Source organism: Humulus lupulus, chromosome 8, assembly GCF_963169125.1.
Source record: "Humulus lupulus chromosome 8, drHumLupu1.1, whole genome shotgun sequence".
NCBI lineage: Eukaryota > Viridiplantae > Streptophyta > Magnoliopsida > Rosales > Cannabaceae > Humulus > Humulus lupulus.
The window spans coordinates 36,258,755-36,330,843 of NC_084800.1; the positions used below are offsets into that span (position 1 = coordinate 36,258,755).

At 33.9% G+C, this 72,089-nt stretch overlaps 3 protein-coding genes, 1 long non-coding RNA gene and 2 other non-coding genes across 6 annotated transcripts; 3 read left to right on the forward strand and 3 right to left on the reverse strand.

Annotated features, from left to right (window-relative positions):
- Positions 1-2,075: 2,075 nt before the first annotated feature.
- Positions 2,076-2,182, reverse strand: LOC133798846 (small nucleolar RNA R71). The gene has a single exon (XR_009876063.1). It is a non-coding gene; the product is annotated as a small nucleolar RNA R71 (small nucleolar RNA).
- A 16,938-nt stretch (positions 2,183-19,120) lies between these two features.
- On the forward strand, positions 19,121-23,952 carry LOC133796792 (uncharacterized). The gene is made up of 4 exons (XM_062234455.1): positions 19,121-19,359; positions 22,672-22,893; positions 23,024-23,136; positions 23,326-23,952. Exons 1-4 carry the CDS (start codon positions 19,174-19,176, stop codon positions 23,696-23,698), a joined length of 894 nt encoding a protein of 297 aa, XP_062090439.1. The 5' UTR covers positions 19,121-19,173; the 3' UTR covers positions 23,699-23,952.
- On the reverse strand, positions 20,244-20,757 carry LOC133796793 (uncharacterized). Its single transcript, XR_009875535.1, has 3 exons — positions 20,629-20,757; positions 20,445-20,541; positions 20,244-20,339 (listed from the first exon to the last, which is right to left on the reverse strand). It is a non-coding gene; the product is annotated as an uncharacterized LOC133796793 (long non-coding RNA).
- Positions 23,953-25,816: 1,864 nt separating the features above from the next.
- On the forward strand, positions 25,817-27,418 carry LOC133796794 (small ribosomal subunit protein uS10y). Its single transcript, XM_062234456.1, has 3 exons — positions 25,817-26,066; positions 26,558-26,671; positions 27,010-27,418. The coding sequence occupies exons 1-3, from the start codon at positions 25,955-25,957 to the stop codon at positions 27,150-27,152; spliced, it is 369 nt and encodes a 122-aa protein (XP_062090440.1). The 5' UTR covers positions 25,817-25,954; the 3' UTR covers positions 27,153-27,418.
- Positions 27,419-30,070: 2,652 nt separating this feature from the next.
- On the forward strand, positions 30,071-30,633 carry LOC133796795 (UPF0329 protein ECU05_1680/ECU11_0050). The gene has a single exon (XM_062234457.1). It carries the CDS (start codon positions 30,199-30,201, stop codon positions 30,361-30,363), a length of 165 nt encoding a protein of 54 aa, XP_062090441.1. The 5' UTR covers positions 30,071-30,198; the 3' UTR covers positions 30,364-30,633.
- Positions 30,634-69,993: 39,360 nt separating this feature from the next.
- Positions 69,994-70,100, reverse strand: LOC133799062 (small nucleolar RNA R71). Its single transcript, XR_009876269.1, has one exon. It is a non-coding gene; the product is annotated as a small nucleolar RNA R71 (small nucleolar RNA).
- Between the last annotated feature and the right edge of the window lie 1,989 nt (positions 70,101-72,089).

Below are 72,089 nucleotides of genomic sequence, written 5' to 3' on the forward strand. Positions count from 1 at the left end.
CGACAACTCCACCTGCTGACTGACGCGTTCTGCCACACTCCAAATCCGAGCCAATTGGAGCATGCCACGTCGCCCAGATGTCCCTCACGGCCCAACACCACCTCTGCTGAGCCAACCAGCAAACGACATGTGTCAAACGTGTCTCCCTCATTATTGCAGCATGTCTCCCACTTCCATCAGCTTTTGTAGCCATTTTCTCCACTTCCTAATACACGTAAATACACATTTTGGGTCCTATTTTCACTATAAATAGAGGACCAAATGTAGAGAAAAAATCATCAGATGGAGGAATTAAGTGTGGAGAGTATAGTGAGAGAGAAAATCATTTTTGTTCTTATTTTTCTTTCATTTTTTTTTACATTACTTTGAGTGAAAACAATGTCTATTTTAGGCTAAATTCTCTTGTGGAAACGCTAGAGTGAATTTTCTGTTTCACATTATATTTTTAATATATTGATTCTTTATTTTGCTCTTCATTTCTATATATTTGTTACAATTAAATTTATTTTCTTTTAATTTTTATTCTAAATTTATTAGTGTCTTTTACATAAGTCTAGTCATGCTCTTCTTATGTAATTTAGGCTTTTAATTTAATTTAGGATATTTGTTATATTATATGTCTTTTACTGCATTCTGCCATTGGTATTTTGTCGCTCTAAAGTATATAATATGATAGGATTTTAAAATTAAAAGTTAGTATAATTTAATTAAAAAACATATTTTAAGGTGAGCTTTATTATATATATTTTCCAACAATAATGGTGTAGAATTATAGTTGAGTATAATGAATCAATTTTATTAAAATATATATGTTTGCATGAATGAAACTTATGCCTTCCATATTTTCCTTCTGATTCTAATTCCTCGATTTTGTTTATTTAATGTTTATATTCTTTTTCAAAGTTACATCATTTCAAAGTTTATTATTTCTGATTTACTAATCTTTCTTTTTACTTGTATTTTACCTCTCTGTGGATACGACATAGCCCGATTACTACTGTGACCGCTTAGGAGTTATTGGGTGATATCAATTTTTGGCGCCGTTGCTGGGGAGGTAATTCTACAATTAAAGGTTTGCATAGTAAATTAATTTTTTTTTCTATTTAAAAAAAAAACAAAGTAGTATAATTTTTTTAATTTCTCTTTTATTTTATTTTTCCTTAGTAATTTTTATTTTTTTTATTTATTCATTTCTTTTTTTTCATTTTATTTTTAGGTTTAGAATTTTATTTTCTAGATTTAGGTTTTTTCCGAAAAAAAAAGCATAAAATTTTAAATCATAAAATTAAAAAAAAAAAAGTATTGAGAACATTTGTGTAATTGTTGAAATTAGTAAAAACCAAACTTGTTCTGTCTTAGAAAAATTGGTTCTTAAATAAGGTCTGTGTTGGCGTTACCCTCCAATCTTTTCTAAGAACCTCGGGGAGTTCTAGAAAAGCTCTTGGGCCTAAAGTGGTACCTTGGCAGCCTTCCCAATTAGCCTGGGAATATTTTTGGTGTATACTTATTGCACTATTACACACTTGCGCTTATAATACTTACAAAATAAAAAAAAAATTATGCCACAAAACAGAGACGCACTAGGGAGATTCATGAAACAACAAGTAAAAACTTTAGAAAACTCTCTTAGTTCGTCATTTTCTTCCATTCGTTCAAACACTCCCAATTCACCGGGATGTCTCGAACCACCCACGATGGCTCATCAAGATGAAGTCCAACCAAGAACGCTACAGGAATATTTACATCCTACGCGTACAGCCACACCTTCATGCATAATGTATCCCAACAATATGCCAAATTTCAATTTCAAACCTGGCATGATTAACCTCTTACCAACCTTCCATGGGTTGGAAAATGAGAGTCCGTACGTGCATATACGAGAATTCGAAGAGGTGGTGGCTACATTCAACAACCGAGCTGATGTCACCAACATTGTGAGATTGAAATTTTTTCCTCTCTCTCTCAAAGACAAAGAAAAAAGCTGGTTGTATTCCTTAAGGCCTAGATCTATCGGAACATGGGACGAAATGACAAAAGCATTTTTTGCCAAATATTTCCCGCCCCATAAGACTAGCAGCCTTAAGAGGCAAATCTCTACCTTCATCCAGAAAGACCATGAAACTTTCCATCAGGTCTGGGAGAGGTTTAGAGATTTGATAAATCAATGCCCACATCATGGATACGAAAGTTGGCGTCTGATCACCTATTTCTATGACGGTCTCACAACCGTACAAAGACAATTCATACAAATGATGTGCAATGGAGAATTCCTTCAAAAAGATCCCGATGAAGCTTTCGAGTACCTCGATGATCTTGCTGAAAAGTCCTACACATAGAATGGACCGAGTCCTATGGAAAAGCCACGATCAACTGGAATCTACCAATTAAAGGAAGATGACAACGTCAAAAGCCAAATTGAATCATTGAGACAACAATTCGAGGCTTTCAAAGCTCAAGAAGGTAGAGGAATCCATATGGCTGCAAAGGTAGAGACACGAGAACCTTGCTTCATATGTGGAGGGACGGAACATCAACCGCAAGAGTGCCCAACTCTTGGTGAGTTAAGAGGAGGAAATGAGGAACACTGCAATGCTTTAGGGGATTACAAGAAGCCTTATAACCCTTTCTAAAACACTTACAATCCTGGTTGGCGCAACCATCCAAATTTCACCTGGAAGGATTCAAACCAAGCATCTGGGAGCCAATGGAGGTCTGAGCAGCAACAACCGCCAAAAGCATACATTGCTCCTCAAAATAACATGCAGTCAAGTAATTCTCTAGAGAATACTTTGCAAATGCTTGCGCAAACTCAAATAGCCTAAACTCAAGAGCTCAAATCTTGTTTCACACAAATGGTAGAGGAAATGAAAGACATGAAAATCCAAATGACAAAGCTAAACACTACTTTGGTGATTCAAGAGCATGGGAGACTTCCTGCTCAACCTCTAATCCATCAAAAAGGGCAACACATGGCACAAACCTCCTCCTCCAGATACAAATTTCAAAGAGGTTAATGCCATCTCTACTCGAAGTGGTCAAAGTACGGTTTCACCGTTAACTAAGACAACGAGTACGTCAATGTCCGCTCCAGATAATGATGTGCCAATAAGCATTCCAGTAAAGGAACCCTTTCCTAAAGCTTTGAAATCCACTGGAAAGGTACTGGAAAATCATGGTGAAATCCTAGACCTTTTAACACAAGTGAAGATCAACTTGCCATTGTTGCATGTGATCAAACAAGTGTTGGCTTATGCCAAGGTTATCAAGGATTTGTGCACCGTTAAAAGAAAGCACCATGTTAAGAAAACTGCATTCTTGGCGGAACAAGCTAGCGCGATAATTGACTGCAAGACACCGCCTAAGTACAAAGATCCTGGTTGTCCCACAATCTCATGTCAAATTGGGGAGCAGGAATTTGGTCAAGCACTTCTAGACTTAGGAGCAAGTGTAAATCTGTAACGCCCTGGCTACCCCAGAACAGTTACGGTGAACGGTGGACCAGAAATTAGTCTCGCTACCCGAGTCCTTTGGTCAAAAACGTGCTCTAAGTGTAATTAACAGGTTAAGGCATAAAACCAATAAAAATGAAATGGAGATTTTTATTACAAACTGCTCTGCAGAGCTAAACAAAACGTTCACAAGTGGTTCTCAGTACAAAATGGTCATTACAGTCTTAAATTTACAATCCCGCCGACCTAAGCGGCAAAAATAGGGTAAACTCCCTAGTTCCTCTGAGAACGCCTTGGCCGTGGTGGTCAAGCGGCCGCATATGTACACATCACCACATCAGCTCCCCACTCAAGGCTAGGTGAGCTTTTCTTTCCCTTTCCCTTTACCTGCACCACATAGCACCCATGAGCCAAAGCCCAGCAAGAAAACATAATACTTTTCATAAACATTATCAAATGATTATCATTATAATCACACCGAGCATAAAGCTTTTAAGCAAGTGAGTAATCATCACATGATTCAAGAGGGAGAGTGGCTGCTAGGTAAGCCACTAGCCTCTAAGTGCTTATCTCATTCATCGACCCTCGAGGTCGGTTAGGCATTAATGCTCTTTGAGCCATTCAATGCTAATGGTTGATTAGATCTAATCCCTGTTGGCTTGCGTGATCCACGCTATAACCGTCCTGACTAATGAGTCAGCGCTATGTGACCAGTGTCCAGTATCACTGCCGAACCTGAATAATAAGTCACAGCTTCACAGCTGATACTAACACCTTTGCCAATTCTGACTGATGAGTCAGTGCAACGTGACCAGTGCCCAGTACCACTGCCGAACCTGACTGTTCAATCACAACTTCACAGTTGATACTAGCACCTTTGCCAAACCTGACTAATAAGTCAGTGCTATGCACAAGTGAACAACATATATGCTAAGCATTCCATGTTCAATCCATGTCCATATTACACAATCAACATGCCATACAAACATCCATGCATGTCTCACTTGAGGTGCAGTTTTCTTACCTCCGGGTTCCGAGCTAGAACAAATAAAAGAGTGACCCTGAGAACGATCGACCTTTTGGTCCTTTAGCGGTTACCTGGTCATAACCAAATTATGGGATTCCATCAATAAAATAAATAATAAAATGTTCCCAAACCAAAACCTAACCTCCAGGACCTCAAACACTACTCAACCGGGTAGTAGGTTCAATCCCGTGGCCTTAGGTTTGAATCCCCATGCTAAAAACACCTTTTTGGAAAAATTAACCTTAAGGGCTGTGGCCCTCCCCTGCTGTGCCGCGGCGCGCCCTACAGACAGAAGGGGCCTCCCCTGCCAGACGCCAAGGGCCGCGGCGCACTACAACTGTGCCGCGGCACCCAGCCCAGAATGGCCAAAATGACAGCACGCGAACTAAAACTTTCCCCTGTATTTTCCTCCCAAACCAGTCCTTCAAATCAGTTCAAAACCTCCTCCAAACACACAATTAAACCCCTAAACAACACTCATAACTCTCCCTCATCATAACCCAAGACAAACCCCAACTAAAACCTCCATAAATTCCAACAATCCTCCATAAAACACAAGCTGAAAACTATCTTTAAAACAGGGCAAAACCAGAAAAAGTAATGGTCAAAGCTTACCTCAAACTTGGTATTGAACCCTCTCCAATGGCTGAACTAAATCCACAACCTTAGCCCCTTGATTTCCTAGCTTAGTTCCACACTTTGAACTCAAAGCTCCAAAGAAGAAAGTGAGAGAGATGAACGTATGGGAAGGAAAGACTCTAACTCTGTTTTTGTTCTGTTTTACTCTACAGCCTTCCAAGCTCATATATATCCAAGCCAAAAGACCATTATACCCCTAGGTCTTTAAAAGTTTCTAAAACCTCTTCAAGGGTAATTTTGGCACTTTCCATTAATCCCGTTAATCATAATTAACACTTCCCAATTCCCGCTAATCTCAATATTCTCAAACACCAATAATTCACCTCCCGTTACCCTTTAATGCCCGGTAACACTCTAATCATTAAAACACCCTGAGACTCACCCCGAGCCCCGAGCTTAAGCCCGTTATGACCAAACCGACATTAAGCATTCCTTGATCGTCTCATGCCAAATGGCTCGAACAAACCCACATCATAATGTGGTCTCAAATTATATCACCAACATGCAAACAAATAACCAATTTACCCTCAACGGGCCAAATTACCATCACACCCCTGTAATAAGAAATATGGACTCACATGCATGCATTTCACATCATATCATAATATAATCAACATATACATGCATTTTATCAATTAATAACATAATCAAGCAAGTATGGCCTTCCCGGCCTACTATTCACGCCGCTAAACACATCGGAGAATTCGGGGCATTACAAAATCTCATGCCATATTCAATACACTTGCAATTAGGTCTAGGAGAACTCAAGCCCACATCCGTGGTGCTACAATTGGTTGATCGATCAGTTAAGAAACCTCAGGGAATAGTAGAAGACGTTCTGATTCAAATTGAAAAATTTTATTACCCTGTTGTTTTTCTCATCTTGGACACTCAATCTGAAGTGAGTATAGAGTCCAAAATTCCCATAATTCTCAGTAGACCTTTCCTTGCAACAACAAATGCACTCATTAACTGTAGGAATGGTCTCATGAAAATATCTTTCGGGAACATGACTCTAGAAGTAAATGTTTTCCACATTGGCAAACAACCACCTGATAACGATGAATGTTTCCAATGCTATATGATCGATACACTTGTTTCGGAAGAGGTCGAATTGAAATACACGTCTAGTCCTTTTAATCACCTCCTCCAAATTTCAGAAAGTTCTGAGCCCGATGAGTCTAATATCAACCCTGAAATCATCAAACACTCACAGGCTAGAAGAACCATGTTTTGGAATCCAATCTTTGAGGAACTCCCTCAAGATTGAGAAACACCAAAACCATCCATTGAACAAGCTCCTCAACCAAAGTTGGCCCAACTTCCTGACGGTCTTAAGCATGTTTCCTGGAAGCTGACAACACTTTTCCTGTCATAATATCCTCCAAGATCAATGCCACACAAGAGCTCCAACTCATTAATGTGTTGCAAGAACAAAGAGATGCATTAAGATGGACGATAGCTGACATCAAAGGTATTAGTCCTTTAATTTGCTCCCATCACATTCAATTGGAAGACGGGGCTATACCACGTCGTGAACCTCAAAGAAGATTGAACCCAACGATGAAGGAAGTAGTTAAGACTGAAGTCTTGAAACTTCTTGATTTTGGCATAATCTATCCTATTGCTGACAGTAAATGGGTCAGCCCAACTCAAGTTGTTCCCAATAAATCTGGGGTAACAGCGGTACAAAATGAAAAGGGGGAACTTGTTCCTACCAAGGTCACAACTGGGTGGCGCATGTGCATTGATTATAGAAAATTAAATGCAGCCACCCACAAAGACCATTTCCCATTTCCATTCATCGATCAAATATTGGAACGTGTGGCAGGTCATCATTTCTATAGTTTTCTCAATGGTTATTCAGGGTATTACCAAATCGAGATTGCCTTAGAAGATCAGGATAAGACCACATTCACTTGTCCTTTTGGTACTTTTGCCTTTCGGCGCATGCCATTTGGCCTGTGCAATGCTCCAGCCACTTTCCAGCGATGCATGATGAGCATATTTAATGATATGATCGAGAAATGTATGGAAGTATTCATGGATGATTTGACAGTCTTTGGAGATTCCTTTGAATCAAGCCTTCTCAATTTAGAGTCTGTGCTTAAACGTTGCAAAGAGAAAGGCTTGGTACTCAACTGGGAAAAGTGTCATTTCATGGTGCCATCAGGCATAGTCTTGGGGCATGTCGTGTCAGAACGAGGAATTGAGGTTGATCAATCAAAGATTGAACTCATATCAAAGCTGCCCACCCCCAAGACTGTTAAAGATATTCAATCTTTTCTTGGGCATGTAGGATTCTGTAGGAGGTTCACACAAAATTTCTCGACAATTGCTCGCCCTTTGTCAAACCTCCTAACAAAAGATGTTGTGTTCAGTTGGACACCTGAGTGTGAGGAATCTTTCCGAACTCTCGTTGCAAAACTCACTACCGCCCCTATCATTCAGCCACCAAATTGGAATTTATCGTTCGGAGTCATGTGTGATGCTAGAAATTATGCTATAGGGGTCGTCTTAGGTCAAAGAAGGGAAGGGAAGCCCTTCATTGTTTATTACGCAAGTAGAACTCTTAACAGTGCTCAAATGAACTATTCTACCACTGAAAAAGAGTAACTTGCTGTAGTATTCGCACTTGACAAGTTTCGTTCCTACCTGATTGGTTCACCTATCACAGTCTTTACAGACCATTCCGCCTTAAAATACCTCCTTTCCAAAAAGGATGCTAAGGCGCGTTTAATTAGGTGGATCCTTCTATTACGGGAATTTGATCTGACCATAAAAGACAAGAAAGGAGTTGAAAATGTGGTAGCAGACCACTTATCTCGTCTTGAATTTTATGATTCCGCTGATGGCCCAGCCATTCGAGATGACTTCCTTGATGAACATCTCTTCGCAGTCACTAAGTTGCCATGGTACGCTCATATCGTTAATTACTTAGTGACTGGCGAACTTCCAACTGCATGGAGTGCACAAGATAAACATAAATTTTTTGTCGAGGTTCGTAACTTCTATTGGGACGACCAAATTATGAGACGTTGCATTCCAGATGATGAAATTTTTAGTGTTCTGAACTTTTGTCATAATGAAGCTTGTGGTTGTCATTTTTCTATGAAAAAGAGTGCTGCAAAAATCTTACAGTGTGGTCTTTATTGGCCCACTTTGTTCAAAGACACTAATAACTTTTGTCGATCATGTGAAAGGTGTCAAAAATTAGGTGCCCTGTCTCGGCGATATATGATGCCATTAAACCCAATTCTTGTAATAGAAATGTTCGATTGTTGGGGGATAGACTTTATGGGACCATTTCCACCTTCTTCTGGCTACCTTTACATTCTCTTCGCCATAGACTATGTCTCAAAATGGGTGGAAGTTGTGCCTTGTCGAAATAATGATAACACAACTGTTGTGAAATTCTTAAAGGAAAATGTGTTATCTAGGTTTGGCACACCTCGCGCTATCATAAGTGATCAAGGCACCCATTTTTGCAACTATTCTTTCGAGACCTTAATGCAAAAATATGGTGTAATTCATAAGATTGCATTGCCTTATCACCCACAGACAAATGGCCAAGCAGAGTTAGTCAACCGAGAAATTAAGCAAATTTTAGAAAAGACGGTTAATCCTGACCGCAAAGATTGGTCCTCATGACTTCTCGATGCTCTCTGGGCATACCGCACTGCTTACAAAACTCAACTTGGTATGTCTCCTTATAGGCTAGTCTATGGTAAAGCCTGCCACCTTCCTGTTGAGCTAGAACACAAAGCTTATTGGGCAGTTAAAAGCCTAAATTTTGATCTCAAGGCGGCAGGACTCAATCATAAGCTTCAGTTGTCAGAAATTGAAGAATTAAGAAACAATGCTAATGACAACTCTAGGATCTACAAGGCTAAAATGAAAGCAGCCCATGACAAGCAGATTGTAATGCCCTAAACTCCAGGGGCCGTTACAGTGTGCCTTGTAAACAGTGCTAAACTCGCTAAACGAGTCATTTGGCCAAAATCGTGTAACTAAGTATGATTAGCGATTTAGGGATTAAAATTTTTGGTTAAGATGTAACATTTCATTAGAACGTTTATTACATACATTGGGATCTCAAAAATATAATTTAAAGGTCTATTACAAGAAAATATTTACAACCAGCCGATCTAGGCGGCAAAACAGGGTTTAACCCTAGTTCCTCTTCAAACCTCGGCCGTGGTGGTCAAGTAGCTGCATATGTACACATCGCCACCTAAGCTCTCCAACTCAAGGATGGTCCAGCTTTCTTTTGCCTTTACCTGCACCACATATGTAACGCCCCGAATTTCCTAATAAGGGTTAGGACCTTGATTAAGAGGCCGGGAGGGCCATAATTGAGTTATGATGCTACTTAATGATCATATGCATGTGTTATGTGAATTATATTATTATATGATGGTAAATGCATGCATATGGGTGTATTTATGAATATAGGGGTATTTTGGTAATTTGGCCGCTGTGGGCATAATTGTGTATAATGGGTGCATGGTTGTGATTAATTAATATAGCCACATTATAAGGTGGATTGGTTCGAGCTGTTCGGCATGAGACGATCATGAAATGTAAGTGTTCGGTCTAGTCATAACGGGTTTAAGTTTGGGGCTCGGGGTGAGTCTCGGGGTCATTTTGATGATTAGAGCATTACCGGGAATAAAAGGGTAATGGGATATGATTTATTGGCATTTGAGAATATTGAGAATAGCGGGAATTGGAGAGTGTTAATTATAATTAACGAGATAAGCGGGAAATGACGATTTTACCCTTGGGAGACTTTAGAAGTCTTTATTTGACCTAGGGGCAAAATAGTCTTTTCACCCCAAAGATTTATATAACTCAAGGCTGTAGAAAATACAGAACAAAAACAGAGCCTCATCAACCTTATCTCTCTCCCTCACCCGTGTACCATTTTCCTTCTTTCTCTCTTTGGAATTTTGAAGCCAATCTGAAGGGACAAGTTAGGAGATTAAAGGTGGGAGCTTAGAAACTTAGCTCAACCATTGAAGAGGGTTTAATCTCAATTTTGAGGTAAGTTTCAGCCATGGAATCTCTGGTTTTACTTTGTTTTTTATTTAAGTTTTAGTTTGTGATTTCTTGATGGAAAGTTTGGATTAATGGAAGTTTTGATTGATGTTTACCTTGGGTTTTGATGAGGGCTTGATATAGATGATGTTTAGGGGTTGGATTGAGTGTTTGGATGAGGGTTGGAACTGGTTTGAAGGTTTGGTTTCGAGGAAAAACGCAGGGGAAGAAAAGTTGGTGGCTTGCTGTTTTGTGTAAAGGGCCGCGGCATGGCTATGGTGAGCCGCGGCCTATGTTGATTTCTGGGGGAGGTTTTGCCTCTGTCTGAGGGTGAGCCGCGGCATGGCTGTGGTGAGTCGCGGCCCATAAGGGCATTTTTGGCCAGAAATGGGTTTTTGACTTGGGGATGCTAGCTTTAGGCCTCGGGGTCGATCCTACTACCCGGTTAAGTGTGGATTGATGTCCCGGAGGCTAGATATTGGTTTGGGAACCTATGTTGATCATTTTTATTGATGATATCCTATATTTGGTTATGACTAGGTGACCGCTAAAGGACTAAAAGTTGATCGTTCTCAAGGGTCGTTCTTCTATTCGTTCTAGCTTGAATCTGAGGTAAGAAAACTACACCCGGTAGAATATTTGAATGGGACTAAGGGCTCCCTGATATATATATGACTGAGAGAATGATATTATGCCATGTGGTAAGAAAATTGCACCTTGTGTATATGTGACATGCATGGCTCTACTTGATGCATGTGGGTTGATTATTAAATGTGACATGCATGGCTACTATTGGTGCATGTTGGATTGTTAAATATAATGCATATGATGCATGAGAAACATGTGATTAGGACATGCTTTATATACTGAGTATGATATCGTTCAGAGCTTGACCGTCTGTGTTTGTGCAGGGTCCTAATTGTACTAGTACTTGTTGAGTAAGCATGCTGAATACCTTGTTTATGGATATTGGACATGTGATATATATTTGATGGCATGGCTTACTTGTTATGGTATTGACTTATTAGTTAGATTCGGCAATGGTGTTAGATCCATCTGTGAAGCTGTGATTTACTAGTCAAGTTCACAATGAGTTGAACACTGGTCGTGTTTTACTGACCTAAGAGTCAGAGATGGCATAGTGTCATGAACGCCGAGCCAAATGAAGATTAGATCTAATCGATATCAGCAAGAATGACTCATCTGGGGTATTAACGCTGGAACGACTCTAAGGTCGATGAATTTATAAGCGTTTGGCTAGTCTGAGACTAGTTATTCAGAGCCAGGGCATAGGGCCCTGGTGACTGTTTGTCACATGGCTAGGGAACGCTGTTCCACAGTTATGACTCTAGAGTCAGGAGGAAGGTTATGTTGGTGACTAATCACCATGCACCTGTCCTGTTAAAGCTAGTGAGATGCCCACTTATTTGTTAAGCCCTGGTGATCCTATCGTCACATGGCTAAAGGGTGTTGTTCCCATATTAGTGACTTTTGATATCTGTTAAACCCTGGTGGTCTTATCATCACATGGCTAAAGGGTGATGTCCCCATATTTGTGACTTTTTGTGATAGTCACCTATTTGTTTGGACTGTTGGTCCTGATTAAGTAATACAATCACTGTTGATATTATATCATGTTATATTGTGTTTTCTTGCTGGGCTTCGGCTCACGGGTGCTATGTGGTGCAGGTAAAGGCAAAAGAAAGCTAGACCATCCTTGAGTTGGAGAGCTTAGGTGATGACATGTACATATGCAGCTGCTCGTCTGCCACGACCGAGGTTTAAAGAGGACCTAGGGTTAAACCCTGTTTTGCCGCATAGAACGGCCTGTTGTAAATATTTTCTTGTAGTAGACTCTGAAATTATAGTTTTGGGATCCCAACATATATATTAAACGTTCTAATGAAACGTTACATCTTAACCAAAATTTTTAATCCCTAAACCGCTAATCATACTTAGTTACACGATTTTGGCCAAATAACTCGATTAGCGAGTTTAGCACTGTTTACAAGACACACCGTAACGGTCCCTAGAGTTGGGCGTTACAACATAGCACCTGTGAGCCGAAGCCCAGCAAGAAAACTCAATATGCTCATGAACAATAATAACATGTCATCAAATCATAAGGCACACGCCTAGCAGATATAGCCCTAGTCAAGCAGGCAAACAAATCCACGTAATGATGGGTATCCAGGATAAGAAATCCTGGCCTCTTAAGTAGATGACTATTAAGTCAATCTCAATCAGATAAGTGATTTATCACTAGTGGTTCCGGTAACCATACCGGGCTGATAGCCCTGAATAACAGAGTGGCAGTGGAACAAGTCACTAAGGTGGGTTTCAATCCCTTTATAAATAAGTGATCCTTTCACTAGCTTAAACAGGATAGGTGCATGATGATTAGTCACCAACATAACCTTCCTCATGACCCTAGAGTCATAACTATGGAACACTGTTCCCTAGCCATGTGACAAGCAGTCACCTAGGCCTTAGGCCCTGCCTTTGAGTAACTAGTCCTAGACTAGCCAAGCACTTATAATTTTCATCGACCTTCGGATCGGTCCAGCATTAATACCCCATATGAGTCATTCAACGCAGATATCGATTAGATCTAATCTTCATTCGGCCCGGAGTCCTCGACGCTTATGCTGTTTCTGACTCTCAAGTCAGTGATACACGACCATTGCCGATTCCGAACAGTTGGTGCCACACACAAGCAAGCAATGCTACCAAACATATATCATATGTCAAATATCCAAATGTAAGACATTCTGCATGCTTACTTAACCACTACCAGCATAATTAGGACCTTGCATAAACACAGAGGCTTAAGCTCTGAACAATCTCATAGCATGCCACAATCACATGTTTCTCGTGCAGCACATGCATTACATTTAATCACTTGACATGCCTCAATCATAACCATGCATATCACATTTAATCATCCAACATGCATCAAGAATAACCATGCATGTCACATATACACAGGGTGCAGTTTTCTTACCTCTGATTTGAGCGAGAATTAATATAAGAACGACCCTTGAGAACGATCAACATTTAAGCCTTTAGCGGTTACCTAGTCATAACCAAATATGGGACACCATCAATAAAATGAACATCAAAGGTTCCCAAACCAAGATCTAGCCTCCGGGACATCAATCCCCACTAATCCGGGTAGTAGGAACAATCCCGAGGCCTAAAACCAAGTTCCTGGGCCCAAAACACTCAAACGGGCTCAAACTTGTCCAAGGGCTGCGGCCCTAACCCCTTGGGCCATAGCCCCCAGCCACTCCAGAAGCAAGGGCCGCGGCATCCAACAAAGGCAAAATTGCTCCACCTGCTTCATCGAGCTAGGGTCGTGGCCCCCAACCCAGAGCCATCCCCAAACACGATTTTCAACATCCCAAAGCCTCCAAAATCATGCCTAAACATTACCAAATCATCAAATCAAAGTTCCCAAGCTTCCCAATGGTCCAAAACCATCAAATCCCGAGGCTCAAACGAACCAAAAACTCAACGATTCACAAAGTCCAATTCTAAGCTTAAAACTTTAAAAACTTAAAACTTAGAACTTAGAACTTGAATTACCTCCAATTAAGTTGTTTCCAAATAAATCCTTCGGCTAATAAGCTCCTAATCTTCCCTAGGATCGCTATGCCTCGATCCTTGCTTGATTTCGACTCCTAGAACTCGAGATTTCTTCGAAAATGCTTCAAATGGTAAAATGAACTATTGGGGAGAGAGAGAGAGATTTTATAATGTACGATTCTATCTGACAAGCTACTTCAAGCTTAAGTAACCTCAAATAAAACCTAATGCTCGGGGTCCCAAAAACACCCCCGGGGGCATTATAGTCAAAACTCCCAGAATTTCCTCCTGATCTCAATAACTCCCAATTTATCATCAAATAACATCCTCATAACTCAATATCCCAATAAAAGACCCCCGTTATGACAAACCGCTAATCAATAATATAAGACCGTCTCATGTCGAATAGCTCAAATATATCTCCATAATAATGGGATCTCATTCACAAATCTCAATATGCACCCAAATATACAAATATGGCCTCAACATGCCAAATTACCAAAACACCCTAATAACCAAATGTGGACCCACATGCATGCCTATAACATCATATTATAATATAATTCACATAAACATGCATATTACCATTTAATAACATAATAAATCAATTATGGCCCTCCCGGCCTCCTAATCAAGGTCTTAATCCTTATTAGGAAATTTAGGGCATTACACAGATCCTAAGAAAAGAATTTGAGCCAAACCAACGAGTGCATCTTTATGACTCTCGTTTGCATATCCACCCTGGCAAGCTGAGATCAAGGTGGACTGGCCCATATGTTGTGAAAACCGTCTTTCCCAACGGTGCTGTTGAGGTCATAGACCCAACTGATGGGAGAGAATTCAAAGTAAATGGGCAACGACTGAAACACTACATAGAGAGGGTGACCCAGCCTGAAGAAGTCACTCTCGCGGAACCGGTTTACCAAGTCTAAGTAGTATTCCAAATTGTGCGTACATAGGTTTGTTTTCTGTTTATTTCCCGTTTGTCATTTTATTTTATTTGTTATCCTTTTATGTTTTTAGTTTTTCATGTTTTAGAGAATCAATATTCGCTCTATCACTCGACGCTCGTTATCCAGGTGTTCTCTTTCCCTGCTCTATTACATTTATTATCTTTTGAGACATTGAGGACACTGCCAGATTTTTGGTTGGGGGTGGTGAGCATATTCATGCACGTTCATGTTGATTTTTGTCATACTAATATTTTCAAGGTCAATTTTTTTGAAAATTACTTATTTATTCTTACAAAATGTTACTTTTGAGTCAATTTTTGTTATCTGTATTACTAAGAGTTTCTCTAGAGTTACCTAATGCACATGCCAAATGTTGTTGTAAGATGGTTGTTAGCACATATTTACTTAGAAATTTGCCATGTTTAAGTAATTCATTCTTTTGTGTGAGAAGTGAGACTTGAGAAAACAACTTTTAAATTTTTATTGATTCTTAGAAATTGTTATAATTATTTGGACAATGTATTGTGGTATGAATGGATGATGTTTTAGGGATAATATTTTCTATAGACAAATCTTATTAGAGAGCCTTTTATTATGTTGTTCATGAAAAAAAATGAAAAAAAAAAAGAAGAAGAAGAAAAGAGAAAGAAAAAAAAATGAAAAAAAAAGGGAGAAAGACACAAGAGAAATATTTCTATCATTTTCAATTATGTTGTCTCTTGTGTCCAAGAAAAAAAAAAGTATGTTTATTAATTTCATGTTCTATTTTATGGCTCTTAGAATAAATGTAAAGATTGTCTATTTAACTTAAAATCCTGAAAAACTGGTTTTGTGGTACTCTTTATGGTGGTTGCCCAAATAGTTTATTTCCTATCTTCGTTTCAATAATTATTTAAGAGTTTGTCCGAAATATATACCCATTTGATGAGTGCTTACTTATTTTCCAACTCCATGAGTGAAACCCTTAAACTTTAAATATTTTCAATTACATGAGAGGATAATGGAGTTGAGTCTTTTACTTGGCATAATTTCGAAGGCTTTATGTGCTATGGTTTGCGGTAAGACTGTACAAGTTTGGTGCACACACTCACAACTCTAGATTTATTCGAAGTAATTTTGATAACTCTTGTTGATTTATTACTAACATTTTGTGTTAATACTTAAGTTCTTTTATCATTTTTGACCTGAAATATATCATGTTGACATTTATTATTTCGCTTAAATTGCTAGAGACTAGCAATAAGTTGGTTGAGAGTTGTGATTAGTGCTCAAAAATATCATTTTCTTATTTTAAAATTTAAAATTAATTAAGTTTTAATTAATATTTTCATGGATTTATTGCCATATGTTTTATATTTGAAAATATTAATTTTGATTTAATTTGTGTTTAATTTTTAGGAAATAAAATGTATTTTTGACACAAACAAAAAGAAAGAAGAAAGAAATAAATATAATTGAAAAGAATGATGATAAAGTGGTATTTTTGACAAAACTAAGCCCAAAATGGAGCCCAAACCTAAAGCTTCAGCAAGTGCCACGCTGCCAAATGGCAGCTCCCCATTCGCCCAGCCAAGCTTCCAGTTGCCTGACGAAGCCGAGCCGAGCCGAGCCGAGCCGCTGACGAGCTGCCTGACACACAACCACCAGCTGCCACTTGACGCGCCTGCCATGCTCCCCACGTGCCCGACAACTCCACCTGCTGACTGACGCGTTCTGCTACACTCCACATCCAAGCCAATTGGAGCATGCCACGTCGCCCAGATGTCCCTCACAGCCCAACACCACCTCTGCTGAGCCAACCAGCAAACGACACGTGTCAAACGTGTCTCCCTCATTATTGCAGCATGTCTCCCACTTCCATCAGCTTTTGTAGCCATTTTCTCCACATCCTAATACACGTAAATACACATTTTGGGTCCTATTTTCACTATAAATAGAGGACCAAATGTAGAGAAAAAATCATCAGATGGTGGAATTAAGTGTGGAGAGTATAGTGAGAGAGAAAATCATTTTTGTTCTTATTTTTCTTTCATTTTTTTTACATTACTTTGAGTGAAAACAATGCCTATTTTAGGCTAAATTCTCTTGTGGAAAAGCTAGAGTGAAGTTTATGTTTCACATTATATTTTTAATATATTGATTCTTTATTTTGCTCTTCATTTCTATATATTTGTTACAATTAAATTTATTTTCTTCTAATTTTTATTCTAAATTTATTAGTGTCTTTTACATAAGTCTAGTCATGCTCTTCTTATGTAATTTAGGCTTTTAATTTAATTTAGGATATTTGTTATATTATATGCTTTTTACTGCATTCTGACATTGGTATTTTGTTGCTCTAAGGTATATAATATGATGAGTTTTTAAAATTAAAAGTTAGTATAATTTAATTAAATAACATATTTTAAGGTGAGCTTTATTATATATATTTTCCAACAATAATTAATGGTGTAGAATTATAGTTGAGTATAATAAATCAATTTTATTAAAATATATATGTTCGCATGAATGAAACTTATGCCTTCCATATTTTCCTTCTGATTCTAATTCCTCGATTTTGTTTATTTAATGTTTATATTCTTTTTCAAAGTTACATCATTTCAAAGTTTATTATTTCTGATTTACTAATCTTTCTTTTTACTTGTATTTTACCTCTCTGTGGATACGACATAGCCCGATTACTACTGCGACCGCTTAAGAGTTATTGGGTGATATCACCGATAATTTGAATTCAAAGATCGTTCATGCCGAATGGCTCGAACAAATCCACATTGTAATGTGGTCTCAACAACAGATCACCGACAATCATACAAATATACAATTACGCCCTCAATGGCCAAATTACCAAAATACCCCTGAGATGAAATGTGGACCCACATGCATGCATTTAATATCATATTATAATATAATTCACATAAACATGCACGTAATAGTTTAATGACATAATAAATAAGTTATGATCCTCCCGGCCTACTCATCCAACCATTTAACCACATTAGGGATTTTGGGGCATTACAGTAGGCATATTTGTGATTTTTTGGGTCTTGGGCACTAGTTCGTGTAGCGGGGAAGGTGAAGCTTGAAAATTGTGGCGAAAGGGAGAAGGGGAAAAGGGCAGTCAACAGAGGGCAAGGCTTATGGTGATGGTGGCAACCCAGATCTACACGAACTGATTTAGGTGATTTTGTTTTTTTTTTTTTTTTGTTTCTGCTCACATTCCAAGTCATGGATTCAATTTCATTTTGTGATTTTTGTCTAAGTTGAATGGTGGTGATTGTTTAATTATTTGATTTTTTTTCTTAATTAAATGGTTATATTCCTGTGATTTCGTGTGAATTTGAGAAATTTTTATTTGATTATCTTTGTCTGGTTTTATGGCAAGAATAATGCATACAAGCTCATGAATACGCTCAGAGCTGTAAATACGAGCTGAGCTTTTTATTACGACATAAAACCGATACGAGCACGGGACGCACGATTACGACACACCATGAAAAAAATATGGACTTGGGTCAGGCACGACACAAATTGAAAATTCACATGACATGACAAGCTCGGAGGCATAACACTAAAGCACATCAAGATAAAAAATCTAATATTTTGGCATTAATAATGATAATAAATTTTTATTTGTCAATTATATATAAATTAAAATGATAATAAAATTATATTATTTTTCTCAATATTTATAATTTTATTATTATATGAATTTGTTTGAAGATTTGTGAGCTAATATTTTTATCATTTATTAGCAGGTATTCAAATTCTAATAATTATCTTATAATTTTGAGTAAAATATATAAAAATATCTCAAATTATAATTGAAATAAAGAAATATATTTATATTGGTAGTGAGTTCGTTGATTGTTAAAGATGAATTTGGGGGTTCAATTCCCCATCCTAGCATTTTTTGGTAATTTAGGTATGAATTTGGGGCCAAATAAGGAAAATGAGCCGACCCGATTTGGGCCTGACATGACACGTAGCACGACACGACATAGGTTGTGCTTATGGGCCGAGCTAGACTTACTCTTTAAATATAAATCGGGCCGACACGAATTTGAATACAGGTTTGGACTGACTCGAACATTTTGGATGCATGAAAATATAGGCCGTCCCGGGTAAAAGAAGGGGTGAGAAAGAAAAGAAAAGATGGAGAAAAGAGTAGACTTTTTAATTTGTTTTGTCTTTATAAAAACATACAATTATAAACTGGACCAACTAGAATAAAACATGTGTCAGTGCGGTTTTCCAAAATAATTTATAATTAATTAATTGTAACTTAGGATAATTTAGTTATGTTGAAAATTTTATTGATCAAGAGCTCACTGTAATATTTTATTCCGATTTTATAGATTCAAGTTACCAAGTGGGTATTATTTGGTAAAAATTTATATTTTGATAAAAAATAAGGTACAAATGAGAAAGTTCCCTGTATATTTAGGGGTTCTGTTCATTTCGGCTCTCGGATCAAAACATGGCGGACATCCACGTCGTTGGAGTGGTGGGCAGCGGCCAAATGGGCTCTGGAATCGCTCAACTCGCCGCCGTTCATGGCCTACGCGTTTGGCTCCTCGACACCGACCCAAGCGCTCTCTCCAGGGCGACCAACTCCATCTCTAGTTCCATTAACCGATTAGTATCCAAGGGTCACCTGACTCAGGCAAGTAATTCGATCTTTCTCTCTGCTTTCTGTTTGTTTCCAAATAAAACGATGGAAAAAAAAGTGAATAGAAAGAAAAACCACAGCCACAGGAAGTACTGTTGATATGCCAACTTTTTTGTTGAAAGTGATGTATTTAGTTTTATACAACTAAGAAATTATTGATAACTGCTCTGTTAATTTTGATCATGTATTCTTTTGAGTGATTTGTTTCGTATATGACAATCATAGCTTAACTGAAACTTATAGTTTTTGGCTTTTTGGTCTTTGCAAATGGATGCATACGAGTGAGGTATATACTCTGGGGTTTGTGTTTTGTTCAGATTTGATTGATTTAGATTTATTACAATTCCAAGTTGTAGTCTCTGCTTTCCTCTGCTCTGCTCGTTGTTTGTTGCTTGGTTTTATAGAGCACTTTCTTTTTTTCGAAACTAGGTTTCATTAGCAGTAAAAGGGACCGTTCCTGGTCTTTACACAACACATCTTCAGGGATAGAGTCCACAGAAAGTTCACCTGAGATACTGTTAAGCATAGCCCGCTTAGGTACATTATGGACAGTAAAATTAAAGTTTCTAGAAACAAAAGAAAAATTACATCCGAGGAAATTAGGCACCCAACGAAGGACATCTTTGGTAATGCTACAAATCCCATCTCTGAGTAGCACAGTTAAGCGAGTTTATAACTTCCAAAGCATCTCTTCGATGCAAACAAAATGGTGCTTCTTGCTAGGACCAGTAGAGATCGCCAGAAGACCAACTTTAGCCTCCCCCAAAGGACCTCCACTGAATGAGAATGGGCAACAACGCTAAGGATAGCTTTCTTCTGCCCACAAGCCATGTCAGAATTCACCTTGATCCATCCCTGTAAAGGAGGGTCCCAGTGAGCTGCAGTAAGGTTGTGGTCCACAGACGGGTCTGGGTGGGTCTGGCAGCGGGACCTCTTTGTATTCCTCAAAGCTGAGTCTAATTTCATTCGCACACCTTTGAGCATTTGGCAAATTTTGGTTGTGTATTAACTCATTCAGTCAAATGTTATCAATTATGAGAGACGCATATAATAGAAATTCATCTGAGTTTATGCCAAACCTTTTCGTCCCCCATATAAAAAGCAATAAGTCCTTGCAAGTGTGTGTTGACGTTGTGGGCACAAAACTCCAATGCGAAGCAAACCAGAGGCTTCTCACTAGATCACAGAACATAAATAAGTATTCTATTGTTTCATATTTTTTACCACATAAAGGACACAAAACATGATAAAGTTCTTACTAACCGGGCTCTGACTGGAAGAGCTTCAGCGATAACACACCACCATAACATTTGTGTCACTCATGCAACTTGGCATTCCACAACTTTTTCCACTCCTTAGGATCCAAGGCTGAATAGTTAGAGGCTCTTTCCAAAGCTAAATTTAAGTAAACTGACCACTTCCATTGTGAATCCAAGTCCACCCTACTACCCAAAGGAATCTTACAAAGTTCATCCACATCACTATGATTAAAGGCTTCCAAAAGGTTTTCAATATTCCATTGTCCTGGACTTGAGATGAATTCAGATACAAAGTAATATCCAGGGGCTAACTTATAGGTTGAGGGAGAAAATTTTGAGCATATGGGACCCAAGGATCCTCCCAAATGTTCCTCTACCCGGAATTTTCACAGCTCCTTGATGGGAATGGTGCGCACAACCGATTTACAAAACCAAGAATTTGATTGTTTAAAGGAAGCTGAAAAAAATTGTTTCCCCCAAGAGCATCAACTATTTCCTTCTTGGTGTTTAGAGGAAGCTGAAAAAAATTGACTTGACCAATTACAGAAGGTTTGCAGACAGTCCCAGTAAGCTTGAGCTTCCTGAACATTAGATCTACCCACAGTGATTATATCGTCTCCAAAAAACAAGTGAGATAAGTGAGGCCTCCTCTGGACAAGAAAATTCCATGAATCTTTCCTTCACCAATCACTTTTTATAAGAGCCTAGACAGAATTTCGGCTGCCAAAATGAATAGGTAGGGAGAGGTGGGGTCTCCCTGCTTGAGCCCTCTACGAGGAACAGAGCTGCCAAAAGAACACTTATTCCCATCTTTATCATATATACACCACTTTCGTACGAATCTAATATGAAAAAATTTCACCCAACACTGTAAATTTAAAAAAAAAACTGGAAAAATACGAAATTTTACAAAAAGTACAGAAATACGTATATCTGTAATCGAATTTTCTATTTAGTATGTAAATGTTGTTTACAAAATTGTTATATATGGTTACAAACTTGTAAATTCTAATTACAATTTTGTAAACTTTGATTACAAAAAAACTGTATTGTTACAAATTTATAAACTTTGTTTATAAAAAAAATATCTGTTTTTACGATTATGTCACTCCGTATTTTTGTAATTTTTTACAAATTCTGTATTTTTAGTATTTTTTTTAAACCTTAGTTAATTTTGTGAATTTCCCATCTAATATTATGTCAATTCTTCTTATTTCGTAAGTAAATTACCCTTTTATTTTGCAAGAAAATCTTCCAGCAAGTGAGTTTTTTCAGAAAACCAAAGCCTTTGAACTTTAAACTTGCATATATGACAATGTGAAGCTGCAAGCCTAGGCGTATTAGGATTCAGGAACTTGTTGAACAAATTCTTCATTTTTTGTTGATGGGAGATTCACATTACCCCTGTTTTAACATTACTTGTGGATATCTTGTCTAGAATGTTGGATAGAACTAGGGTAGAAGGCTTTGTTTTAGGCCAAGATTAAATCATAAAATTGAGGCCCATTTATTTTGCTGACATTAAAATTTCACCGGTGAAAGAATAATTTGGTTACAATTTGACATTTGCTTGTAATAGAAATGTCAGTTAAAATGTTTGGCCCCTTCTATTTGATGTTCTATAAAATGTTTGCCAATGTAGAGCTAGATTAGTTGCATATTTGATGAGCCGTTCATTATTTTATTTTTTTAACACATTTGAAAAAAGTCTCAGGCGTTTTTAGGCGTTTTTTTTTAATAAATCTTTCTTCAATTCCTGGATAGATGATTCTTCCATCAGGGTTCTTGTTTTTGAATCTTCTTGAGATTTTTCAGAAACACTTCTGATGTTTCAAGTGTTTAATTTGCTACCTGATTTTCATGAACCTTATGTTGTACTACAAAAGAGATGATCATCAGAGTATTTCTCCCTAGTGAAGGAAAATTGGAGATCAGTTATACTGCTTACATTACATCCTGACATGGCCTTAGGTCCGAGCGTTTGTTCTGTACAATAGTTGGCTGATTTTCGTAATTTATTTTTCCTCTTCCTATTTCCAATCAACAGGATGTAGGTGTGGAAGCCTTGCAACGTTTGCAGTGTACATCAAATATGGAAGACCTTTCTGCGGCAGATATTGTTATTGAAGCTATTGTGGAATCTGAAGATGTGAAAAAGAAGTTATTTAAGGACCTAGATAAAATTACAAAGCGTTCTGCTATTTTGGCTTCTAATACAAGTTCCATCTCTATTACTCGTCTAGCATCAGCAACTACAAGACCATGCCAGGTTATTCTTGGAGTTGAATTGTAATTCATTTTCATTGCTATTTATGAGAGATCCCAACAGAAACATTTACAACTATTAAGGCCACTACTCAATGTATCTAATCTGATCATAATAAGATGTTGTTTTGCAGGTAATTGGCATGCATTTTATGAATCCTCCTCCTATCATGAAGCTAGTTGAGATTGTGCGAGGTGCTGACACATCAGATGAGACGTTTAACGTAACAAAAGCCTTGGCAGAGAGGTGACTTAACTCATGTATACCAGTAGAAATTAAGAAGAAAGCCTCTTGTTCACACCAATATCTACTAAGATCGTTACCTTTTGAGTAATTTTTGTATTTACTTGATGCAATGGGTTGCTTGCAATTCATACACATTATAGTGTAACCTTAATCTATTACCATTAAAACTTCCTACTGCCAATTTTGCAGGTTTGGTAAGAAAGTGATATGCTCTCAGGATTACTCAGGTTTTATTGTGAACAGGATTCTAATGCCAATGATCAACGAAGCGTTTTTTACACTGTATACGGGTGTAGCAACTAAGGAGGACATCGATACAGGAATGAAGCTAGGAACAAATCATCCAATGGGTCCTTTGGAGCTTGCAGATTTCATCGGATTGGACATATGCTTATCGATCATGAGAGTTCTTCATGCTGGTCTGGGTGACAATAAATACGCCCCATGTCCTCTTCTGGTCCAGTATGTTGATGCTGGTCGCCTTGGAAGGAAACGCGGTATTGGGGTTTACAACTATGCTAAAGCCACTGAACTGGTAAAGTCATCGTCGTCTAAACTTTGAAGCCCGGTCATCTTCTAGTTATTATGATCAGCCTCACATAAGTGAAACTTACTTTACATTTTCAATCAGAAACTAGGGTGTTTGATCTGTTTATCTATCTTGAATAAGATTGAACTTTCTTTAATCTAGAACTACAAATAATGTTTAGGCCAGTGACTCCAGCTACATTATACATTTACTCCCTTTGTGGCTAATGTATACTTGGTAAATTTCAGTGTAAATAATAGAAAGTCACTTGTATGTTGACCTTGTTATGTCCTCTTTCCTTTATTTTTATTTTTTTAATTAAGGGATATTTGTGCTGAAAGTATTAATTTATTATGTTTGTAACACTTAAATATCCAATTTATTTTTTTAGTTTTGAAAGTACCTTCTGCTTATATTTTTGTGTAGTTTAGTACAATCGTCAATTTTCACTTAACACGTAGGCAAAAGTACCTAATTAAATTGATATTTGCGACAAAGTAATAAAGTTATAAGTAAATTTCATGTCACGGTGGTGGACTTAACGACGAAACAAACAGATGCACTAAACTGCATTAAAACATGGACGGAATGTATTTTCGCCGCCAAAAAATAACGTAGGTATTTAAGTGCTACAAACATAATAATTTAGGTACTTTCACGGCAAAAATCTTTTTAATTGATTCATATAGCAATTAAAAAGTATTTTTTATTTAATTTTTTTAATTGTACTTTTACATTTCTAGCTTCTTAATTTTTAAAAAAAATATTTTAAATTTAATTTATCCTTTATTTAGACACTTATTATTATTATTTAGAAGTAGAAATTTATTTATTTTTAACTTTTCATTACATATTTTTAAGTTATAGAGCAATTCCAATAGAGTGTTATAGTGGTGCATTGCTATATTTTGACACATTTTCAAAAATTATATTACATTGGTGTTGCAAAATGTGTGCTAAATTTTACACATACTAAAAGTTGTGTCAAATTTAGCACAAAATTTGCATCATCCATTGCAGACGGTCTAAGGATTCAATAGTATTTCCATACAACATACTTTATCTTCGAACTCTTTTCCAAAGTAATATTAATAACTAATTGAAATTTAGAAACTTAAATCTTACCAATAGTTAAGGATCAACATGACATTAAGATATCTACTAGTTAAATTAAAATTATTATTACCAAGCACACATGACAAATAATCTTCATAATAAAAAATATTTATGTATTGGTATGGAATTTCTTAGTTTGGTGATAAGATTTGGTTTCTAAAATTTTAATATTAATAAGGGAAATTTATAAAAAAAAAAATGCTTGATCTAATCAAGTTTATTATTTAATTTTACTACTTTAGGTAAATTTTACATTTCTGTGTTGTTTTCAATTTTTTTAGTTTATTTTGAGTTGATGTAATGAATTGCTAGCGAGTTGTATTTTTTGAAAATATATTTTTGCAATTATAAAATTTTAATATTGTATTTTTTAAAATTTGAATTAGTAAAATTGAAAAAAAAAAAAGATTAAGTTCGTAAAAATGTAAATTTATAAAAAAAATCCAATTAATAATTAAGCTTTCAAAATTTAATTTAATAGGAATCAAGTTATTTTTGCTAGTTTCTACATAGCACGTGAAGAACGCCTGGTTTCTTTTGTCCTCCCTTGCCCATCATCAATTTTTGGACTAATTTTTTCCCCTAACTACGATATATTTTCTAAATTTATCTCAATGTTACCTCTAAAAATAGTCTGATTAAAATACTAGATTATGGAGAAAGAAAAAAGGAAAAAAAAAGTTCTGGTTTATTTTCATTCATTAGATAAATTCAAGGAAAATAAATTGCTTACTTTTCTTAATTTTATCTCTATTTTACCTCCAAAAATAATCAAATTAAAATACTAGATAATGGAGAGAAAAAAGGGGAAAAAGAAGTTCTGGTTTATTTTATTTCATTGGATAAATTCAAGGAAAATAAATTGCTTACTTTTCTTTGGATGTATGAAAAAATTCCTCTGAAAAAAGAGAAGTGGGCCGTCAAATGGGCTTTATTTAGACGGAACGGAAGTACAGGTTCTGGAGTTGGGTCCAATTGAAACCCTAAGCCCAATACCAAGAATCTCAACCCGCAAAATCCCTAACCATTAGTAAAGCTTCAGAAGCAAATCTCGTTTCACCTGTCCTCTACCGAATAGCTCAGCCAGAGGTCAAGGCTCTCCTATTCTCTGCCACGGCCGCCATCATCATCTTGGGTTAGGGTTCATCTAAGCAAGAAACCAACTTCTCAACGATGGCGTACGCTGCAATGAAACCGACGAAGCCTGGTCTGGAGGAGTCACAGGAGCAGATCCATAAGATTAGGATCACTCTCTCTTCCAAAAACGTCAAGAACCTCGAGAAAGGTGGCCTCTTCATTCCCAATATTTTATATATTAATTTATGCTGTCAATGAAGTTTTTTTTTACTCTAATGAATTTAACCCGTTTGAGGGTTATCCATACTTTTGTTTTTATGGTTAATAAGATTTGTTTTAGGGAGAGAGTAAAGGCAATAATTAGAGTATTAAACCCTTTTCAGAATTATATTCTTCATTGCTAGGAATATTTGATTTAGAGGGAAAGTAAGGCAAATAGTATCAGTTAAGTGCTTAAACCATTGTGTCACGCTTTCTAATTTGTAATGTAATGGAAGTAATAGCAATGATATAGCTTTGGAAAGAAAAGAGAAGGAATTGGTGTTTTTATAATTTACCAAAATTTGTTTTATAATTGTACTGGTAATGCGAAAGAGAAACACTCTAGGGGTTTGTAAACATAGACTGTTTTTATTTTGATTTGGAATATCTATGAACTTGTAATATGCTGGTTGTTTGATAGGCATTATGCTTTGACAGTTTGTGCTGATTTGGTTCGCGGTGCCAAGGACAAGAGTCTAAGAGTAAAGGGACCAGTGAGAATGCCCACTAAGGTTTTGCTTATCACAACCAGAAAGTCTCCTTGTGGTGAAGGTATGTGGTTTATGCTTCTCATTTCATTTGGTACCAAAATGCTAGACCAGAGGAGCCAATTTGAACTGTAAGGCATGTGGTTTGCTCATATACGGTCTTGAGTTGTATATTGTAGAGATTGGTTGGTGCTTCACTTTTGAATTTTAGGAGCCAATTATAAACTTTAGACAAGGCCATACAGGACCTCGGAAGTTTTTCAGTAGACAATGTTTTTAATCTCAATACTTTCAGATGTAGGCATAGACGAGGTCATACAGGACCTAGGAAGTTGTCGATACAGTTAACTTCAAGGACGATTTGTTTATAGATTTATTCAACATTTTGTTCGTGGTTTGCAGGAACCAACACATGGGACAGGTTCGAGCTTCGTGTCCACAAGAGAGTCATTGACCTCTTCAGCTCTCCAGATGTGGTGAAGCAAATCACCTCCATCACAATAGAGCCTGGTGTCGAGGTGGAAGTCACCATTGCTGATTCTTAAATCTGCTCCATTTGATGCCTTCTCCACCTCATAATTAGTTGATAAGAAATTTTCTATTCCATGTTCTGTTGTTTGCTTAAATTTGGATGACATAATAGTTTTAGCAAAGGACTGGCCTTATATTCTTATTTTGGAGATAAAACTACTTTGTGATGAGGGAATTTTGTTTGTCAGCAGCTTTCGTTTAAATTTTTTGGTTAATTTACTCAAATACAACACATTTCGATTATTGAAAAAGGGGTCGTTCCAAAATGTTATTACTATTATTCTATTCTTATTTGTTTTGAGTTTTCCGTTTCAGACCTAAGCGTAAAAAAATTGTTAATATTCTTTCTTATCCTGATCTTGGACTTGGAATTCATATATTATTGAAGTCCACATAAAGCATCTCCAATGGATTACACTATATTTAGCACTTCTTCCAAAAGTAGAAAAAGTGTTCAATTTGGTGAATGTTATAAGTTTAGTCAAATTTTACATAAAATATAGTTTGAGATAAAATACAGTATAAATCAAATTTGTCACGTTAATAAATATTATTTTTTTATTTATTATATTATTACTAATTATTATAATTTAGTAACTAACTAAAAAAATAATTTTTGTATGTTCTTAATAAATATTAAAAGAATTATTAATTTTTTTTTGTTAATTTGTATATTGTGTATTGGAGTATAATTGTAAATAAAACTAAATATAATATTAACTTATTTTTGTATTAAATTTGGCACAAAATTATATTAAATTTGGTACAAAATTTACTTCTTCTGTTGAAAATAGTCTTAGGTATGCTACATTTTTTTTTTACAAAAAAATGCTGGATTCAATCGTCCTTAATAATATTTTTTAAATGGAATAATTAATTGTTTAATAGACAATTAACTCGATTTATCCACATATATATATACATGGATATTTATGGGCCAACAACATTGAGTTTCATATATTGTTTATATATATATATATAGAGCCGTGATTTACCGAATCCAACTTCTACTTTTAAGTGAAATAATTAATTGTTTGTTTATCACTAAATTTGGTTTATGTTGGTATCATGTTGAATGTTGATTACATTACATGCATTTTCTGGTTAGGATATATATTTTTAATCATCAGATATAACAAAGTATTATTGAGGCAATTTGAGTTGTAAAATTTGTCACATCTAGAGTACGTTTGACATGCTGTATAAGAAGGTCGTAATGTATTAAATGAGTGGAACACTATGCTTGAAATGAATTTTGTATTGTATTAATTATTACAATCACAAATTTTAATACAATACCAGTTGTAGTACTCAATACATAAGAAATGGTATGTGTTAGCTCGTATTGTAATATTTTTGAAATTAAGTTGTATTGTGATAAGGTCGAGGTTGGGGTCATGGGTTGGGGTCCGAGGCCTGGGTCAAGGTCTACGTCGAGGGTCACGGTCGGGTTGGGGGCCGACGTTAGGGTTTGGGGCCACGGGTCAGAGTCGAAGTAGGGGTTAATGTCGTGGTCAAAGTCTGAGGTTGGGGTCAGGGTTAGGGTTCGGGGTTGGGCCTCAGGCCAGGGTCCAGACTCGGGGTCTTGGTCCGGGGCTAGGGTTGGGGGCCGGGGTGGGGTCATGGCCGAGGCCAGGGTCTGAGGTCAGGGTCGGGGTCTGTGGTCGGGGTCGAGTTTTAGGGCCAAGGTTGGGTTCCGTGGCCGGGGTCGGGGTCCGAGGTTGGGGTTGTGGGCCGGGGTCCAAGGTCAAGGTCTGGGGCAAGAGCCGGGGTCGAGGGCCAGGATCGGGTAGTATCATATATGATGTCGTTTTAAAATATTTATTTTATTTAGTTTTGATTAATATAAAACAATACAATTCAATTGCAAACTAAACATAAATATAATACAATACAATACTATACACTAGGACTTACCAAATGTGCCACTAATCTATTATTTTCCTTTTTGGTAACTATGTATATTCATTAATTGTCATAATTAATCCAGATAATTACTCTTTGCTAATTTTACTACTACTCTCATTTCTTCCTATCCAAAGTGAACTCACTGAAATGATTGGTTTATGTGGTAGTGTACATAATTGACTCTGAAATTACACTCTTCTACACTTTGATTTTAATGGCAAATCACATGGCGTGTTTTCAATTACGACGAAGAACAAGAGAGGTTGGTCAGAAATTCAACAAGGATATCATTCATTATTATGGGTAGAGAGTGAGCTTTATTAGCTAATGTTAGCACTACAAAACGACAACAACTACTGTAGCAAAATTAATTTACATGACCCTTGTTATATATTTTTCCTATTCTGTAAGAGTATTGCTACTTGTTCTAAGGACGGCTCCATCTCAAGCCAAATGGATTTTCAAAAAAAAAAAAAAAAAAACCCATCTCGTCCGAGATGAAGTTGTTATCAGGCCAATTTCTCATCCTTGTCACTAATTTATTTGATTAAACCTAAGCTTTATTTTTATTTAAAAATTAAACGAAAGCTGTTAAAAATGACTATCCTGAAACTGTTTAGCTAGTTATAAGGGAGTACCACTATGTTTCAATATATATTTTGAGAAGAAAAATGTAATTAAACTGTGTGTTTTTATAAGGTGGGCAGGAAATCCCCATTGTCTAGATCCACTCTCCATCTCAAGTTAATGTAAATGAATGTGACTCAATTATTGGTGGCCAGCTTACTAGCTTAGGAATCTTTATGATGAGACAAGAAATTCAAAAGTTGCCTATCTTTTTCTTTTCTTCATGGCTACACTTGACCTATTAACGAAGGAGCCTATTGAAGAGCAATATTTTTCTTATCATGGTTGATTCAGGGCATGCAGCCCCACATAAAGCTGGCATGATTATGTTTTGAAAGTGACCCAAGTGGAATCCAATGGGGGTGCACTATTATTACTATACTTATATATTTTTTTATTTGAAAGTAGGGTTACGTGTGGAATAAAAAGGAAGAGAAAAAGGGAATTCATATCCAGATCTTTTGCTTACACTAAAGTTTTGAGATTTTCTCAAAACATTGTGAAAAAGAGAAACAGAGAGAGACCATGAAGTTCTTGTTTCAGTGCCCATGTTGCTCATGTTTCTGCTTCATGAAGCCTAAGCAAGGCAAACCAAAGGCAAAGGAGGTCAAGGAGGAGAAGAAGGAGGCTAAGAAAGAAGAGAAGAAGGAAGAAAAGAAGGAAGAAAAAAAGGAAGAGAAGAAAGAGTAAAATGCATTTATTTATATATATATATATATAAAACTACATAGTAAAAGTTAATCACTTTGGTTTCTTTCTTGCTGTTCTTTCATGACCTTTCTTTAGTATGGACTAGCAAATTGTAATGTAGTATCTTGGTCCAACTTCCAATCCATGAATTCTCATAAATTGAACATCTAATTATGAAATTTATCTACTTTTGAATGGTACTGTTAAATGAAAATGAGTCAATGGTTCATGTAATGAAGCTATATATATATATAATGTCACCTTTATGTAGATCTCGTAGATAATAAATAGACATACCTGCTTTATATACATTGTAATTTTAAGTTTTATTCCTAAATTGTTATGAGTTTAGAGTCTATTTTATATACCATAACGAATTTGATGCATAAGATGAACATGAAAGCCTCAAATGGATGAATAAGTTATTAGATTCTGGTGGAAAATGTCAAAATCTTAGCCCCGGCCCTTTTATTATTTGACCGACACAGGTTTTTCTGCTCATTATTTTTTTAATAGTTTCTCGATATGCTTGTCTTTTTTAACCTAATTTGAATCTCAAAGGCTGAATCCACTTCAATTTTTTTAGATTCCTTACCAACATTAAGTGTTGGGTTAGAAACACTTTGAAAAAAGAAAATGAAAAGAGTAATAGTAATAGTAAATTTCTCGACTATCATTTCATTTAAAAATACAAATTAAATGCGTGCAAGGCAACAAGTTTTAGGTTTTTTTAGCACATGTGTGTGAAAAGAGGTTGGCCTCCAATTCCGATTATATATATGTTAAAGAAAAGACATTAGGGTAGGGAGGTCATGCTGTCAACTTTGGCTTTTATCGACAATTAATTGGATCGTGATTGGTATATAAATACAGTAGAGATTTTCAGGTTCTGTGGGGTTCATTCGCCAGGGTTTGTGTCTGCCATTAAGTACAAGTAGGAGAAAAATTACATATTAGGTGCACTTTGTCACAACCTCACATCTTTTAGGCAGCGGAATGCTCATGTGATATTTTAACTTTTGTTTTGTTTTTTTATTGTATTATAAAAACAATATATTATTGTCAGCTTTTCAATTATTTGAGTAATAATAAGCAACATTATTTATTTTTTAGCTCTGATAAATTTTGGCATTTGGCATTCGTACCCAACAACATAGGCTGTGATTGGTGCAAAAATATATATTGAATTGTATATTATTAATTTAAAATAAGATATATGAAACTTTATATTGAATTGCTATTATAGCAAAATGCGACACATTAAGTGGTGCTAGACATGCCCCTTTAACAATACATTTATACTACTTTCATGTCCTTCATGCATTTTTTTATTCGTAAAATTCCTACCAAATAACGCTCTTAAGGTATCTATGACTGTTTGACATGATTTTAGAACATCTTTTAAAGTTTTAAAGTTATTTTTAAGTGTTTTTGGATGAAATATAGAAAGAATTTTTTTATTTAAAAAAGCGTGACGCACTAACTTATTCGGGAATGACTTATAAAAATACACGGGAAGTTATTTTCTTGTTTTAATGAATCTTTCATAATACTTATTTTACTCTTATTTCTATATAAAAGAAAAAAGTAAATTACATCTTTATCCTAAATTGTGTAGATAATAGTTATAGAATAAAATTTCTTTTTTCTTCAAAAGTATTCTATATAATTTTTCTAAAAAAACTACGTAACATTTTTTTTAGTTTTTATTTTTCTTATTATTTTTTTTATATATAAAATCTCTTTCTCTAATTACATTTAGATTTTTATGAATTTTTTATTTATTAATTCATATACGTATGCAATTAGATTTTTTCTTATTCAAAAAACGATTAATTTTCAAATGAGTTTAGACCTAACATATATTATTATTATTATAAATATATATTTATAGTTAAATTTAATATTTATTTTATAAAAACGTTTATGTAGTATATATCAAACATACTGAAAAGTTCTTCAGCAAAAAAAAAAATTCTTTTAAAATATAAATCCAAAACTTAAAATTTTACTTCTCTTCTTATATCTAAAAATAAAAGTAAAAATCATGTCATGGCCTACACGTCTAATTACAAATAATAACATTGATGCTCATTCTAGCATTCACAAACCAAGTAAAATGCCAAAACCATCGTACCAAGGCCTTTTATCATGCCCCCATACGATACTAGATACTATAACAACAATGATGATATTCTCTCATCCCGAGTCAATCCAAAGGCACTTTGGGCCTTGGCCCATGTATTGGAAACCCTATGACATATACCATTATCTAACATGGTGTATTGTCCTTCCATGTGTGTATTAGTCCCACAACTGGTCACCAACCGACATCTCATGTCAAGACTCATAGTTATAAAGTCCCATGACATCTATGAAAATTTGAACCGTGTTTTATGCTAGCAGGCCAAGAGAAGCGTACTCGTAAATATTAAGCAAAATAATTAACTCATAATTAATTACCAAATAGCCTCATGACATCAATGTCTATGAGTTACCAAGATAAATAAAGAAATTTTTTTTTTTCCAATTTTTATTTTTGAGAGCATTAAGTGTGAGCCTAACTCGCCTATATTGGCGAATTACTCAAATGGAATAATGAATATATACATACATATATATGCCTCATGTGGTCCTTATATACATGCCTCACTAGACCTCCATGCTCCATAACTAGTACCTATGTATAGGGAGTGATGGAGAGCCAACACCAAGCACCTTTTAGAGAGCATTATCAACTTGTTAGTATTTTTTGAAAAGTAAATATATGATTTTGGCTGTGAAAATATATAGCCTAGTAAATCTTTTCCCTCTCAATTTTCAAAATTGTTTTGATCACAGCTTCTATTGAGTCCAAAATATGGGCTTTACACATTTTCATAATCTTCTTAGCATAAGCAAACAAAGAGATGTCACTCATGTACAAACATTTTCATTGCCAAGTAAGAATATTAACGGGTAGGAAAATTGGTAGAAAATGCCTTCCCTTTTCCATTGTTTTTATCTCTATACCCATCTCCATTTGTGCTTATTTCTCATTGCACTAAAACGTTTTTAATTAATTAGGTTGCATATTAGAGTAAGGGTGCATTTGATGCCGTAGTATACCGTATTGTATTATATAATATTATATTAAATTATATTGTATAGCATATTTTTATATAGAAATATATTTTGTATTGACTTGTATTTATATATGTAAGGATCAATATTTTGTGTATGACAAATTAGGTTCAGTTGCGTCTGGAATGAATTTTTGTTATGTCTGAAGTATAATTGTTTTTAGTTAGAGTCCACGTCAGCATGTGTGTAAAGCAAGACTGTTAGTTTGTTCGGGATTATACCTAATTGCAGCCAAGGATATATATTGGGCTGGTTAATTAGTTATAACCAACTCTCTTTGTTCGAAAGATTAGATTGAGTGTTTTTGCTCTATTTTTCTTTCTTCTTCTTTCATTGATTTTTGCAGGTGTTGGCAAGAAACTCCATTGAAGATGGTTGAAGTTTTCTGTGCAAGCACTGGAATCAAGCCGTGATTGCTGAAGGAGTTCAGCTGGGTCTTAATGCTATAGATCCGAAGGTTTTCGGGTTTAAGACACTGTTGAAGGGAGTTCAACATTGAAGCAAGGGGATTTTGCGTTAATAACCAAGGGATTTGGTTGATTAGGGTAAATAGCTTCATTGTATATTGAGATAGTTTGTACAAATTTTACATATTGAATCTTGAACTGGTTTATGTAAAATTACTTCTGAATATAGTGAGAGTTTTTACCCTGGTTCAGGGAACCCAAGCACTAGTCGGCTGAATTTTTTTTTCAGTGCAGATGAAGCTTGTAATTGCTGTGTATCAATTCTTATAACTGTTTAGTTAATATATAAGCATAAATCAAGATAAAGATTGTAAAACTGAAAAGATAGGCTAAAACTTAGGTTTTTCAATATATAAATATACTACATGTTAATAAAAGCCAATACCAAATATAATATTATATAAAAATATGATACACAATACAATTTAATATAATATTATACAATACGATACGATATAATACAAGATACCAAATATATCCTAAAAGATTTATCTTCTCGATCTCTCTCCCACTACAAGCGATAATATCCTCAATGGAGAGAAGTTGAGCCATCAATATTTTTACATAAGTAGTTTAGCAATTATTTTTGTTTTATAAAAAGGAAAGAAAGAAAGAAGACATACTTTGTGATTTAATATTGCTTTACATGAGGATTTCAGTACAAAAAACACACACAAGAATTTAAATGCAAATAGGAGAGATATTGCTTAAATTCGAGATTTGTCACTCTTGACCTTGACCATAAGAAACACATTTTTTTTTTACATTTATACACATATATATATTTAATTTTATTTCCCCAAACTACCTCATGAACCTCCATTATTTTTTTTTCTTTTGTGGCAACCCTATGAGCTTTTTAGATATATCATGACGATATCACATTACTACGAAAATAACCTTTGATGACGAGCATTGCTGGTCATCCAAAGAATCTAGACGTTGAGCACGAGCTCGATATCCTAAAAAAAGGCATTGAGTGGTGCTACTTAGAATGTTTTTTATTTTAAATTTGATTTCGTGCACCAAACATCAATTGCCAAGGGAACAACGTCCCAAAAGTGTCAAAACTAGCTTATTTTGATATTTTAGGGAGTTTGATTGATGCTTAATCAACGTCTTTTATATGACATGAGACATCACTGTATAGAATTTTGGTTCATAACTAATGTTTGAACATCCGTATGTTGGTTAAAAATTGACATCCTGTATAATTTTTGTAGTGGTATATATTAATGAGTTAATTAAATCAAGGATTATAAGAGAAATAATTGTAAAAAAAAAAAACAGAAGAAGAAGAGTAAATTTCCACCTAACAACGATTTTCTACCGAACTAATAATAGAAATAATAGAAAAACAAGAAATTAACAATCACCTACAAAAGTCAATCAAAATAAAATATCATGAACAATATATCCACTAAAACAACATCACCATTGTATTTCTTTTTTGTTTTTGGCACGTTGAAATGTCTAATCTATTTTTTTTATATATATATATATATAATTAGAGCGGTAAATACGAGCCGGACTTTCTAGCACGGTACGAAATCGGCACGAGTCCGGGAGGTACGAGCACGACACAACACGAAAAAATATGGGCTTGGGCCAGGCACGACACGAATTGAAAATTGACACGGTACGGCATGTCATGGGCCTGAGCACGGCACGACAAGCCCGAATGCACGACATAAAAGCACGAACAAACTAGCCTGAAAGCACGACACGATAAAAAGCCCGATATTTTAACATTAATAATGATAATAAAATTTTATTTGTCAATTATCTATAAATTAAAATTATAATAAAAGTCTATTATTTTTCTCAATTTTATATTTTTATAATTATATTAATTTATTTTAAGATTTTTGAGTTAAATTTTTTAGTATTTATTATTAGGTATTCAAATTCTAATAATTATCTTTGATATATTTTTGTGCAAAATATTGTTAAAAAGTATAAAAATATCTAAAACTATAATTTAAATAAAGAAATGTATTTTGATTGGTGATGAGTCCATTGATTGTTAAAGAGGAGGTGGAGGTTTCAATTCTCCATCCTCACATTTTTTGGCAATAATAAAGTGGGCCCATGGGCCGTGCTGGGCTTACTCTTTCAAATACGGGTCCGGTCCGAATTATTCGGAGGAACGAAAAATATAGGCCGGGCCGGGCCGGGCAGCCCACATTTACAGCTCTATATATAATGGTGTATATTGTAGTTAATTTAAAACATCCTAAATTTTTTGAGAAATTCTAAAAATAATTTATTGTGCCAAAAAAAAAGTTCAAATGATATGTTGCACTCGTGCTTATTTTTTTTATATACTAGGGAAATAGATTGTTTGAAACATTTTTTTCGGCATAGTAAATTATCCAGAATTTCTAAAAAATTTGCGGGATGTTTTGAATAACTATAATGTAACAATCATATAAAAAAATTAGATTACAACTATCCAAGTGTTGAAAATAGAAAAAATACACTGGTACTGTAAAGACTCATAATTTTTTTTTATTAAATAATTTATTTTTTTATATATGTGGGACCCACTAATTAAAAGAGTCAAAGAACTCTCTCTTTTTTTTCTCTTCTCCTTTCTATGTCTCGACACTCTTCTCTTTCTTCTCCATTTCCTTCATTCTGTCTTTCTTTTTCTTCTCTCGGCAAGCCACGGCAAGGGCACCAGACCCAACCACCGCCGGCCATCATTTCCGACACGCGCTGGAGTTGGAGTACTAGTGGTCGGCGACAACCCCATCCCCAAAATCTCAAGGCCATCGGAGTTAAGACTCACACGAACGGAGGTGTCAAAGTTTCATTGTCAAAACTTTGACTGCGTTTTTCGACCAACTCAGACCACCGTTCCGCGAGTGGGTGGCACCGTTGGAACCAGCATGAAGGGAGGAATGTAGCCCACTATGTCATTTTGGTCAACTCACTGTTTTTCTCCGGCGAGATTTTGGGTATCTCCTCCACTTTCCGGAGACTTTCCAGCGAGCATGAGCACTTTTTGAACCGATGATTGGCACGAACGTGATCTAATCATCGACGTGGTCATTTTGATATATGCCACGCCTACCTTCGTCAACGATTCTGATACACCGCTCACTGCCACCACCAACCGCTATTGTGCACCGCTTGGGCGAGGTTCTGGAACTTGAAATTTTAAATATGGTCATATTATATGTCATTTGACACGATTTTGAATAAGGAATGCAATGATGATAATCGTTTGCTCATTTGATGGACGTAGGAAAAGCGTGATATTAAAATCAGATTAAATCACTCTAGGATCATCGTTAAGCTTGGGAGCGTTGCTTTGGGCCCGGATTGAAAATTCTAAGGAGGGACTCAACTTGACTATTTGACTTATTTTCCTCGTATTGAATTGCATTAAACATATTCCAATTTTAATATTCATAAAATGTTTAAAAAATTGAAAACTTAATCTGCATGTTTTCTGTTATGTTCTGAGGGCAATGAATGCAAAATATATTTTTGTTCACTTATTTATGCAGGTTATGATTTTTGGGTTTCATTCAAATGCAGCTGTTATACTGCCCAATTTTCTGAAATATAAAGGGAATATGTTTCTTTCTTTTCATGTTTACTTGCATTTGGTTATACCGATGAGAGCCATAGTGATCATGATTTGTGCATGTTGTTGTTTCATGACCTAGTCTCTGTGTGATCATAGGTATATCAGGTGTCCACTCACCTGTAGGTGTAAGCACCTAGCTTCTGTATACAGGGAGTGTTCTAAGCCTCCCCCTTGTGGTGGTTGTCAGGTCCGGCTACCAGGTTTAGAATGTCGGTTTTTCTATGGTGGGTATTGGGAACTAGGGAAGTAGTGGACGGTGTGATGTGCACTTGTAGCTATGCTCTTATGATTATTTGTGGTCTCTCTCTATTTTGGTTTATACATGATGATATATGTTTTGTTTTCAAAGCTAACCATGCAGAAGTTTTATTTAACTTTTTGGGTCCTATGATATTAGTTGCTTTCCTACTGAGCTTTATAAGCTCACCTCCTATATCTCTCACATTCCAGGAACCCAGTGATGCGAGTGTGGAAGGTGAATTATTAGTGGAGCTAAGGTGTTTAGCCTAGTTTTATTTTGTCTTAGTCCTATCTTTCGAGCACTGCTTATGCATTTGATTTGGAACATTTTGGACTGTATTGCTTATTTAGCTATGTAATAGTTAGGAATGAGGAATGATGGATGCTAATTCTTATTTTGGTGATTTATGACTTATTAAATTTAACTATTTGGTGACTACATAACTGTAGGAATATTATTGTTCTAAGTATAATGATAGATGATCCTGCTTTTATCATTAATACTTTTATATATAATTATAGGAGTTATTCCATTATTATTTTTTACTTATAATTATGATACTATTTAGTATAAACAAAATGATAATTTATAATGGTTATTTTTCAACAAGGGTCAAAGTTTGACATTTGACCACCCAAGTTATGGATATTACAAATCTGTCATAGCCTAGGGCTAGGGTCGTGACTGGTACTATCGTTTTAATGAATGTCTTGTCAAATTTCGTTATATATAAATATACTAGGTGAAAGCAACGTGCAGTGCACGTTTGCTTAGTTTTATTTTTAAAATATATTAATTTATTTTTATTATATTTTTTAATTGTCATTTAAATTTTAAATAAATAAAAAATATTATGTATTATAAAAGAATGACATAAACATATTAAAAAAAATTAAGCCAAAACATTGTCTACAATTTTTAAAAACAATAATATGATATTTTTTATTTAAAAATTCACTAAACCAATAGTCCCTTAGATACACATTTTTTTACATATAAAGAGATGGTGCATTCTAGTTTTAAAGTAAATTATTTGAGGTTGTTCATTAGTTTGAAAATTTTGTTCATAATAATTTAAATTTTGGTACTTTTTATGTTTTGATTTATATATTATAAATGGTAATTCTAGTTTTAAAATTAAATATTTTTTTCTAATTTTCTTTTAGAAAAATATTCCAAATTCTAAATTAAACTATGAATTTAAAAAGTTTATATGATCAAATTTTAATTATTCAATTTAAAAAAAATTATAGCCAACAAAAAAATTTGTATATAAGTATAGATTATTTAATTAATGGTTAGAGCAATTAAAATAAGTAATTTCTCATTGAAAAAACTAAATGAAAAAATAAGAAATATATATTTATGTATTATGTCACTATTACATATATGTTTAGATAAATTAAATACATTAAATAATAAAATAAATAATTAATAAAAGAAAGAAAGAAATGAATAAATTTAAGCACATAATTATTTTTCGGTTATAATCTTGAAAACATAATTAATAGAGTAATTTAATATAAAATTTTAAATATATGATTAAAAATTATTATGCTCATTTATTATTTTTTATTTTTATTTTCAATTTATTTATCTTATTTAGATAAATTTATTTATCTTAGAAGATTTTAAAATTAATAGTATTATAAAATAATAAAACAAGTGTTAATTATAACATAAATAATAATTTTCTTTTAACTTACATTTATAATATATAAAGATAGGATAATTCTTCTACAGAGGCTTCACTTTAAGCCTTACCGGTAGGGCTCTCAGTGTTTCTCGACCCGTGAACAGTTTTCGGCGCGACTTTTTTTTATGACAGTGTATATTGTAGCTACTTAGAGCATCCTGCAAATTTTCAGAAAATTCCGAATAATTTACAGTACCGAAAACTAGGTTCAAACATGTTTTTCACGAGCATAAAAAAAATTAGTCACGCGTGCAACAACATGTTTGAACCTAGTTTTCGGTACTGTAAACTATTTGGAATTTTCTGAAAATTTGCAGGATGCTCTAAGTAGCTACAATATACACGGTCATAAAAAAAAATCGCGCCAAAAATTATTCACGGGTTGTAAACACTAAGAGCCATATCGATAGGGCTTAAAGTGGAGCCCCTATAAGAGAACTCCCCTATAAATATATATATATGATAAATATAAATGCTATTGACAAGCTCCTACTAGAAATCCAAGAAGGAGGTAGAATAGCATAGCATTCGTGCTAAATAAAATATTTCAATTCAGCTTATTATGATAATTCTTTGGTAGGTATTATATATAAGATAAAATTCTTCTGTCTGTCTTTATTTACCCCTGTCCTTACCGATCTTTGTTAACTACCAGTAAAACCATCCTAACTTAATATTCCACTATCACAACATTTCACAGCTAACCGTGATTAGATAGACATTTACTCATCACAACGAAATGAATGGCTACAATTATAGGCATGGCAAGAAAATCCGGTGGTCCCCGGGTCGAGTTTGCCCCGAAATGGTCTCATCATATACAACTAGGGCTTTGTTCATATTTATCCGTTTTTAGAGATCGTTAACTAAATGTACCCAGCAACAATGTTTAGTTAATTTATACCCGGTTTTATAGTTGTAATTCCTATACTACCCTTACTCAAATACGCATACCAATTTTATAGTTATATTTCCTAAACTACGCTTACTCAAATACAGATAATTAGCTCTTCCTCCCTTCTCAACTCCACCACCATCGATTTTCCACCGATTTCTCCCTCTCCCGTCGATTTCTCCACCACCATCGATTTCTCCCTCTCCCATCGATTTTCCACCACCATCTCCACTTCACTGCTGTTCCACCATCTCCACTGCACTGTTGTTCATCGATTTTCCACTTCTGTTCCTCTGCCACAGCCACCCCTATTATATGTTTGGTGAGGTTTTCTTTCTTTTGAGACTAAATTTCTCTCTTCCTCCCTCCTCAATTTTTAATTTTTTTTAATTTTTTGAAGTGTATGTGTTTGTTGCAATCATACATATAAATGAAAATTCATGTATGTATTAAGATTTACTGAAGTTAAATGAAGTTGAATATTGCATATTTTACATAATTTGAAATGCCTTCTAAGTGTTTGTTAAAATTACTCAATAAAACTGTGAATATGTTATTTCAAAAAATCTGTCACTGGGATCATTATCATTATCATGGAGAGCTTTTCTTCATTTTCATAAATCTTTAGTGCTAGGAGTTTGATAAAATGCCTCTATGTAAACTATAAATTTCTAGTATATCTAAGGGTTGGCCACTATGTTTGTTGATCTTTGTTTATATGATTTTTGGATTTATATGTTTTTATTTTAATGCTACATTTGGCTCTTTGATTTGGAATTAAATATACTAGAATAAATTCTTAAACCTGTCTGATGTTTGACATGTGTGCTGGCCATTTCTGGGATCATTATTCTTGTATCTTTTTGTCCAACATTGTTGGTTTAATTGATTTTATATTTTCTGTAGGTTTGTACTTGACAGAGCAGGTCTTGATCTAAGTAAACAACCACTAGCCGTCAGCTTGAACAAGGAATTAGATTTTATCCTGACATTAAAGTTGAAGGTCTGTAGCTTGAACCCAATGAAAGCTTTTGTTGATTGGCATGATTATGTTAGATATTATACTAAGGTTCTGTTAAATTAATCTAGAGTTAGTTTTTATGTAACTGTTTACCTAAATGAACAACTGGGTTTGGATACAGCTGTTAAAATTTTGTTTTGGTGTATTAATGAAACACTATAAATACAAAGCTCAGTAGCTCAATCCATTACTTGATCAGAGCTTTTATCAAACACTTTCTATTCTTTAAATGCTATCAGCCAAAAACATCGATCCTCTTCTTTTACTTCAATGCCTTCCGGCACTTCTCACAGTAATGCTCCAGTGGTAGAATCTCCTGCTCCTCCAATGAAAACTCCTTTGTCTGGCTTCTCTGCCCTCACTGCTCAGCTATTGTAGAATACAGAAGGATTTGCTTATCTTGACTAGCTTTGGCATATGTTATTGCACATTGTAGCTGAAGATCAGACTCTCTTAACTGCCTCTCAAGGAAATCAACCTTGTCAGAGGCACCAGCACCACTCTTAAGAAGGCCCAGCTCTTCATTAATCTCCATATTGGACACTTGGTTTCAGCATTTTCAGCCCTACTTTTTGCTTTACATATCCTCACTTCAGAATTTGCAATAACATTTTCCATTTCATTGATTATGCAACATAGAGCATTAAGCTCTTCCTGACTACCATCTGCAAAATACTTTGCATTCAGCAGCAGAAACTCAGATTCTTTCAGCTCTTTATCAAGCAATCTGACCTTTTCACCCAAAGTAAAGGCTTTTGAATTGGCAAGAATTATTTTATCTTCAACATCTCTCAATTTGGATTTAGTATGTTTGTCTATGCAATAAGCAAGTCATTAAATTTTGCATTGCTGCTTTCCAGCTTGCTCAAAGAATTTTCTTTAGCCTTCAGTTCTTCCTTGGAACCTTCAAGCTTTGATCTTAGCTGAGTAGCTGAACTTTTCAAACTTAGCTGGAGTGTCTGCAATTGACCAAACAAATGCCATGAAACATAAACAAAAATAAAAAATTGTTAATAGAAAAATATCAAAATTAAATCACATGCACAAGAATTCATAGAAGGACATACAATGATTTGAGCTACTCAATTATTCTTTATTTTGCATAATAAAACTACTTGAACAAATGAACAGTAAGAAACAAGTATTCATAGACAAGATGTTCATATTTTTCAAGACCTCAGATTGACCATTCAATCCCGAAAGGTAATAAAAAAAACAACACTTAATTATGGTCAAAGACTTAGAATTAATTAATTTTAGTGTGTATTCAAAAGCATTGTGAATTAAATTTTGATGCCATTTAAGTTTAGTGGTTCATATTTTAAGTCATTTAAGGCTTGCAGTTTAAATTTTAAGCCTTGTGGTTTAAATTTAAGGCTTAGTGGTTTAAATTTCAAACCTAGGGGTTTAAAGATACTTGATTTATAATTTAAGCTTAAATGGATAAAAATTTATAAATTGTGGTTTAAATATGATGTCATTTAAGCCTTGCGGTTCAGATTTATAAATAGTGGTTTAAATTTTAAGACATTTGGTTTAAAATTATAAAGATTTTATATTAGATTCACACATTACATTATATAGATTAAAAGAGAGTATGTTTATGATTTAAGCCTAAATGATTAAAACTTAAACCTTTTGGATTAAATTTTGATGCCATTTAAGATTAGTGGTTCATATTTTAAGTTATTTAAGACTTGCGGTTTAAATTTTAAGGCAAGTAGTTTAAATTTTAAGCGTTGTGGTTTAAATTTAAAGCTTAGTGGTTTAAATTTAAAAATTTGATACCATTTAGCCTTGTGGTTCAAAATTTGATTCCATTTAGCCATGTGGTTCAAAATTTGAAGTCATTTGCATTGTAGTTTAAAGTTTTAGTAAAGTGGTTTACATTTAAACCTTAGCGGTTTAAATTTAAAGCTTAGTGGTTTAAATTCTTAAGCAAGTGGTTTAAATTTAAAGCTTAACGGTTTAAATTTAAAACTTAGTTGTTTAAAGAGACTTGGATTATAAAAATAGCTTAATGGATAAAAACTTTTAATTTTGAGTTCAAAATTAGATGCCATTTATCCCACCACGGCACACAGTACCTTTAGACAATAGAGTCGCGGCTCTCAAAATGAAAGAAAAAAATGCAATTTAAATTACTGTGCGACGCGGCTCTAATTTATTTGGGCCGTGGCGCACACTTCGTACCCTTAATAATATATATAATTTTTTTTTTTGCCAATCACAACTTCTTGTCTAATTTTTTTACCAATAAAGAAATTAGGTTTAAATTTAAATTTAAATAATAGGGGTTTAAATTTAAAATGTAATGATTAAAGAGAGTATGTTTATGATTTAAGCCTAACGGATTAAAACTTAAACCTTGTGGATTAAATTTTGATGTCATTTAAGTTTATTGGTTCATAGCTTAAGCCATTTGAGGCTTGCGGTTTAAATTTCTAGGCAAGGGATTTAAATTTTAAGCCTTGTGATTTAAATTTAAAACATAGTTGGTTAAAGATAGTTGGATTATAAATAGAGCTTAATGTATAAAAATTTGATGCCATTTAGCCTTGTGGTTCAAAATTTGATTCTATTTAGCCATGTGGTTCAAAATTTGATGCCATTTGCATTGTGGTTTAAAGTTTTAGGAAAATGGTTTACATTTAAACCTTAGTGGTTTAAATTAAAAAACTTTGGTTTAAAGAAACTTGGATTATAAGTAGATCTAAATATATAAAAATTTGATTCAATTTAGCTTTGTGGTTCAAAATTTGATGCCATTTAGCATTGATGATCAAAATTTGATGCTATTTGGATTGTGGTTTAAAGTTTTAGGCAAGTGGTTTAAATTTAAATCTTAGTGGTTTACATTTAAAGCTTAGGGGTTTAAATTTAAAACATTGAGGGTAAAAGAGACTTGGATAATAAATAGAGCTGAATGTTTGAAAATTCATAAATTGCAGTTCAAAATTTGATACCATTTAGCCTAGTCATTCAATATTTGATGTCATTTGCATTGTGGTTTAAAGTTTTTGGAAAATGGTTTACATTTAAACCTTAGTGGTTTAAATTAAAAAACTTTGGTTTAAAGAAACTTGGATTATAAGTAGATCTAAATGTATAAAAATTTGATTCAATTTAGCTTTGTGGTTCAAAATTTGATACCATTTAGCATTGAGGATCAAAATTTGATGCTATTTGGATTGTGGTTTAAAGTTTTAGGCAAGTGGTTTAAATTTAAACCTTAGTGGTTTATATTTAAAGCTTAGGGGTTTAAATTTAAAATATTGAGGGTAAAAGAGACTTGGATAATAAATAGAGCTGAATGTTTAAAAATTCATAAATTGTGGTTCAAAATTTGATGTTATTTAGCCTTGTGGTTCAAAATTTGATACCATTTAGCCTAGTCGTTCAATATTTGATGCCATTTGGTTTGTGGTTTACATTCTTAGGCAAATGGTTTAAATTTAAAGCAAAACGGTTTGCAATTAAAGCTTAGTGGTTTAAATAGACTTGGATTATAAATAGAGCTTAATGGATAAATTTTTTAAAATCGGGATTAAAATTTGGTGCCATTTACCCCGCCGCGGCGCACAGAACCTTTAGACATTAGAGCCGCGATGCTCAGAATGTAACAAAAAATGGCCATTAATGTGACTGTGCGCCGCGACTTTAATTGATTTGGGCCGCGGCGCACAGTTCATACCTTAAATAAAATATATAAATTTTTTTTTTGCCACTAACAACTTTTGGTCTAAAATTTTTGACCAATAAAGAAATTAGGTTTAAATTTAAAGGTTAGGGTTTTAAAATTAAAGTTTAGTGGTTTAAATTTAAAAATAATTGGTTAAATAGAGTTTGATTATAAGTAGAGCTTAATGGATAAAAATTTGATACAATTTAGCCTTGTGGTTTAAAGTTTAAGGCAAGTGGTTTAAATTTAAACTTTAGTGGTTTAAATTTAAAGCTTAGTAATTTAAATTTAAAACATTGAGCGTAAAAGAGACTTGGATTATGAATAGAGCTGAATGGATAAAAATTCATAAATTATGGATCAAAATTTGATAATATTTATCCTTGGGGTTCAAAATTTGATGCCATTTAGCCTAGGGGTTTAAAATTTGATGCCATTTGGTTTGTGGTTTAAACTCTTAGGCAAGTGGTTTAAATTAAAAACATTGTGGTTTAAAGAGACTTGGATTATAAATATAGCTTAATGATTAAAAATTTATAAATTATGGTTCAAAATTTGAAGCCATTTAGCCTTGGGGTTCAAAATTTAAGTCATTGTTGTCTAAAGAGACTAGGATAATAAATAGAGCTTAACAAAAAAATTTATAAATTATGGTTTAAAATTTGATTCCATTTAGAGTTGTGGTTCAAAATTTGATTCCATTTAGCCATGTGGTTCAAAATTTGATGCCTTTTGGATTGTGGTTTAAAGTTTTAGGCAAGTGGTTTAAATTTAAAGCTTAATGGTTTAAAATTCATAACATTGAGGGTAAATGAGGCTTTGATTATGAATAGAGCTGAATGGATCAAAATTCATAAATTGTGGATCAAACTTTGATGATATTTAGCCTTGTGGTTCAAAATTTTATGCCATTTAGCTCAGGGGTTCAAAATTTGATGCCATTTGGTTTGTGGTTTAAATTCTTAGGCAAGTGGTTTAAATTTAAAGCTTAACAGTTTAAATTTAATGCTTAGTGGTTTAAAGAGACTTGGATTATAAATAGAGCTTAGTGGATAAATTTTTTTAAACTGAATTCAATATTTAATGCATTTCACTCGCCGCGGCCCACAGAATCTTTGAAAACTAAAGCCGTGGCACGCAGAATGTAAGAACAAATGGCAATTTGAATTCTCTGAGCGCCGCGACTCTATTTGTTTTGGGCCGCGGCGCACAGTTCATACAAATAATAATTTATAATTTTTTTTTTCCAATCACAACTTCTGGTCTAAATTTTTGACCAATAAAGAAATTAGGTTTAAATTTAATAATAATATATTTAAATTTAAAGGATAGGGGTTTAAATTTTAAACGTAATGATTAAACAAAGAATGTTTATGTTTATGTAATAAGCCTAAAGAATTAAAACTTAAACTTTGTGGATTAAATTTTGATGTCATTTAAGTTTAGTTGTTCATAGGTTAAGCCATTTAAGGCTTGCGGTTTAAATTTCTAGGCAATGGGTTTAAATTTTAAGCTTAGGGGTTTAAATTTAAAGCATAGTTGGTTAAAAGAGTCTTGGATTATAAATAGAGTTTAATGGATAAAAATTTGATACCATTTAGCCTTGTGGTTTAAAGTTTAAGTCAAGTGGTTTAAATTTAAACCTTAGTGGCTTAAATTTAAAGATTAGTGGTTTAAATTTAAATCATTGAGGGTAAAAGCGACTTGGATTATAAATAGAGCTGAATGGATAAAAATTCATAAATTGTGGATCAAAATTTGATGATATTTAGCCTAGGGGTTCAAAATTTGATGATATTTAGCCTAGGGGTTCAAAATTTGATGCCATTTGGTTTGTGGTTTAAATTCTTAGGCAAGTGGTTTAAATTTAAAGCTTATCTGTTTAAATTTAATGCTTAGTGGTTTAAAGAGACTTGGATTATAAATAGAGCTTAATTGATATATGTTGATGCCATTTGGATTGTGGTTTAAATTTTCATGAAAGAGGTTTAATTTTAAAGTTTAGGGGTTTAAATTTAAAGCTTAGTGGTTTAAATTTAAGACATTGTGGTTTAAAGAGACTTGGATTATAAATATAGTTTAATGGATAAAAATTTATAAATTATGGTTCAAAATTTGATTCCATTTAGCCATGTGGTTCAAAATTTGATGCCATATGGTCTGTGGTTTAAATTTTTATGAAAGAGGTTTAATTTTAAAGTTTAGGGGTTTAAAGTTAAAGCTTAGTGGTTTAAATTTAAAACATTGTGGTTTAAAGATACTTGGATTATAAATATAACTTAATGGATATAAATTTATAAATTATGAATCAAAATTTGAATCCATTTAGCCTTGTGATTCAGAATTTAAAACATTGTGGTTTAAAGAGACTTGATTTATAAGTAGAGCTTAACGGATAAAAATTTAGAAATTATTTTTCAAAACTTGATGCCATTTAGCATTGTGGTTCAAAATTTGATATCATTTAGCCTTGTGGTTCAAAATTTGATGTCATTTGGATTGTTGTTTAAATTTCTAGGAAAGTGGTTTAAATTTAAAGGTTAGGAGTTTACAATGTTACTTGTTCAAGAAAAATAATGGCTATTTAAATTTTTAGACAAACGATTTACATTTAAAGGTTAGGGGTTTAAATATAAAGCTTAGTAGTTTAAATTTAAAATATTGTGGTTTAAAGAGACTTGAATTATAACTAGTGGTAACCCTAGCATTATGCAATGTTTCTTGTTTAGGAGAACAGAGAAGACAAAATTTTAAAGAAGGAATTGTTGTTTAGTCTATAAATGCTTCATCCTGTCAAATTTGAGATTTTGGTATGAGAAGAAATTTACACCATTGATAATCATATCGTAATATAGTTTGCACTAGAAGCATTCTCTGCTCCACTTGGCATAAACATCTCATTATTATCTATCAATACATATAAACTACCTCATTCATTAAAGACAAGTTGCTTACAAAAGCACTTGAAGACTTGGCATTAATAATACCACTTGGGAAGTAATTCTCATTGGTAAACTCATATGGTAAGTTTATGATATCAAGCACAAAAATTCCCATCTTTCAGCAAAAAAAGCTGAATCCTTCCTCTAAAAAAGTTGGTACTTGAGTCCCTTGAAGAGACCACATCTCCCTTTTCCAATACTTATGTTAGTAGCAAAGGGTCAGTGGGGCGTGACTAAAACTTTCCCATATCTTCTCTAACTTTCTATTGACAAGAACAAAGTTACCATTATCATTAAAAAATAATTATATCTACCTAACATATAAGTGGGTCAGAGTTCCACAACTCTTGATTTCGAGGGTCAATGAGCAATAAAAACATTCTTAAAACAAAAAGTATTGAGAATCATATTTTGTTCTTGTGATCACACATGACACAAGTTTTCTGCGGGAGTTTCATGACCGTGCTTCCTCTTGTACCCATGATCCCAAAATTCTAAGGCCATCTTCCTTCTCATATCAACAACATTGTTTGGACCAATTTTGAATGGATACATCCCCATCATTAACAACTCAGCCATTTTTATCACGTAAATACCACAATCAAACCTGCAAATTGGTAAAAACAAAATTCAACAGAAAAAATTGAGGAGAAAAGAAAAACGCAGCATACAAAGTAATTGAATCTTAACAAACTCACGTGTTATTCTGAAAAGGAGTTTCAACCCATGAGAACCTAAATTTAAGACATTGTGGTTTAAATAAACTTGGATTATAAATAGAGCTTAATGGAATTTTTTTTTATAAATTATGGTTCAAAATTTGAAGCCATTTAGCCTTGTGTTTCAACATTTTTAGGCAAGTGGTTTAAATTTAAAGCTTAGGGGTTTAAATGAAAAACATTGGGGTTTAAAGATACTTGGATTACAAAAGGAGCTTAATTGATAAAAAATTATAAATCGTGGTTTAAATTTGATGTCATTTGGCCTTGTGGTTCAAATTTGATGCCATTTAGCCGTGTTGTTCAATATTTTTGGCAAGTGGTTTAAATTTAAAGCTTATGAGTTTAAACGTAAAACATTGGGGTTTAAAAAAGACTTGGATTATTAAAAGAGCTTATTTGATAACAATTTATAGATTGGGGATTAAATTTGATGTCATTTAGAGTTGGTGTTCAATATTTGATTCGATTTGGATTGTAGTTTAAATTTTTAGACAAGTGGTTTAAATTTAAAGCTTATGGGTTTAAAATTAAAGCTCAGGGGTTTAAAATTAAAACATTGTGGGTTAAAGAGACTTGGAATATAAATAGAACTTAATGGATAAAAATTTATAAATTTTGGTTTAAATTTGATGTCAATTAGCCTTGTGGATCAAAATTTGTGATGCCATTTAGCATTGGGGATCAAAATTAGATGCCATTTAGCCGTGTTGTTCAACATTTTTGGTAAGTGGTTTAAATTTAAAGCTTATGGGTTTAAATGTAAAACATTGGGGTTTAAAAAAGAATTGGATTATAAAAAGAGCTTATTTGATAACAATTTATAGATTGGGGATTAAATTTGATGTCATTTAGCGTTGGGGTTCAATATTTGATTCGATTTGGATTGTAGTTTAAATTTTTAGACTAGTGGTTTAAATTTAAAGCTTAGGGGTTTAAAATTAAAGCTCAGGGGTTTAAAATTAAAACATTGTGGGTTAAAGAGACTTGGATTATAAATAGAACTTAATGGATAAAATTTTGATACCATTTAGCCTTGGGGTTCAAAATTTGATTCCATTTGGCCAAGTGGTTAAAAATTTGATGTCATTTGGTTTGTGGTTTAAATTTTTAGGCAAATGGTTTAAATTTAAAGTTTAGCCTTTTAAATTTAAAACATTGAAGTTTAAAGAGACTTGGATTATAAATAGAACTTAATGAATAAAAATTTATAAATTATGGTTCAAAATTTGATGCCATGTAGCCTTGTGGTTTAAATTTTTAGGCAAGTGGTTTAAATTTAAAGCTTAGGGTTTAAATTTAAACCTTAGTGGTTTAAATTTAAAACATTGTGATTTAAAGAGTCTTAGATTATAAATAGAGCTTAATGAATAAAAATTTATAAGTTGTGGTTTAAATTTTTTGGCAAGGGGATAAAATTTAAAGCTTATTGGTTTAAATTTAAAGTTTATTGGGTTAAATTTAAAACATTGTACTTTAAAAGGACTTAAATTATAAATATTACTTAATGGATAAATTTTTTAAAATTTGGTTCAAAATTTGTATGGATGAAAGATCAAAAGTATAGAAGAAAAGAAGAGAATTTGAAAATAAGATGTTTTGAAATAATATAGAAATGAGATATTCAAATGGATATAAAAAAATAGCTCGGGGTAGCGCCGTGGCACTCTATTATTGAGCCGCAGCGCTCATCGAAGCCGAGCTATTTTCCAGTTTTAAGTGCCGCGGCGCACATACACTATGAAACAAAAGAGTTGCGACGCGCAGGGTAAAAGGAAATATGGAATTAAAAGGAAGTTGAAAGTAGCATCTGAGGTTGTTAAGGAAGTTAAAAGGCTCAAAAAGAAGCTCGGGCAGTATATGAAGAACTGTAGTTCATGTTCTCTGGTAAACTGCAGCTGCAAGAGTGATAGGGCAAGCAGTGGAAGCAGTGCGAGCAACAGAAATGGATATGTTCACTCAACAGCTTACTGCAGGAAGTATAATGATAAAACTGTCCTATGTGTATACCAGAGGAGACAACAGAAAATATTAGGAAAGAATTAAGAACTAGTGACTTTAGTTTAATATAATATTTTTTGTATTTTAATCTTTGTATCTAGTTGGCTTTATTCTTTATTTTGATTGACTGAGCTATTTTATTCTTTATTCTGTCAATTATGAAGAAGAAAGGATGATCATTCCTTGCTTTTGACCTCACTTCTTCCTCTTTAGAACTTGTTTGTTGAACGCATCATGTCTTGAGACTTGCATTGCTAAAGCAAGTACCTGTAATCACTTAACTAGGTACATGGTACCTATTGGCCACTTTTGGCACCATATAGCCTTAAATGATAATTTGAAATGTAAACTGTTAGTATTAAAGTCTTGAGGTTTATACATACGTGTGATTTACAATTTAATGATTGTGGTTTACATTTTGATTCATGCATTGCCTATATTAATTAAACTATAATGGGGTTCTTTGGTACTTGTGCATGAACGTGGTGCCTATTTTGCCACTTATGACACCATTATGATGTTTTGAAGAAAAAATAATAAGGCTTAAGGGCTTGTGATTTGCATTTTAAGGCTAAGACTTTATATTTTAAGGGTTATGGTTTATTACATATCAACGCCTGTGGTTAACATTTAGATAGATGCATTGTTTGTATTAATCAAGTTATAAGGGTGCTTATGCATGAAATTGATGCCAATTTTGCAACTTATGGTGCCGTTATAGTGATTTGAAGAGAAAATCATAAATCTTAATGGCTGGTGGTGTACACTTTAAGTCTAGTGGATTATATTTTAAGGTTGGGGTTTACATTTTAAGGCTTATGGTCTACATTTTAAAATGTTGTGGTTTACATTTTAAGGATTGTGATTTACATTTTAAAGAGACGTGTTTTACATTTTATGCCTTGTAGTTTACATTTTAAGTATTGAGGTTTACATTTTAAATGATTGTTGCTTAAATTTTAAAGGGTTGTGGTTTACATTTTAAAGGTTTGTAGTTTAGATTATAAAGATGCATGGTTTAAATTTTAACGGATTATGGTTTTAATTTTAAAGAGATGTAATCAACATTTTAAGTCTAGTGGTTTATATTTTAAAGGGTAGTGGTTAAAATTTTAAAGGGTTGTGGTTAAAATTTTAAAGCTTAGTGGTTTAAATTTAAAACATTATGGTTTAAATGGTCTTGATTTATAATTAAAGCTTGATGGATAATTTTTTTATAAATTGTGGTTTAAATTTGATGCCATTTTAGCATTGTGGTTCAAAATTTGATGCCATTTGGTTTAAAATTATAAAGATTTTGGATTAGACTCACACATTACATTATATAGATTAAAGAGAATATGTTTATGATTTAAGCCTAAATAATTAAAACTTAAACTTTGTGGATTAAATTTTGATGCCATTTAAGTTTAGTGGTTCATATTCTAAGCAATTTAAGGCTTGCGGTTTAAATTTTAAGCCTTGTGGTTTAAATTTAAAACTTAGTGGTTTAAATTTCAAACCTAGGGGTTTAAAGATACTTGATTTATAATTTAAGCTTAAATGGATAAAAATTTATAAATTGTGGTTTAAATATGATTCCATTTAAGCCTTGTGGTTCAAATGTATAAATAGTGGTTTAAATTTTAAGCCATTTGGTTTAAAATTATAAAGATTTTGTATTAGATTCACACATTACATTATATATATTAAAAGAGAGTATGTTTATGATTTAAGCCTAAAGGATTAAAACTTAAACATTGTGGATTAAATTTTGATGCCATTTAAGTTTAGGGGTTCATATTTTAAGTTATTTAAGGCTTGCAGTTTAAATTTTAAGGCAAGTGGTTTAAATTTAAAGCTTAGTGGTTAAAATTTCAAAAGTAAGGGTTTAAAGATACTTGATTTATAATTTAAGCTTTGGTGGAGAGATTAGCCCTCTTGAAAGGCTGTGCTAGGAGAGTTTGAGCCACTCTAATGCTCATTTGTAAATCTTTCATTATTATTAATAAAGTTGTTCTTGAGAAATTTCATTATTGGATTTGGAAACTAAGATAGAATTATTCTTACCTAAGAAAGATCTATCACGTAACAAAACATCTTATGCAAAGAATACCATCTATTTACTTTTGGTAGATCACAAAGATGACAATACTAGTTGCAGATTGGAAAACAGACAAACTGCTGATGGTGGACAATTGCACCACAATAGAGAAGTTGCAAGTTAACATGTGTTTCTAATACAAATAAATTTGTGGTAAAAGGAGTGGCAACTACCATTTCTAAAAGATCTAATGACGCTTTGAAAATGCATGACATGGGATCATCTGTGACTTCTCAATCAGAAACTCCTTCGACTGAAACACCTAATGGAAAGAATGGGGGCATATTTAAGTACCTCCGAGGTCCTATAGTTTGAGATGTTTAATACCATTAGTCAGCTGCTTTAAGCTGTTATAAAGAAGCCACAAATGCAGTGATTGAATTTTCATCTAGTTTGGGAGAAACTGCAACTGGTTGTTAAAAATATAGGGTGGGTATGCAATGAACTTGGGAGAGACAGACTTGAAATGAATGATCTCAACATACTGGCTCAACAAAAAAATTAATAATAAAAAAATAAAAATAGAAAGCCTTGTCTTGACATTATATGCTTTGACTTCTTTCATATTTTGCTTATTTATGTTTTGTGCTTATACGTGCATGTCATTTTCAGATTTGATGAATGTTCTCCCTTGTTTTCTGGTTTTGACTTATTATAACTATATTCCAGATTGGATTTTGTCTATGCTATCTATAATCTATGATGGCATAAAGAAGAATAATCCATCTCACTTTCCACTTTTTTTCTCATGGTTTGGTATCTGAGTACTTAATATTCTCACTACAAATGTTTGGTAAAGAAACTATATGAATATAATATATACACACACATATATGAGTATATGACTTGGGTTTCATCTTTCTGCATGTTTTGCCACTATCAAAATTATAAAATGTTTGTAGTTTGTGACTTTAATTATGTCATCTTTTTTAGATAAAAGAACAAAAAAATATTACATTATAGTATATTAGTTTCATTTTGCCCTTTCCCTTTTACTCAATCTACTTTAAATAAGTTAGTTTAGTCATAATCTGCAACTAAAACAATAAATTACATTGCAAGATATTGAGCAAAATATTATGATATTTAATTTTTTGTAACCAAAATTAGGTACCTATGCAAATTAGAAGTGCCTTGTTGAATCAGGCAAAGTAAGGTTTAAGCTCCTAGTTTTCATTATGGTAAAATCATTAATGTCTAAATGCAAACAAACAAAGATATTGATGCTTAATTGGATTGATAATGCAAATTTTCACTACTAGGAGTGGCAGTATTGATAGCTCTCATTGTGAACTTAATCTTGATGACTACTTTTACTAATATAAGGAATATGCATGATCTCAGTAATTTAAGAGCATTATAAAGGATTTTGATGATAATGTGTGATGATCTGGTTTTCTGGGCTGCAGTGAATTCCGACAATTACTTAATGACAAGGATGCAAGATATGCAGTGGAGCAAGAAATGGGGACTGCAGCATATTCCTTCTTTGGTTTTAATGGTAAACGAAAATCTATGTATGGGATTTGCTAAAATTTTGCGTCATAAATTTTTACATAACGAGTCAAAAACTCATTATAGAAGATAATGTTTGGGCAGACACTGATGGTGTATGGAGACTCTCAACACTCAATGAGGCCGGAGGATGGAAGGATCGGACGACAAGGGAGGACATGGATTTGCCTGTCCGAGCTTGTGCCAGAGGCTGCAAGTTTTCTATCTTACTGACCTCAAGGAAAATGGCATATAAATGTGTTATTATAGCATGGCAAAGATGATAATAATTAACAAGTTTGTTGTCTTTATCAGCTGCATTCAATAACTATTTTGATGCTAAAAGGGTATACCTTCCCTTGTGTCAAATCAACACAATGAAGAAACTAGTGTGACATTCCTTAGAAACCACATAACATTGATGTAGGAGCAAAATGTTATGGTCATAAGAATTTTGCTACTCAAACGTTTGTTGATTGGAAAGATTGTGATATCTAGCTCAAATGAAAGACACAATGAGTAGAACTACTCCTATACATTCCCAAAGACATAAATGTGTATACATAATACTAAACCAAGAGACAAATTTAAAGAAAAAAAATGAACATCAATAAGTACTTTCATCAAAACAAACACAAGCAATAATAAAAATACTAGATAAGAAATGAAAATTTTTCATTTGATGTTTAATGAGGAATTTCATCAAATAGATGGAATGCAATGTATTAAACAATCAAAATTAACATACCTCACTAAATAGGTGGTTCGAATAGGCACTAGAACAGTGGAGCACCGCCGAAATCTTTGCGAGGTGTCGAAGATTGCAATAAAATCAAAGACGTGGGGGAAGAAGATGAAAGGGATATGGCTTGAGTTTGAGGAGCAGCGGGAGTGAGTGAGTGAGTTTGAGGAGAGAGGAGAACCAAATTGCAGAATGTGTGAGTGTTTGAATCGTAAAACTAGAGGGGTATAATAGGGATATAGATTAAAATAGTGGGTATTATACTAACACTTAAAAACTGTGGGTAAAAATGTAAGGACTTACTTAAAATTGGGTACTGCATCTAATTTCTACCATACAACTATCAAGACTCTTTCCCAAAAAGAAAGAGTAAACCTTTTCTCTTCTTTCTTGCTTATATTCAAATAATCTCTCCATCTCTCTGTTAAAATAATCTCCGCCGTGCTTTTAGATCAAAAGTTCAAATTAATCAAAACACTTGTTTTGAAGCACTTTCCAGAAAATAAAAACTCAGATTTGATCTATAATTATCTATCTTTCGAAATCTAACATTGTCAAAATAACTAATGAACACCTTTTATAGGAGACGAGGCAAAGTGTCTTGAGACTCCATTAAGTTACATTGTTAAACCTGTTGGGGTTTTATGCCCTAATTAAAACCAAATTCTTTGTAATCTCATTTTATTATCAATAAAAGAATAGAAATCATTTTTTGACTTGGTCAATCACTTTGCTCACATGTTTTATTTTCATAATTATTTGTTTAATATAAACTTCTATTAAGTCCCGAGCATATAGCTAATCTTATTTATAGTAACGTAATCACAGTGGAATATAAATATGATTATATGTTCAAAATAAGTTAGTCCTAAGATTAGTCAGTGCACCGGATTTACACTGACTTGCCAATCTACGATATGATCTACTTACACATTACAATGTTATGTTCTTTCCAGAGCATTAGCAAAGTAGATAAGATCGGATGTATTTGTTACATCGGACTGGACCGATATTGACAGTTGATAAGATAAGTAAACATACCGTTATTATCTATTCTAGTCATATCATATAGTTGACCATAGATCAATTCAATCTCAATTCTGAGTGGTTAGTATTCTAACTGATTGTATTATTTGAGTTCTTTGACTTGTTCGTTACCAGCTTACCCTACGGACTAGCCCATACTTACATCTTGGGAACTCGGTAGTATAATTGAGTGGGAGTGTTAATCATAGATATGAACATCTATAGCTTCTGATGAAGAAGTGAAACGATGGTTTCCTTTTAGTTTGGTTCAAGGTGATAAATGATAGAGATCTCATTTCAGTAATTAAATTAGTTTACTGAAATATCATTTACAAGGAACTAAGTGTTTTAAGGATAAAATACAATGAGGGGTAAAACGGTATTTTAGTCCTATCTCATTGTAGACCGTCTATAGAGGATTGAGTGACAATTATGGTTGTAACAATAGATAATTAATAGCGTATCTATATTTGTTATAGAACGTTCTATGAATTCAAGAGTGCAATTCCAAGTCTATAGTGGAGTCACGAGGAATTAATAAGTTAGTAAATTTATTTGTTAGATTTATGATAACTTATTGGAGCTTGATTTCATAGGCCCATGGTCCCCATTGTACCTTGGATAAAGTCATCTAGATAGTCTCAATTAATTGATTTAATCATCAATTAGAATTATCAAAGTTGACCAGGTCAATTTTGGATAGTTTCATAGAGTTGTGTAATTTTGAGAAGAAAAGAGAAATTATGGCAGATTTATTAATTAAGATAAATTGGTATCTAAATTAATAAATAAATTTAAATCAAGGTTCAAATTATAAATAATTAATTTGATAAAGGATTTAAATAATTATTTAATTAATTAAATCAATAGAAAATAATACAGGCCTTGATTTTAAGTCAAATGGGCTTATAATCAAATGGGAAATTTCACGGGCCTATAGCCCATGATAATTTCGACTTAGGGCTTCAAAATGACTATTATTTTATTGATTTTTTAATTAAATTAAATGGCCTAATTGAGTCTATAAAAGGAATGCTTAGAGAGAAGTAAAAAAAAAAGAAGTTTGATAAGTCACAAGTCAGATTTTCTGATAGTTTTAGATTCTTTCTAAACAAAAGTTCTTTTCTAAGTCTCTTTGTTATTTTCTCTTATTCTCTCTATATCTATCTCATGTGTTGAAAATTGCCCACACTAGTCTAGGTGGTTCTAAGGATACATTAGAAGATCGTGAAGAAAATAGAAGATCGGTTCAGTTTCTTGATAATACTCTGCGACAGAAATGATACAAGAGTTAGAGAAACTGAAGGAATGACTCTTTAATTCCGCTGCGTATACTGTAAGTATTCTATTCTTTGTTTCTCTTTGAATTCAATTTTAGAAACATGTTTTAGGCTATCTCGTATTAATTTGTTTAATATTAGATATACATGAAAATAAATAAATATCATGTATAAGCTAATCCAAAAAAACCAATGGTAGAGATCGAATATAATTCTTAAAATAAGCTCATTATAAATTAAAATTTGTATTTTTATTATTTATTTATTTTAAAAAATTAATGATTATGGTTTTCCAAAAAATTGAAAAAAATTAAATTCTTAAAACCAAAGTCCCATAATATTCTTTTAATTCTAAAGTGTCACATTGAAACAAATTCAATTAAATTAGAATTAATTTGTTGCTAATCAATATTTATGTTTAACTATTATAATGAACTTATACAATTAAGTTCAACTCAGGAAAATAAGCCTTAACAATTGGGCTTGCATGGAGGAGGGCTGGGTCCAGTATGTCGTTCCCACTACAAATGCCCTCATACTTCCATACAAAGTCCAAAAGACAGAAATTTAAACATTCACTTTATTAATTGTTAGTGAAAATTACATTTTATATGGGTTTTTTAATAAAGTTTTCAAAAATGTGCATTTTTTTTACAAGTATTATTTTATGGCTTTTTAAAACTTGTATTCCCTTCTATGGGATTTTTTTCCCATATTTTTGTAAAAAAATCATTATTATGCCATACTTTTGTAAAAAATAATTATTATGCCATATTTTTTTTTCTCATAATCTGATTTTTTTTAATTAAATTTGTCCATACAAACTAAGAAAAGTTTAATTACCATATTTTTGCATATTAAGGGCTAAAAAACCATATTTATGAAAAAATCCATAATTGTTATTAATTAATTAGGCTCACTATAGTCATGTAAAGCAAATGCGTCTTCACATGTGGAACCACCCACAAGAGAGGAATTTAAATTTTACATTTTCTAATGGACCCAAATAAAACCTATCATTGTATGAATATTTTATTCGGCAAAATCCATATATCTAGCAAACACATGAGCCACTATATGCATCTAAGCCCAATTGCAAAAATACCACATATAGTGCAAACAGACATGTTATAATTGGATGTGCCTAATCATGTTACTATATGAGCAAGTCTATGAATTTATGCAAAAATACCACAATTAATTTTCTACAATTTATCAAAAAATTCGAACTAATTAAATTTTTACAAAAAAATAAGTTAATTTAAATGAAATTTATCAACAGTTAACAAATTTCATTTATCAATAATCAGCTTGGTTTAGGTTAATTTGAAAAAAATATTAATTTAATTTAAATTAGATTTATCAACAATTAACCAAAGTTAATTTAAATCTCATTTATAATTTTTTTTTTATTAATTGGTTGAAAAAAATGATATTTTTCAAATTTTAACCAATTTTAAAATTTAAAATCAATATCTTAACTGGTTTTCAAAAAATATATTGTGTTGTTACAACTATAAGCAAATATTTTAACTATTTTAAAAAATAAAATATTAATAGTTATAACAACCCTAAAATATCTCAAAACATTTAAACAAATTCAAATATCCATAAAAATATCTAACTAACATATTTCAAATAATTTAAATATTAAAAACTATAGAATAAATAAATATTAATATTGTCAAATAATGATTTAGTAAAAATAACAAATATTTAAAAGAAAATATCTTTAATATCTAATATCTTAATTCTAATATTTTAATATATAAAAGATTTAAAATTAAGTTGTTAGCCTATTTTTAAATTTGAATTTGAATATTTTTAGAAAATATTTAATTATTTAAATCTCAAACAACAAAAATGTCTTATTTTAAAAATAATTTTAAATGATAAAATAAATATGATATTTTTTGCTTTGTTATAAATAATCAATTTCATATTTTAATTTCTTTAATTTTATTTTTTTTTAAATTCTGGATGATCACAGGTACTGTTCACCGTGTGCGGGTGGCTGGGCAGATGCGAGTGCGAAGGGCGGGGGGTGCGCACAGGTGCCCTCGCGCACGAAGGAGGGATGCGTGCAGGTGCGCACGTGCAGGGGGAGAGATGCGCGCAGGGAGGGTGAAGCGCGCGTATGGGCAGCCAGGTAAAAAAAAATTTAGTGTAATTTTTCAAACCAAAACCATTTTCTAATTAATTTTTACCATGTTTTACACAAAATAAAGTATAGATAAACATTAGCGGCATAGAAAACACAACAAAATAACCTAAAATTACTAATAATCACATAAAATCCATCCAATTACTCAACACGTTAAATAATTCAATTTTAAACATGTTCATGCATGAAAATAAAGATTACCAAATGCTCTGAGGCCAGCTGTTGAGAAACTTATACAGGATCTTGTTCATTTTCATGTAGATCTTATATTAAGCGAATTAATATAAGAAAACTTAAAACATGTTTCTAAAATGAATTCAAACAAAAATAATGATAAGAACATTTACATTATACGCAGCGAAATGAAAGAGTCATTCCTTTAGTTTCTCTAACTCTTGTATCCTTTCTGTCGCAGAGTATTACCAATAAACTGAACCGTTCTTCAATTTTCTTCTAAGCCTTCCAAAATATCCTTAGAACCACCTAGACTAGGGTGAGAAATTCTCAACACATGAGATAGATACAAAGAGAATAATAGAAAAAAAATAATGAGGCATAGAAAAAGACTTATGTTTGTAGAGAGAATCTAAAACCTACTAGATCTTCTGATCTTCTTAGAAACTTGTTTCTGTCATCTCTCACTTAGCACTCTTTTTATAGACTCAATTAGGTCATTTCATTTAATTAAAAAATCAATAAAATAATAGATAATATCAGCCCTAGGTCGAAATTATTAGGGCTTTAGGTACGTGAAATTTCCCATTTGATTATAAACCCGTTGGACTTAAAATCAAGACATGTATTATTTTCTGTTGATTAATTAATTAAATAATTATTCAAATCATTTATCAAAATAATTATCTTAATTAAGAAATCTGCCATGATAATTTAGATACTAATTTATCTTAATTAAGAAATCTGCCATAATTTCTCTTTTCTTCTCTAAATTACATAAATCTGTGAAACTATAAAAAATTAACCTGATTAACTTTGATAATTCTAATTGATAATTAAATCAATTAATTAAAACTATCTAGATGATTTTACCCAAGGTACAATGGGGAGCATGTGCCTATGAAATCAAGCTCTAATGAGTTATCATAAATCTAACAAATAAATTTACTAACTTATAAATTCCTCGTGACTCTACTAAAGACTTGAAATTGCACTCTTGAATTCATAGAATGCTCTATAACAAATATAGATATGTTATTAATTATCCATTGTTACAACCATAATTATCACTCAATCATCTATAGACGGTCTACAATGAGATGAGACTAAAATACTGCTTTATCCCTTGTTGTATTTTATCATTAAAACACTTGGTTCCTTGTAAATGATATTTCAGTAAACTAATATTAATTACTGAAATGAGATCTCTATCATTTAACACCTTGAACCAAACTAAAAGGAAACCATCGTTTCATTTCTTCATCAGAAGCTATAGATGTTCATATCTATGATTAACACTCTCACTCAATTATACTACCGAGTTCTCAAGATGTAAGTATGAGCTAGTCCGTAAGGTAAGTTGGCAATGAATAAGTCAAATAACTCAAATAATACAATCAGTTAGAATGCTAACCACTTAGAGTTGATATTGAATTGACTAATAGATAACTTTATGATATGACTAGAATAGATAATAACGGTATGTTTACTTATCTTATCTACTATCGATATCGGTCCAGTCCGATGTAACACATACATCTGATCTTATCTACTTTGCTAATATTTTGGAAAGAACATAACACTGCTATATGTAAGTAGATCATATCGTAGATTGGAAAGTTAGTATAAATCCTGTGCACTGACTAATCTTAGGACTAACTTATTTTGAACATATAATCATATTTATATTCCACTGTGATTACATCACTATAAATACGATTAGCTATATGCTCGGGAGCTAATAGAAGTTTATATTAAACAAATAATCATGAAAATAAAGCATGTGAGCAAAGTGATTGACTAAGTCAAATATAATTTATATTATTTTATTGATAGTAAAATGAGATTACAAAGAAATTGAGTTTTAATTAGGGCATAAAACCTCAACAACCACACCTATATATAATGCATTTATAATGTTTGTTGTTATTTAATATGAATATATATTTATATAAGTTAGATTAAATAATTAAAAAAAATAATACGTTTTTCTTTTAAATATAAATGATAAAAAATTTAATAAAAATCGATATAATCTATTATATATTATTATAATAATGATATTTTATAACATTTGAATTTATATTAATATAGTTATTAAAAATCTAGTTTTGTATTAAATATTATTATAATAATGATATTTTATAATATTTGAATTTATATTAATAGAATTAATAAATATTTATTTTTAATTGGTTTTAAAGATTCTTGTATTAAATATAATAATAATATTTTATAATATTTAAATTTATATTAATATAATTACTAAATATTTATTCTACCAAAATTTAATAAAAATTAGGATTATATATTGTTATAATAACATATTTTATAAGATTTAAATTTAAATTAATATAATTATTAAATATCTAGTATTGAATTAAATATTATTATAATAATGATATTTTATAATATTTGAATTTATATTAATATAATTAATAAATATTTTTTAATTAGTTTTAAATGTATATTTCGTTAAATATTTATAATATTTCATTAAAATTAACAAAAAAGTCGTCAAAATCAAGAAAAATAGTTAAATACACACTTTATATAGAGAGATATAGTAAAACATCAAAAAATTATTGTAGTTAATATTTCTATAAATATATTTTATATATTTAATAATATATAAGTACAATAAAATTATATAAAATTAAAAATTTAAATAAATAAACTAATTATTATATATATATTGGGGCATGTATGAGATAGATTATGCTAATATCGTACCCACACTATAACCGTATATAAGTATGGGGCGGTTATTTCTCGCCTCAGTTATTTTTCTCATTTGAATAATTTTTTCGCACCTTATTCGAATTGAATAACCATAGATACCCGTAACCATATGTTATATTGCTATTTCTAGGAAGGTTAGAGACCACAAAAAATGCTTTTTTTATTTTTTATTTTTTATTTTTTATCTTTTTGTACTTAATTTTAATATTAAAATAATAATATTTTTTTAAAATATATATTATTTGTATTTATAAATTAAAGTTAGATAGTTAAATAATATAAAAATAAATAATATATATTTTTTTGTAATTTTAGTTTGGACTTGCCCTTATTTCATTAGAAGTAATAATTTTTTTCTCTAATAAGCTGTACATGTTTAAATTAATAACAAAACTGTCCGTAAAAAAATATAAACTCAACACACTTATGCTAAACAAAAATATTTAAAATAAGATAAATTTACATCTAGTATGGTTCTTGTTAAAAAATATCTTTTTATATTTTTTTTCAATTATATTTTTATATTTTTAAGTTATAGTTTTTTGAGATACTGTATTTTTTTATTTTAAAAAAAAAAAGAAAGAAAACAAAAGAGACATATTAAAATATAATATATTTCCATCTTAGTAATCTCTTTCTTGGAAATCACATGCTAAAAGACAAATTCTTCAATTCTCAATTATTTCTTATCTGCATTTAGAACTTTGAATGTATGTAAGTACGCTGAATATTTATTCAACTTTCTTTTTCTAAATAATTCAAATTCTAAAACCTTCTCATTTCATGATGACTTTTGATTATATCGACATTATATTTCTTTTCATAAATAAGAATGAAAATAATGGTTTCTTTTTGCTTATTATAAACTATATAGAGCTAGCATTTCGATGTTTTCCCTGAAAAAATATTAATATATAAGTATAATAATTGATGCGGTTTGTCTTTTCTTGTTCATATTATTCATAGTCAATAAATATTGCCTACTATAAATATATATGGAGAAATTTTATCATGTACATTCTATATTTAGGTGTACCGGTACATCGATTTTGTTTCTGGTGGACCGAGAATCACCATGTACCAAAAAATGTACCGATTTTATTTTGTTTCTCTCATTTTGTGCGAGTTTTTCGTTTCATTTTCTTTGCACGTTTCCTTTTCTTTTAAAAATATAAGTGCATGAATGTGCACGGGTTGTTAAAACAGTTTAATAATAAATGATTAAGCAAAAATCAACTTTTATTACTTAAAGTGATATCATCCCACCAAATCGAATACAAATCAAAGGGAGTTTCGCTCTCTCTAAAAACACGATCTCCAGAAAAACAAGCAATTCTAGCTATATAATGAGCTACTTGATTAACAGATCGCTTTACAAAATTTAGATAAACACTTGCTAAATTTCACATAAAAAATATACAGTCCTTGATAATCAGGCCAAAAAGAGACAACAACTCAGAGGAATTGTGAATGGCTTGAACAACCTATAAACAATCAACATCGACTATCACATTTTGCCAAGCCTTCTCTTTTACCCAACTCAAAGCCTCCTTGATAGTGATATCTTCAGCTAACTCCGGCAGCACTATTCCTGTCTTATAGCAACGTTTAGCTTCTATCAACCGACCTAAGCTATCTCGAGCCACAATACCTGTTGACGCGATTATTTGCCAACAGATAATTAATAGAATAAAGAGTAAAATTAGTGCTAAGTAATGAACCGTAATAGATGAATGATCTTAAAATAAAATAGTGACATGAATATTTTTTTAGGTGGTTCGAAGGTTAAAATCATTCTAGTCCACCAGCCAGTATTATTGATATCTTTCTAATATTCTTTACAGGGTATTTCTTTACACAATAGAATCCAACCCCTTGCAACTCCCAGGATCTCCATATTTATAGGAGAGGGCACCTGGGGGTTGGCAAGGAGGGTCATCCCGTGACCTTCTTACCCATCATGTCACTTCTGTGACATTCATGATTAATTCCTAAAACCTGACAGTGAAGTGTGGTCTAATAAGTAGGTAAGGGGATAATGGGCCGCACGGCCCAACCCAGTCGTGGGTGCCTGAACACGCACGTTTATGCTGCGTGTCCGAGAATTCAGGGATATATCAGACACGTGATGTCTGATATATGCACGTTTACATTGCGTGGTTGACTTTATAAGGGGTCGCAGATGCCAACTCAAGCTCGTACCTCGAGCTTGTTGTATTCTTAGCCCGTGATGTCCATACTCCTGACCCGACTCAGTAATCTTAATAAGTCTTTGGTTACCTCGAGCTAAAGAGGTAGGACTTGGTAACAGCAGCTCCAGCCACGAGGCATCCGCGTGGCTGATATAATTATGCCATACCTCAGCTTGCTAATAGCCCGAGAAGAATTAGGGCGTACATTTGCCCCCCAAGCCTCTGCTCGTGGCACCTGACGTCACCTGGGGCCACAGTGGGGGCTTTTAGGCTTCTTTGTAGACTCTTCACATTCTGCCCATTACGCGGGCGTCGAGTACGTGGAGCATCGTGGTTGGTGACGGTACGTCTTCCGAGAACCGCATTAAATGGCCTAGCCTATATTCGGCTGTCGTTTCGCCTTTCGAGTAGTGATCCTCGTATCCTACATCAAGGCAATCCAACGACCCTCCTTACTCGGCCTCTTACGTATATAAAAGGGGTGGCCACCTTTCGCATGGGCCACCCGTTCATTTGAAAATTCTCTTATTTTCTCATCTTCTTCTTTCTTCTCAGTCTCAAAAAACCCTCTCTTTCTTCCGATTACTGTTCCCATCGTTCCAGAAGTTCAGGCACGAGAACTCCTTTGAGACTTCGGTACCAGCATTTCCAGCAAGATTCCCACTCAGACGATCCCTTCAATCTCACCACAGCAAAATACCACTGTAAGTTCTCCACCTGTGCATGCTTTAACTTTTTTCTTCACCGTTGCTTAGGTAAATTGTTTCTGTAGCCGCATGTAGTATTTTGCTGGTTTTTTGTGGGTATGATACGCATAGGTTTTCATCCCAGGGCATCGACCGTAGAAAAAACCATTTTGGAGCATGCCTCATAGGGTACGCTTTCTAGGGAGATTTTGTGGGTAGAATTTCTATATGCCTGTTTGAAATAACCAGTTTTTAGGGTGCAAAACTGGGTAGCTTAGGGGACACGCTTCATAGGCGGTTTTGCACTGCTTGCCTACTGAAACTTTTCTTCCAAGGCAAACTTTTTATTCTGACCCTCCTGACACACGGATCTCGAGTAATCGGGGATCCGTTCGGAGCACAGGCGCGTGTTCATAGAACCGCGTGGTCTCACTCTCCACGGGTTGAGATTACCTCAGCCCGTGTAAAGGAAACACTTTGCGTCAGACTCTTTCTTATGCTTAGGTCGCCCTTTCTAAATTTTCTTCTTTTGTTCGCTAGGCGACCAGATGGCACCAAAGAAAAGCGCGCCCATAAAGAGTGTTGGCAGCTCGTCTTCCCAGCAAGCCAACAAGGGAAAGGGGGTGGTCACGGACTCTCCGATCCCCGTTTTCGGTTCAGCCGTGGACCAGGAGCTCGAGGTGGGGCCCGACGCCTTCTTCGAGGCTGAGAGGATCGTCTCAAAGGTCACCAACCAGGGGAAAGTGAATAAGATATTCATTTCCCACAATATTGAGATTGGGAGGGGCGCCCTAGACGTCCGACCTCCCCTGGAAGGCGAGCAGAGCTGCGCGCCGTTCGATGAGGAATACGCGGCCTGGAGCGATGAGCACTTCAAGGCTGGGGCCTTCCTTTCGCTGGACCAGTACTTCGCAGATTTTCTTAATTATGTGAAGCTGGCTCCTTTCCAGCTCCCCCCTAACTCATACTGTTTGTTAGCGGGGTTGAGATACTTATTTCTGAAGCAAGAATGGGAGGTCCCAACCCCGGCGGATATCCTATACTTCTTCTGCCTCAAGGCCAGTCCGGAGCAGCGGGGGCGAGGCGACGGGTTCTACTATCTGACCCGTTTTCCAAATTTGGCTGTGGTCATCGAGCTACCCAGCCACCCCAACAACTTTCAAGACCAGTTCTTCATGTCCAAAGGGTTTCGCAACTGCGAACATCATTATTTCAACCGCCCTCGTAAGTATCTTTTATTCTTAGCTTGTAAGTTGATTACTGATTAGCTTCTTTTATTAGTTCCTGACTTAGAAACCATCATGTAGCCATTTTTGCGAGGAAAGCCAAGTCTGTGACCCTCGGGGGTCAATACGAGACCTTGGCGGGGCTGCCCCCAAGCGAAAAGGACTATCGCCAGCTCGTGTCTGAATAGACGATGTTGGCGTGCAAGCTAATCTCTCCAGGCCAGACTTTGGCCTTGAGGAGACTGCGGGGCCTCCCCCCAGCTCACGAGATGGCGACCATCCCTGAGGAGGAGGCCGCGGGAGAGGAAGAGGACAAGGAGACGAGGTGCCCCTCGTACGGCGGAAACGGGTGTTGGAGGTCGCCCAAGAAGTAAACGTGGAGAGGGCCCAGTCCGGGGCAGCAGTCGGCCCCTCCGGCCAAGGTAATCCTTATCTGTTTAGGGATTTAGATAGGGCCACCGTAGATCTTTGACTAGCTAGGTTCAATCCCAGCCAACCCGTTCATCGCCATCGAAGTAACCTAGACCGCGACATAAGCCTACTCCAATGCGTCGACCAGCTCGTGTTGGGTCATGACATGAGCCGCCCTAGGGGTACTGTAGTCGTAGATACTACCCTAGCTTTTAGGTCGGCCTTTTTTGAGGAGTACGGGACCAACCTTCGGTCGTGGCCTTCCCTCCGGGAGGGTATAGTAGCTCCAGGTCTTAGGCAGTAGGTAGAAGAGTCTAATCCCGAAGCAGATTCAGACCCAGAGCCTCTTCCAGCCCGCGAAGTCGTTATCTTAGACTCCCCTGCCGAAGCTCCGGGTCCGGTGGTCGTGACCATAGATTCCTCATCTAGCTCGGAGGGTAGGATCCCTTTCAATATATACTTGAGATCTTTTTTCCCTTTTATTTTTGTTGTTTTGCATAAATATTTCTTACTTGTGTATTTCATGCCATGTCTTTGTTTTAACAGAGGAGATGTCTCAGCCTGGGAACAACGATTTGCGAGCTATGTTCCCTGGAGGGAACCCTTCTTCTGGGGCCTCCGAGCCCATAGTGAAAAAGCTCTGGCTGGCAAAGAAAGCCATCGGGACTACCTCCAAGTTCCCTGCAAAGGGGAAAAACCAAGCCCCGGCTGTCCGGGAGAAAGTGCCTCCACCCCCTCCTGCAATGGAGAAGATGCCCCCGCCTCCTCCGCGAGCTCCTGCCTTTGTTCGGGAAACGGAGGTGCCCCCCAGGACCTTGTCGACCACAACCCCCAAGGTGCGCGTTCCGGTGAACCCCCGAGCTTTGGAGAAGATCCCCGATGTCTTTCGGGGGACGGTCTATGATAAGGTCATTTTTGTATTAATATTTGTTAAGTTTTTCTATGCTTGGATGGTGTTATGATAGCATTTTTAATAGTTTGACTAAGTTTCGCGATTCTACAATATATTTTCTACGTTGCGTTTTATGATGATAAATCTGACATTTTGATGGCAAGTGTAGTTAAAATAAAGTTTTAGGAGTATTCAAAGCTTTCGGGATTGAAATGTGGAAGTGGTGGCAATGTGGAAGCTTTCTAAGATCAAGAATTGAAGAATTTGGAGGTAGGTCGCGGCTCATAAAAATCAGGCCGCGGCACTTTAAATGGAAATTGCACTTTCAGAATTTTTTCTTCCAGGCAGGCCGCTGCCTGAGGAACAGATTTCGTTCTAGGCCGCGGCTCGCATTTTTCAGGCCGCGGCTCGCGACGTCGTTTTCAGATTTTTTATTTCTTTTTAATTAGAATTTAATTGAGACTATAAATAATTATTAGGGTTAATTTTAGATTAAGTCTTTATTACGGGTTTAAGAGAGAAAAAGACTGAGAAAGGGCTGAAGAGAAGGCTACAAGACTACATTACTTTTGTTCATCAATCTAGTTTCTTTTCTTCCCTTAATCTCTTTAATTTTAATTATAATTATGTTTGTGATTATGATTACTATTATGGAGTAGGTTCTTTTTAGGTTAAGGGTTAATTCAAAATCCAAGACATGAATTCTTGATTATTGATAATGAATATTGTTCTTTAATTTCTCTCAATATTAGATTGTTTCTATTTTTCCAATTGAATGTTATGAATCTTGTAATTTCTTGTTAGGTGGCCAACTAATTAAGGTTTTACATTGTTCAATTGTCATCTTAGAATTACTACTCATCTAATAGTTTAGGATTCTAAGTATATGTGATAACTTGCAATTGATAGTGATGTCAAAAGAATTGTTGATTGCGATGAAAAATAGAACCTATGTTAAATGAATTATATGCTTCATTAATTTATTACCTAGATTAACTTGTTTCCATAGGACTTAATGCTTTATCTAAGTTAAATAGATTGTATGCTTCATAGATTTATTGCTTAGATAAAAGAGTTAATTATTGAGCGCTTCGCCTAGATTACTTATAATAGGGAGACTGGGATAATTGACTGCTTCAGCGTTATCTGCGGGGTTAATAGTTTAATTGGGAAATTGGAATAATATTTATTATTAGTGATTAGGAATGATTGTCGAGGGTGGAGATTAACCTTTAACTGCTTCTTAATATCGTAATATCCATCTTTAATTGCTTTCTAGTTTATGCTATTTAATTTTGAGTTAAAAATCAAAATCCCCTTTTAAGTTTTAGCGTTAATTCTTGAATAATAAAGTGAACGATAGTCCTCGTGGGTTCGACCTGTGCTTGCTATTATACTGAAATAATTGGAAGTATTGAAAGAAAAATCATTGTTAAATTTGTGTGGTATACGACAGCCATCAAATTTTTGGCACCGTTGCCGGGGACTATTATTATTCTCTTTGTTATTCAAATTTATTTATTTGTGACTAATTAGTTTTTACTGTGGAATTATCAGGTGTATATGTCTGGTGAAGACGATACTCAAGAAAGGTTATCTCGGCTTAAACAATATCTTGAGTCATCGTCAGCTTCTCGGTCTTCAAGAATTATTACCGATAATCCGCTCTTTCAACGTCTTGCTCCGCAAGAAAATCCTGTTAAAGTGCCATTACCGTCTGACAACGAATCTGATTCTGACGATTCAGTTCGATCCTATAGAACAATGGCTCAACAAAGGACATTGAAAGAGTTGGCAGCGCCAAATCTTGACCAACAACCACTATGCATCCAATATCCACCGTTGGATGTAAACTTTGAACTAAAATCGGGCCTCATCCACTTATTGCCTTCTTTCCATGGGCTGCCTGGTGAGGATCCGAATAAACATTTGAAGGAGTTTCATATTGTCTGTTCTAGTATGAAACCCGCTATAGTGACTGAGGAACAGATTAAGCTGCGAGCTTTTCCTTTCTCCCTAAAGGATGCAGCTAAAGAGTGGTTGTACTATCTTCCACCTGGTACTGTTGAAACTTGGAATGGTATGAAGACTATGTTCCTAGAACGATACTTTCCAGCATCTAAAGTTGGAAGCATCAGGAAAGAGATCTGTGGTATAAGGCAGTATACAGGAGAGTCTTTGTATGAGTATTGGGAGAGATTTACGAGGTTGTGTGCTAGCTGCCCTCATCATCAGATAAGTGAACAACTCCTCATTCAGTACTTTTATGAAGGATTACAATCACTGAATATGAGTATGATTGATGCAGCCAGTGGGGGTGCACTAGTTGATAAGACTCCTGTTGCAGCCAGGAGCTTGATTTCTAATATGGCTGCTAACTCACAACAGTTTGGCATTCGTCAAGATCCTGTTCCACCGCCCAAATCAGCTAATGAAGTGAGCACCTCTAATGCTAATCAGCTGGGTCAACAATTGGCTCAATTAACTGCAGTGGTACAACAACTAGCTTTGGGCCAATAGGTGCGGCCATGTGGAATCTGTCAAGTTGTGGGGCACCCTACTGATACTTGCCCTACTCTAGTGGAGGGAGAAACTGAGGGTGTTAACGCTGTAGGAAATTTCCCTGGTCAATTATGTCAGATGTATTATGAACTATTTTCACAAACTTATAATCCGGGCTGGCGTGATCATCCAAACCTTCGTTATGGGAATCAACAACAAATAGCTCCACAACCAATAGCAGCAGGACCACCTGGTTTCACTATACAACAGAGGTCTCAAAATAATTATGTACCTAGACCATCACAACCATCGCAAGCTGCTCCACCACCAAGTGCCAAACCTTCTACTGAGGATTTAATCAATGCACTTGCTACAAATACTCTTCAATTTTAGCAAACCACCCAAGCTTCCGTCAAAAGTTTGGAGAATCAGGTGGGACAATTAGTAGCATCATATAACTGGTTGGAGGCTCATCTGTCAAATAAATTGCCTTCACAACCTGAGATGAATCCCAAGGAGAATGCTAGTGTAGTAACTTTGCGAAGTGGGACGCAATATGATCCACCTAGTCCTCCAATGCCCAGTAAATTGTCATCCAAGCCACAAGTTGATTGCTCAGTTAATGAAGATGTTCCTCCAAAGGCAACCACCCCTACACAACTCAGCCCTAAGCCTACTTTTGTCATTCCACCTCCATTCCCAAGCAGGCTAAAGAAGACTAAAAAGGAAGAGGTTGACAAGGAAATTCTTGATACATTCCGAAAGGTAGAAGTGAATATTCCTCTTCTTGACGCTATTAAACAAGTGCCACGCTATGCCAAGTTTTTGAAAGAGTTGTACACTAATAAGCGTAAGTTGAGGGGTAATGAAAAAGTTAGTGTGGGGGAGAATGTTTCCGCAGTTCTTCAAAAGAAGCTTCCACCAAAGTGTAAGGATCCTGGTACTTTTACTATCCCTTGCACTATTGGTAATAAAAGAATTGAGAGTTGTATGTTGGATTTGGGAGCCTCTATCAATGTCATGCCATTCTCCATTTATGCTTCATTGAATCTCGGTCCACTTGAAGAAACATGGGTGATTATTCAACTTGCTGATAGGTCGAATGCTTATCCCAGGGGTGTAATAGAAGATGTTTTAGTTCAAGTAAATGAATTGGTGTTTTCGGCTGATTTTTATGTTCTTGATATGGAAGATGAATCTATTCCATGCTCCACTCCAATTTTGTTGGGGAGACCATTCATGAAAACTGCGAGAACTAAGATTTATGTGCATGACGTAACGTTGACCATGGAATTTGATGGGGAGACAATTCGATTTAATATTTTTGAGGCTATGAGGTATCCAAGTGATGTACACGCTGTTTACTCTCTTGATGTGTTGGATATCCTTTCTCAACGAGTTTTAGATTTGCATAGTGAAGATTGTTTGGAGGTTGCGTTGAGAGAGCATCTTGTGTTGACCGATGAAGATTTGTCTTATGAGATCAAGGATGTCATAACCACACTCAATAGTGGTTTTGACAAGACTTTTAAGAAGGTTGCATTTCTTAATTTGCCGATTTCTAATGAGAAATTGCAGCCATCAATTGTTCAAGCTCCTACACTTGAGTTGAAGCCACTTCCGGAGCATCTCAAATATGTTTACTTGGGGAAGAACGAGACACTTCTGGTTATAATTGCAAGAGATCTTAATCAAGTCCAAGAAGAAAAGTTAATGAGAGTACT

What these genes read in the sequence shown, in the direction of transcription:
- LOC133796792 (XM_062234455.1), top strand. Translation starts at nt 19,174, where the DNA reads ATGGCGGACATCCACGTCGTTGGAGTGGTGGGCAGCGGCCAAATGGGC. An exon ending in CCAAGGGTCACCTGACTCAG is followed by an intron (nt 19,360 to 22,671) that starts GCAAGTAATTCG and finishes TCCAATCAACAG; the next exon opens with GATGTAGGTGTGGAAGCCTT. An exon ending in ACAAAAGCCTTGGCAGAGAG is followed by an intron (nt 23,137 to 23,325) that starts GTGACTTAACTC and finishes CCAATTTTGCAG; the next exon opens with GTTTGGTAAGAAAGTGATAT.
- LOC133796794 (XM_062234456.1), top strand. Translation starts at nt 25,955, where the DNA reads ATGGCGTACGCTGCAATGAAACCGACGAAGCCTGGTCTGGAGGAGTCA. An exon ending in CGTCAAGAACCTCGAGAAAG is followed by an intron (nt 26,067 to 26,557) that starts GTGGCCTCTTCA and finishes ATGCTTTGACAG; the next exon opens with TTTGTGCTGATTTGGTTCGC. An exon ending in AAAGTCTCCTTGTGGTGAAG is followed by an intron (nt 26,672 to 27,009) that starts GTATGTGGTTTA and finishes CGTGGTTTGCAG; the next exon opens with GAACCAACACATGGGACAGG.
- LOC133796795 (XM_062234457.1), top strand. Translation starts at nt 30,199, where the DNA reads ATGAAGTTCTTGTTTCAGTGCCCATGTTGCTCATGTTTCTGCTTCATG.